Source organism: Aphelocoma coerulescens, chromosome 1A (genome assembly GCF_041296385.1).
Source record: "Aphelocoma coerulescens isolate FSJ_1873_10779 chromosome 1A, UR_Acoe_1.0, whole genome shotgun sequence".
NCBI lineage: Eukaryota > Metazoa > Chordata > Aves > Passeriformes > Corvidae > Aphelocoma > Aphelocoma coerulescens.
This window is the reverse complement of record NC_091014.1, coordinates 38341790-38413878: the sequence shown is the minus strand read 5'-3', so window position 1 is coordinate 38413878 and position 72089 is coordinate 38341790. Positions and strand designations below refer to the sequence as shown.

The 72089-nt window shown below is 38.4% G+C and overlaps 2 long non-coding RNA genes across 2 annotated transcripts; both read left to right on the top strand.

Annotated features, from left to right (window-relative positions):
* Positions 1-14041: 14041 nt before the first annotated feature.
* Positions 14042-20061, top strand: LOC138104653 (uncharacterized). Its single transcript, XR_011148191.1, has 3 exons — positions 14042-14226; positions 17665-17795; positions 19624-20061. It is a non-coding gene; the product is annotated as an uncharacterized lncRNA (long non-coding RNA).
* A 22035-nt stretch (positions 20062-42096) lies between these two features.
* On the top strand, positions 42097-49267 carry LOC138104654 (uncharacterized). Its single transcript, XR_011148192.1, has 3 exons — positions 42097-42176; positions 46527-46600; positions 48147-49267. It is a non-coding gene; the product is annotated as an uncharacterized lncRNA (long non-coding RNA).
* Positions 49268-72089: the final 22822 nt, after the last annotated feature.

Below are 72089 nucleotides of genomic sequence, written 5' to 3'. Positions count from 1 at the left end.
ATTTAAAGTTTACAAATAATTTCTGAATTAAATATTTTAACATTTCTGTTCAACAGCTGTTAATTGCTAAGCAGCTCAATGCTTCCACAAAAATTGGCACAATAATTGATGTGTTTACATTCATCTATCACATGGAAAAGATTATATTTTACAAATTTAAAATAATTTAACTTACAAATTCACTTTTCCATTTAAGCATCCTCAATGAATTTCATCAGTAGAAACAGTGTTATGCCATATATGCTCCAAAGGAATAATGGGTGATCTCCATAGCTTCTTTAATTACTGAAAAATAGCACAGCATACAATTCAGGGGGAAATTCAAAAGTCTAAGTCTTGTATCATTGAATAGCAGTTTAAGGAATAATGCTTAGGATACCTTAGGAGTACATTACAATCCCTTAAGTTCTTTCAAAGTCAGAAGAAATTGTCTCTCTTGCTGCTGGGTATTTGCCAGAATATGAAGCTGGGATGGTAAGCCATCCCTTGGTGAATAGTCACTGTCAAACTGGAACATGTTATTTCTCAGAGGCTCCTTTGTCTATGATATTTAAGGCTATAGCTATAACTTTTCCAAAGCAGCTGACAGAAAGACTAGAAACCCTAGTTGCCCTCTGATTTTGCATAACACAGTCTCTACATACTTTTTCTTTAAAAAGCTGAAATTATTGACATTTTATCAGTTTTAAAAACATCTTCAAAATTATTATTCCCAAGTTTTCTGTATAGATGGTTTCTCAGAAATTTCTTTTCATAATAGAGAAAAAGACACAACGACCTTTCTGCTGTACTGTTTGTGACAAAGTCAATTTGTGCTCCATCTCCTGCAAGTGTAATTGAATGATCACTAGCCTGAAATCTAAGTTGCATAATTGTAATTAATTATATCACAAATGACCTGCAGTTCTGCTTCTCAGTCCTCCTTTATGCCCTTCTCAAGCTGGGACCAGGCTAACAGACAAATGATACACTGCACTTTTAAATTCAGTACCTAAAAAAAATCAATTTCTCTGCACAATGGTAAGGATCATACTTCAATTTTCAAACTTCCAGTTCTTCCTGCCATTTTGAGGTATATTGTTTCTGTGCTGAAGCTGCATTAATGCCAGCTACAGTCCAGTGTTGGAAAGGAGAAATTGACAAATCCTGACAGGACAGCGTGAAGAGAAAGCAGAGGTGAGAGCCAAGTAGAAAGCTGATGTGGGAAATTCTGACTGATGTCTGAACGTGACTGATAAACAGATGAAAGGCAGGAGGAACAATGTCAGCTGCGACTTAAAATAGCCTGGAGAAAATGAGAACAGTAGGATCTGTTGAGGATGGGTCAGTGCTTTGATAGCATTGCTAAATCAATGTCACAGACTCCTGATGGCAGTACAGCAAAGGACTTAAGAAGTCATAGAAGTCAGGTTTCCTGTTAAGCCAACTTGTGAATTTCCTCATTATTAATCAAGTCCCATTTTTAATCAAAGGATAGGCTGCTATACAATAAACCCTGTACTTCTCCAGCTTTGACAGCTGGTAGTATGCCCATTTTTAAAAAGGAAGTATACTCACTGTTAGTTTAGATCCACTGTTCTCTAATCATTAATGAATTATTGTAAATCCTTTCCACCAATATTTTTTTAGAGCTCACATAGCGGTTCTCATTTGCAATGGAATCTCCACAGATTGTGAAACATCACTGAAAAAGAGAAATACTCAGAATTTTAAAAGGCAGTATTCTGTATTTTTGTATTTCTTTCAGGCATCAAAGAGAAGCTATTAGTGTTTGATGAACGATGAACATCCATATGGATAACTTATGGTTTCATGACTCACAACACCGCAAAGGATAGCACTACAGTCTCTATTGTACTGCCTACAGTAAAAATAGACTACCTTTTAAATTAAAGCACAAGACATTCTGATTTCATAAAAAAGCAATGACATATTGGGAGGAATGTTCCTCCTTAGGCCATTGTGACTTTATTGAGTCAGTGGGCTTCTGATTTGCACACTGATAAAGAAGAACCTGGCCAACAATTTTTATACATTTGTTTAACAACCTTTGTTTTCTATATATAAATGCCTACAAAGTGTAAAGGGTTCAATATGACCTTCAGGACAGATATAACTTCCTTTTACACAAAACTTATGCTGTATTGCAAATATGAGAAAGCACAAGCCAGAAAGGTATTGATAATGCAAGGAAACATTATTATCTCCCAGATACTGTGCATCTAAGGAACTGGTTTGTACCAGGGAAATATGGAGCTGAATCCTCTCAGCGAGTGTGGGGAGGGCAACTTCTGTTCGCCGTGCTCTCTAATGAGCAGCAGTTGCCTGGCGACCGTAGATATGACACTGGTTTCCTTTCTCACCTCTTTTGTGATGCTCTGATGCTCAAAGGATACCCAGAGAGAGCAGCCTCTGCCTGACATGCAGGTGTTTAAAATATGTTTCTCCTCTGAAGTACATGGGCCATCTTTTTTGCATTCTTCAACTACTGAACTCTTGCCCACTCCAGGCACCACCATCCCCAGGACAATCTCTTTCCCCATTGCAAAGCTCCACCTCAATCTTAACCCAATCAAAATCTCCCTCAACACTACCTCTGGTCTTTTTTTTTCCTTCCCACCCTGCCCTGAGTATCAGATGTACTTGTATATCTCTTTTGACCTCTGTTTCTTTTCTAAATCATCAAGGATTGTTACAGAGAAATTTTGTGATAAGCATGAGAGACTTCAAGATCTTGTGAGACTGTAAGGATAACCTCCAAACAGTAACTACATCCTCATCTGTTCTCTTGCAACAGTGGTCCCTATAACATTTAGAGTTTATAGACAGGTAGGATTTCATGTAGGAAGGATTTTCTATGAAGGAAAACCCTAATCCTTTCTATGAGAGGGCTTCTGGATGCAGAAGAAACAGGTGAAGAAACGGGACTATTCTGGTTCATGCATCATGACAGAAGGGTGCAAATGGGTGTGAGAAGAGTTTAGGGGCAGGGTATAATGCTCTGATCAAGCTGGTGGGAAGCTCTAAAGCCACAGCTCTATCAAAAAACCATTAAAAATTTTCCCAGATAGTGAGGGCAGATTCAGCTTCCCCAAGTGCAAGGAAAAGACCATGCGGAAATCTCTGGTCTGTAAACCATGCTCATAAGGGTTTATATAAAGCACAGGTATCGTTCTCCAACAGCAAGCTTTGGAAAACTAGAACAGTTCAACAATCTAAAAATCTCTTAGATATATCTAAATAACACAGGAATTAATCAAATGTGTGGAGGTGCTAAACATGGTATATTGGATGGCTGAATGCTGGGTTCTTGCAGTCTGTTAGCAGCAGCTTTCATAAAAAAGCCTTGGGCAGTTACTGTGCTTGATGGATTCGATTTGGAAGAAAACCGCAGAAATTTGGCTTTGTTGGAGTAACTTTGCGTCAATATTCAGCACAGAATAGAGCACAGTGTAATTTGGAAGAAGCACAGCACCATGCTTTTTATTTCAGGATATTTTATTGTACGTCTGTGACAATCTTAAGAGAAAACTGGCTTTCCTTATAAAATAAAAATGAATTTTTGAAGGGAAATTTTAGGCCTATGTTCAGAATTTGGGATTCAGTCAAAAATATTTTGGGACAGTGCTTTATACTTTCATGGTTAATCCTGAATGCTTTTATGTTCATAACCAGCTCTTTCTTTTTCATCTGCATAGTGTCTCTACTTGATAAACAGGACTAGACCTTTATCATTTTGGGGAAATACAATGATAGAAAGAAATGTTTATCTTGCCGTTTCTTATTATGTGTTCCAATAGCTATAAAATACTGTATTGAACTACAGATGATAGTACAAAATGAGCTATCTAGAATGGTTAAGTCTAGCTTTCTAAATATGTCCTTTCAGATAAAAAGCTGTATATCTAATGTGACAAGCCTGAGGCATATTTTATTGTCATAAACCTATGCTTAATACAATGTAAAGCTCTAATATTTTGCTTCTACCTCAGTAACTTTAATTTTAAATTAATTTAAATGCCTTGTTTACGGATAACAAAAAATGTTTCTATTCAGATTGATTCAAATGGCTTAAGAATTCATGAAATATAACCTTACATGTGATGAATAACACACTTTGGAAAAGTAGTTCAGAACTTTCATATTAATCCTCTTTGCATCTTCCTTAGGAGACTTTACCTGAAATTCAAGAGATTGCTTCTTGTCCAGCCCAATGAAAAAATCTCACTTAAATTTAGTGCCTCACCTGTACAGGTTATTTATCTCTTGTATTTGAAGATCTGTCCATTTAATTCCCTTACTGATTAAATGGTATCTGGTATCAGATAATTCCTGCATGTTTTCATAGCACGGGCAAAGTCCTGCAGGGGAAGACAAGCAGTGTTTTGAAAGGATACGAACACATCTTAGGTGTTATGGCTCCTTTAATATTGGAGGTGTATTTTAGGAAATGCTAAAGAGTCATTGACTGGATCTAGCAACTGTGGACTGTGTGTAGGAGGCTTGGCCTGATGGGGACCCAATTTGATCACATGCAGAGGAGCCTTAGTAACAGATCCTTTTGGAGAGCCTACTCCAGGCACAGTTATTAGCAGGCATGGACATGACGCAGGCTTTGAGTGGCCTACATCGAAAGCACAGAGCCTGGTACTCGGGTCTGTACACCTAAGTGAACTAATTATTGGGAAGGTAGCTGAAATTGACTTGTTTGGCTCAGAATAACATCTGAAAATTAGTATGTGAGAAGTTTACTGACTAAATAAACTTTAATTTAAATTAGGTAAGACACTACTGAAGTGTGAATTTTTTGTGTCACTATAATGATGACAGTTGTTAATGAAAGGTACATGTTTTGAATTGATAATTCAAATTTTTAAAACTCCTCAACCTACTGATTCTAGTTCAGGGAATGATTTCATATTACTTCCACAGCCTAACAGATACACATCCTGGTAACTCTTCCATTGTGCCCACATAAGCAGAACGTTGGGAGAACATAGGAGAAGCTGTATGGACTTATATTATATGGATCCACTTCAGTATTCAGTTTCTGACAAGTCTTCAGAGGTGGATGCAAGGGGAAGAGTAGGCGAACAAGCAAAAAGAATATGACTCTTTTTTGAGCACCCTCCCCAACTCTATGACTCAGAGCGATTTTCAAGGAGTTTTCTTGCCTCAGATTGATGAGATTTGTTTTAGATCATACATATTCTGCAAAGCTTTGAACGAAAATTTGTTTCTGATTTTTCCTTCCTTATTTTGAAGTTTGAATTGCTTCTCTTTTTATGCAATTGTTGACAATTCTTCTTTAGTTACTTAATTATTTTAATAAAGAACGCAATCTTTTAACCTCATTGCTCTATTACACTGTTTGTTCTGAGCTTTACAATGCTGAAATACATGGAACCTAACAATTGCAATGGACTATTATGGATTGTGGTAGGACACATTTTCAGGACTCTTCCACTGTCAGTATGCCCCAGAAAGTGAGGGAAAGGCAATAAGGAGAATAAAAGTGGTTCACTGATAGCTTAGTACAGTGAATATAGCCCTTTTTTCCTTCTGTGTTTATGTTTCTGTGTTTCTCCTCTGTGCAGGTATGTCACAAGTTCATTATTCTACTTATAATTATTCTGCAAGATAGATATGGCTTACTGTGCTCACTCACCTGAGCTGGCATTGAATAAATTGTCAGCTCTCTCAAACTGGAGCTCTGCCTGGGTAAGTGTCTGCTTCTCTACAGGATCAATTAGCCATCATGGACTATTTGCTCCTGGGATGTTTCTGTTTCATACACACAGACACCTAACAAATGGGAGAGACTCTTATGATCCAGTTTTAAGGTTCTTAGAGATGCCTCTGCCCAAATTAAGGTGCAAACGAGACCATATGCCAGTGACAATAGTAAGGGGGTTTATTTGATGGTAAATATGAGAGAGTAAAGAAGAAAGAAGATAGGTGGGGAGGACAGAAAGAGTGACAGAATAAGGAAAATATCACCAGTCTGTGGATCCCAATGATGTTCATTGATCCTCTCCAGCTGGTCTCTTGATGGTGAAGATTCCCCCAGAAGGCACAGAGTCCCATGGGTTTATATGCTCAGGCCATGACCCCCCAGGATGGGGGTCAGTCTCTCACAGCAGACTCTGGGTCTGTTGCATCACATGCAGTCCCATGGGGCCGAGCCTCTCACGTGAATGGCCCATGGATGTGCCCTGTGTGGTTGGGGGTTCCACAGCTGGGCCAGTTTGTGTAATCAGAGGATGGGTGTTTACTGCCTCTCACCAGAGGTTGCACATGCACCCAAAACCTCCTCCTCCCCCCTCAGCTGGGGGGAGTCTGTGTAAACCTGGCTTCTGTGAGCTGTGCTCTCCCCCCACCCCAAACTCAGCTGGGGATAGTTGCAGCTGGTGGCTTTGGCCTTTGTGGATGCATACCTTTCCCTCAGCCTGAGAGGATTAAACAATGGTTTCCCTTTATCTAAACAACAGTTTGACTTTCAGTTCAAAGTCCCACTCTTCAGGGAAGCTTCTTCGGTTGTAGCTTCTTTATAATGAGAAAAACTTTATATCAATGTTTGAGACATGAACTATTTTCAGTCTCTGACAGAGACTCATCAGTATTTTAAAATAGGCTGTACTGTGGATTCTGTTTCATTTCTTTTACTTGCCCCCAGAAGGGAATCTACACAGAGCAAAAGAAAAGTTCCTCCTGCTGCAATTCAATTATCTAGTTAAAATCAGGCTGTAAGTCTTAACAGAAGAGAAAGAATTTAGTACTTAGGAAAACTACTATAGGAACTTCTCCCACCTGAGCCACACAGAAGGGGTTTCAGGTGACAACTGAAGTACACACTCACCATGTATCACCTAATTCAACGTTCAGTAGACATATTTTGATTTATATCAGCTGGTCTCAGGTCAGACCTCTGACCTGAACCTGTATTTCTAGAGAATTTGAACTTTTCAAGCTTGAGCAACTTTTAATAGCATCAATCCATGACCTAGAAGTAAAAATACGCTTGGAAAGAATGTAAGAGCAAGCAAGAATGAAAAAATCCTACATCTGTATGGAGACTCATGTGGCAGTTTTTGCTTCTAGAATGCAAGTATTTTTACTCCTATAAAAGCCCCAGTGATTGCAGTGGGTAAAGTAGGTATTTATAACTTTCTGAAGGATCAAAGCCTGCAGAAAACAAATGATAGAAAGGAAAAAGTTGTGAACTGGTTCTGCATGGAGAGTTGTGAAAAGTGCTTGGCTGTTAAGGATGCAAGTGTATGACTGCAAACTGCAAAGCAGGTTGAACTGGGGAAGCTCTATTGAGAATTGGAAATAACAGAACTGCTATTATAAAGTAGGTATTTGCATCTGCTTCCATCTGTCTTTATTGCACTAGCCACATGGTTGGACATCAAATTTCTGGGGTTTTGTTCTCTTCTTTTATTATATCAGAGTGCCTTTGCCTATCTTACCCAGAGTTTGTACATTAGGACTTTTAAACAAAAAATCTGTTCCAATAAATCAAGTCTTCTCTAACTTAGCTGGCAGATGGCATCCCTGTTTACAGCTTTACAGGGAATTTGAAAGCATATGTGTTTGATGAATTGCCATAAATGCATGGCAGCTCCTGCAGCAGGAATGGTTCAGAGGTGCAGATAGCAGGTAATAAATAATTAATGGACACCAAAGTAATATCTTTATTTTCCTGCTGGAGCTGGAGTGAACGCACAATGTAAGCCATAAACCTAATCTTGCTTTAGAGTTGGTCTTCTCCATTTAGCGGGCTTTTTGTACTGATTACCAGTCAGAGCAGCTGAGGCAATGCAGAAATAAGGCCCCCCATGCCAGTACCTCCTAAAGCATCTGTAATTGCTAGTCAGCTGAATTGTCTTCCCCCTTTAGACAAGAGGAATGCTTGGGTGCTCAAGGGGGTCTTTCTGCATGCAAGATCTGCAGTGTGGGTGGAATGATTCTGTCCCTTCTCTCTGTAGTTCTAAATTATTTCAGTGTAGACAGCTTGAAAGATTTCCCTTTGCTTCTCTCATGTCATTTCATTGTTTACATAGCGCCTATTTATGAGAAGAGGAACTTTCAGAGACTTTCTGAATGACTGAGAAAGAAACCTCTGGACTGTGTGGCTTGAGATAAGACTCAGAAAAGGCTGGACTGAGTGGCTCCCTGAGTTACTCCACGTGCAACATCTACAGGTGGCACAAAGTCAGCTGAGCACTACCTGACAGCACTTGCTGCCAGATGCTCTTGCATATTCACTCAGACAAGGATGGGTAGATTCCATTGGTATATTGAAGCACTTAAAATTGTTTGCTGGAAATTAACTAGGTTTTTGTCCCCAAATTATGTATTTCTCTAACCTCACTGCAAGGACTCTGATCTAAAAAGGTTTATTTTCCTCAGACAGCGGTCACAATGATGCAGGGAGCTCTTTGCTTTATGAATTTCAGCTATGTTTTCTAAAAGGAGTCTGAGTTACCAACCTTGAATTTTATTGTAGTGCCAATTTGCTATTCCAGCTGATGTCAGCAAAGGCTACTCATGAAGTAAGGTACTGTGGTCTTACACAACTGTAGGGAAAATATTTCCCTCTAAGGTCACCACCTCTTCTCAAGAAGTAGTTTGTACATTTATGCTCCAGCCTGAACACAAGTTCCTGCTTGTCCCCTCCCTTTTGTTTCATTGTGACTTCTCCACACTCTTCATATCAGTTCTGAAGGACAGTAAGTGGCAATAAAATGGTATGCTCCAATGGGATGATGAATGTTGTTAAAAACTATTAATAGGATTTAATGCATTCATATTTATGAGTACATGTGTTATGTGTCTTGACTTTTAAGGAAGGACATGTGAGTCACACTGAGAAACATGCTCCACAGGCAGTAGTTTGAAGTGTAATTTCTCTGGGACCTTTGCTAATACTCTTTGGAGTAGTTCCCCTCAAAATACCAGGTGGGGGTAGAGGACATAAGACAGATAGCTTAAATTCTGCAGTCTTCTTTCTGATAATGCAGGGACATTGCAGACAGCTGTAGACTGTTCTAATCTGAAAATTCATTGCAAGCTTCATTTCACATGAAAAACGTTAGTGGTTGCTCTGTTTTTTCTATCATGATCCAAGTTCGATCACCAGCTTTAATGACTGTTAGCATGTGTGCCTCAAGTTTCTATTCATGTTTCCTTAGTTTGAGCTTTTCCTTTGTCCCTGGAAAGAATTCAAGCTGTGCTGATAGCTGTGACAGTCTAACTTTTACGAGTGACCAACCATACTAGGAAAAGGCAAGACAAGTGTCAGGACGACTGCACAGGTAAAGGCTTCTGGATCATTGAAGTAAATTCAGAGATGGAAATGGGCATGGATGACTGGATCCCTGATGGAGTAAGATATCAGGGAAAATATTTTCATTTGAGGTCTTTATATGCTGGCTTTATATTTACTTATTTTTTAAAACATCATACAGGTTTTCAGGTGCTAGAGAATCAGTTGAACTGTTGCATATAGATGTGGCAGCAATATCAAAATTAGATCCCTAAATTTACATGAAACCTTGCTGGTGATAAAAGAGAACTATAAATATTGAACAAGGAAATGATGGATATTACTTCCAGAAGTAGCAGTTCTGAGTAAACAGCAGTACTTAAGAGTGTCACATTGTAAATACATCAGTATAAATAAAAAAATTAGGCAGAGCCCATTAGGTTTGCTGACAATGGTTTTATTGGTACATGAAAACCCCCCTGGATTCACTCAGATGAACACAATTTCAAGCATTTGTTCTGCTATTTTTACTAACAGGACTTGATTGTGTAAATATTGTAAAATGTTTTAACATGGTGAAGGTCCAAAGCCAAAAAAAATTATGCTCTGGCACATAGAGTAGCTGGGGAATACCTGTGAAGGCTGAATTCTAAATAGCTAAGCACACTTTTTGCATTTCTATTACAGATACGTTATTCACAGAGTGGTGGCACAGAGGACACCCAGAAAAACAGGTAGGGCTCAGAGAGTTCTTAAATGAAAAAAGCTCCATATCACCTACCTGAAAGTGCCATTGCTTTATGTAACAATGCTGCTTTCAGCAAGGATTAGAATATTTCCTGCAGTGTTTCACTAATTGACACTGGTGCAACATCTCTTTATGTCACAGAAGTTCATTCACTGCCTCTGACAGTGGGAGCTATGCTGTGTGAGATATCAAAACCTTTCAGATGTTAGAGGAGTCTTTAATGCATGAAAAACAGACAGCGCATTTTTACTCTGATTTCATGGGCATGATGGCACTGGCTTCACTGGGGAAAAAAAAAAGAAGAAAGAAGAATAAATAGTTTGAATCAAATGGAACTGTAGAAACAGGAATCCTTGGAATTTACCTAAAGCTTCCTTGAGCTGCTGGGATTCTTTCCCTTGGCTTTAATGAGCACTGAGACAAACTCTTTCTTTGGATGTATTTGCCTCTTTCTCTAAATTTCTTTGCCAGGAGTGGTCTTTCAGACCATGATTACAGAAAGCATATAAACACATTCATATACTTACTTCCAAAGAAAAATTAATCAAATGTCAAATCAAATATATTTGAAGTGCTGTATCTAACTCCCTGATACCTAGCAAAACCCATAGATTTAGATGACATCATAGCATAATATAGGATATGAACTTTAACATTAATAGCGGACCAGTTCATTCAACTGACTTTACTGCATTGTTCAGACACCAGTGCACCAAAACCCCCACCAAAAACACAACAAACTAGCAAATAAACAACAAGGAAGCTGTAAATGAAGTGACCCCTTTGGTTTTTATTTTCCATTTCCTATTGATATGGATATGATGGTCTTCTCAAACTTCAATATAAACAGGTAGTCACGTCAATATTCTGATGTTCAAATAAAAAGGCTCTGAATGTCGAAAAAGAAAATATATATTTCTGGCATTGTGGATCATCCATTTATGTCCAGAACTCTTGAAAGATGGTTTAGTGCACAGATTCCATTTTTTTGTGTGTGGTTTTATGTGTGAAACAGAGCTCCAGAACTTAAGGGCATTAGGAAGTACTAGCCATTGTTTCTAAACTTGTATTACTTCAAGTTCAGGAATATGTGTGTGTGACCACATATAGGGAACAAAGTACAGTTCTTCTAGACTTAGCTTCCAGACACCTCAATAGCCAACAAATAGGAAACTTAGCCTCTCTAATTCTTGCTGTGTGTTATAACAATGTCAGAACCTGGGGCACAAGCTCCAGCAGCTGATCCTGTTTTAAACTGCTATATTCTCAAGCTGAAACCTTTTCCTGTTAATCCTGGGTCTAAAAACTTGACCATTGTCAACATTTTCTTCTGCAGAGTGTTTCAGATACTCCTCACCATAAGTGCTTATACAACCCTTGGGTTTTTTTCAGCTTTTGCATGACAGGTTTTCTGTTAGCCTTTGATCAATAGGGTTTGTAATAAACCAGCACTGACACTGCATCTTGTCCAATAACTATATTAGCATTAAAAATAGAGTCACAAAGTCTCCAGAATTTTACATCATTTACTAAGTTAAAATTAACAGTCTATCTATCACTTGCAATACAACAGGATTTGGGAATTGACACTCCTGACTGCTATAAAAGCTGACAATGCTAATCAGGGATCTGTCAGTAATCATTAAAAAGCAATGTGATGTGATATCATGCAGTATAATCCTCTAATTTATTTCCTGCCCATCTTCTTCATGACTAGCATAAAGTTCGCTAACTGTGCATCTCTTCTCTTACCACCCTTTACCCACCTCTTTTTCTTCTCTTCTGAATGCAATCAGAAGTCTATTATCACTGCAACTAGCTGAAGGGCCATGAAATATCATGTGAGGTAGTTACCCCATGGCAGACACTAGCAGCTTTTGTCAGGTACTTACACATCATTAGCAACACTTACAGCATTTCCAGTTTCTCAGAGTATGGAGGATGTGAGCTTGCACAACCATATTACCAGGATGTGCTATAGAAAGAAAGGCACTACTAATTTTGGAGCTGCCAAATCTGGTAGCTCAATAGAGGTGAGGTTGCTGCAGCTCCATGTCCACTGGCTTAGCAGGTACTGAGGCTGAACATGTGTTCCCAGTAATGCTGTGTGAGAGTGGGCTGGTCAATGACTCCAGCCACCAACCACTTCAGTGCCCAGGTGCAGAGGGTGTCCACACCCATCACTGGAGACTACAGCTGGCTGTTGAACAAGATAAGGGAAGAGACTGATCAGAACCAAGTCCTGGGAGGCAGAATAGTGCTTTTTATCATGCCAATATTCTCCTTTATATAATGGCTCAGGTGTGAAACCTTCCTTTCCAGAAAGTACCAGGACATTCATACATACCCTGGAGGTATCCATGCCTCCTGATGGACCATAATTGACTCAACTGCTTTGACATGAGAGGTAGCTGTGGCACCTTGGGAGATGTCATGGACCATCAGAGACTCCTGAAGTGTCCTGTGGTCCACAGCATTACATCATTTAATGTGAAAGTCCTTGCTCCAGGTGAGGCACTTGGTGCTCCCACCTGAACCTGAGCCTTTATAATCCATGGAACTTGGGTGTGTTGTGGGTTTTCCTCTACCCTGATGGATCAAGATAGTGATCATCACATTGATCAACAGACATGAAAATTACAAAATCAAGCCTTGTGGGATACTGTGTGTGGTAACTATATACCTTTCTACTCTTATTCCTTCTCTTTCTATTTCTTTCCATCTCTTTCTACCTAACATTTACTGTTGAATAAAAATCAACACTATTTTTTTTGGCATATGGTCTTGTTTGTACTTTAATTTGGGCAAAGATATGTCTAATAATTTTAATAATAGGTCTTAACAGCATGCGTGCATGCACATATAGACAGAGTACCCATGTACATATACTCACAGTTAGCCTCACATTAACACAGGAAAAAGCTCACCACACTTGTGCAACACATCCAGTTCCCCTCTCTGGCTGACTGGGATGAATGCCAGTTAGTGAGAAATGTGTATATATATACATATGTATAGTTTGCTTGTTCTGAATTATACACACACATACACTGTGGATCCCTCTGGGTTTAGGCACACAGTGCATCCCATTGCTGCCACTGGATCTGAGTCTCCCCAGCTGCAGGTATCTGGGCATATGAGCCCCTGTGGCACCTTGCCTCACTCAGTTGCTGGAGCTCAAACCTACAAATGTCCCCTGGATACCTCCATTAAGTGTACTTAGGTGTCCAGTCTACCTGTAGTTCAGTCCTCTGGATCCTCTGGATACCCAATTACTTTGCACACAGAGACACACGTGTAAATATGTCTAGTAGTAGGTCCAAGACTTATGACCTTAGAGTAGTTAACTCCCAGGCACCATAATGTCTCCAGTGGCTGGTGTGGACCTTGCAGTGCCTCCAGCTGCCAATCTGCAGACTGCTTTGTTCTCTCCAGCATCCAGCCCTGACTCATGGCTGCACCAATACATGGTTCCTAAGTCACGTACCCTACTCACCAGAGCGTGATGCTTGATGCTTACTGATGATGTGCACCAACATTCACACTCACACAACATGCACCTCTGTTGCTCTATTTGCTGGCACCATGGCCACTATGATCCTAGGGCCTGATTTCCTGCTGCTGATACTTAGACCTCCATTCACATAGATTAGAAATGCTCCACACCCACAGAAATAATTAGAATTGGCATTTGATAGCAAGACGAACTGTTAAACATATACACAGTTCCAGACTGACAGTGTGATTGGTGGTAATCATTTATTCCCATATTTCTCTTTTTTTTCTGTATTTTTTCCCCTCCAGATCACCATTGATCCCTCCTTTTTCTGCCATTAGTTTGTCCCCTGAAATCCCCATCAAATGTATTTTACAGTCCTGAACTTCTCTTCCTCTGCATCTCATCATGGCTCCCACACACCAGTGTGTTCCTCAGCTTGTAAGGGGATCCAGAGAGCCTCCCCAGCTGAACTGAGTCTCACTCCAGAGCCCATGTGACTAATTTCTCACCTGTGATAGCCCTAGAAGGTACTAGAAGCCTTAGAGGAGTCTTTGATTAGGTCTTTTTCTGATTAGGTTATTGTCATTATTTCTCTAAGCTTTTCTGTGTTTGTGGAGCTGAGTTTTTAATCACAAGGAAGACTAAAAATATTAAAGATTTTCAATCAAAGAATTGTTAGCTAGTTTGACCAGCTAACAAAGTGAAATGGTGAGTATCTTGAGAAGGTTCTGATGAATGTTCCACAGTAGCTTTTCCAGATTTCAGCCTAAAAGTAAGGAGGAGATGTCTTAAGGAAGAAGTCTGGGGACAAGCACCCTTACCAGCTGCTGCATAGTAGCAGATTAAAGGTACACTGTCCAAGCAGATTAAAGGTACGTTTTGCTTCTGATACAGTGTTGCCATCAGGAGCCACAGTGCTCACTACATCGTAACATCCCACAATGCAAAAAATCTCAAACCTCCCCACTGGTTTAAACTTCTGTATTATTCTTCTGTACTGTTCTTGCAGCAGATGAAAGATTGTCTCGTGAAATTTTTGATAACTAGTCTGTGTCAGCATCAAAAGCATGCTAGCATGGAATAGAAAGGAAAAATATTTTACAACCGCTTTGCAGTTAAAACCTTGATGCCTAATTATTCACAGTGAATAGGATTTGTACTTGCAAACCTTTTCATAAAACACATGTCTAGATAATATCTGTGCTGAGGAACACTGCATAATAAGATGCTGTCACTTTTTTCATTAAAGTGGCTGTGAACTTATAAATAAAAGTTAGAAAATACGGTATCTGTTTTGCTGAGGCACTAACCTATGCACAGTTTAGGAATGAGGCTGCTGAGGATGAAGCCTGCACCTGTGTTTATAAAAATGGAGCACGGTGGGTGATTCTTCTTAAAGGAAAGAAACACTACTATTGACAAATGAGTAGGGCTACATATTTTCTCCCACCATATTTAATAGATAGCATTTTATCTCTCAGATACACCACAGGTTTCACTGAAGAATTGTAGAATTAAAACAATATTGATCAAAACCAGTTGAAACTATGTTTCATAGAATCAGACTATAATAAAACATTTTGGGAGGGACTTTTCCAGGCCATTGGGGCCAACATTCCTCTTAGGGTAAGTCTGCTGACCAGGACCTTCTTCAGTCAAATCTTGAAGTCCCCCAGGGTTGAAGATTTCCCAGCCTTTCTGGGAAACCTGTTCCAGAGTTTTATCACTGTCATGGTGATAATTTTTTTCTACTGTGTGTCTGAGATTTCCCTTCAGGCAGTTTGTGTCTATTGCCTCCCATATTTCACAGCAAATTCCCAAGAGTATCTCTGTATTCACTGTAGTCTTGCATTAGGTATACGAAGACATTAGCCTGTTCTTCTCAAAGCTGAATGTCTTGATATATCCAAAATCTCATTTCAACTTCATCAGTGCAATATGACACATATATGATTTGTCCTCACATCTGCTGTTTGTTTCATAAGAGAGTCAACCTTGCTCAAAATAAAAGGCAATACTTCTTGGGATCTGTAAGAAGCCACCCTGGTGCTGAAATCCCTGGGCAGCTATGCAAGTATTCATAGTATGTATTTCCAGAAAAGAACATTAGCCTTGGAGGAGCTGCCTGTGGTCTGGGTGTGATATAAAGTTTTTTCCATGAGTGGCCTTTTGCAGACACAGAAACCTGCCAGATGTGCTTTGCTTCAGAGAGTGAATTGGATCCAAGTGATATCCAACTGCTCAGTGCAGAGTAGGAAAAGGAGGGTAAATGGATGTCAGGCAAAACACATATCACAGAGCAGCAAATGACCATGGTTACTGCAGGCATAGACCTGCAAGTTTCCAGGCATAGCTTCATGCTAAATCAGATACTGAATTCCAAACTGGATTCCAGATTGAGATGTGTATTTATTATGGGAGGGAAAAAAGAGCCTGCCCTCATAAAATGATTCCTGAATCTCAACACAGAATAGTAGGTGACTACTCTGACCTCCACCTTTACATTAAGGGCTTTCTGGTGAAGGTTTCTTTGTGGGTCTTGCAAAGTTCTGTACTGTCCATAGTCATTTTATTGGTTTGCTTGAAGAAGCGCAGTTGTTCAAACTGCATGCTGAACTTCCAGAAAAAATAATGCTATATATATTGCATAATCTGAACCATAACAGCTCATTCCATCCCAAAGAAATTTCAGAATAACACACACAGCAGTGACATTTTGAGGTTTATGAAGCTAAAGTTAGCTGCTACTGATGTGGAAAGAAAAAACACTGTGAACGATTTGTCTATGACAGACTGCCCAATGAAATTCAGAAAGTGTTTATTGTTTGTTATTCATGGTTAAGGAATTTAGCATTGACATTTCTACTGTAAATAAACTATAATTTGCAGCTCTTGCATATCTAAAAGGTCTTTTTCACTGGACAAATATTAGATATCCCATTACATGTTTGATGGCATATCTTATCCTGTATAATGGAGCACATAGGCTGTTTCTCTGGGTTCTGTTTGGATGCACCTATTTACTTCTAAATAATTAATCTTTTCTTCCCCAGTTCTGTCATGTTTACACCTTTGCATCCTCATGTGGAAGACTTTTTCTTTATTCTTATTTGTTTCTCCATTTGGTTCAGAATTTTAAAAAAATTCTTATTAACTCTGCAGTTAAGTTCATACAAAGTGTATCATGGATACAGAAGTGTGACATCTCCTCGAAAGTGATGAACTTAATATGTTTTAAAACCCAGATCTTGCATATATTAAAAATTAAACATATAAGACATGCACTGAATCTACAAAGTGTGCTGATTTTATAAATCATATTACATAACATAGAGTAAAAAGTACAAACAAGGACATTCATTCAAGTTCAGAAATTATAAGTCATCCAAGCAAAATTAATCTTAATTTCTTTGCTCAAGGTTGAATACAAGCCACACTATCACTAAACAATTTATCACATTCCTTAGTGACTTGCAGTTACATTGCAAAAAATTTTCCAAACATATGCATATTCTAACTTGAAAAGCCATTAAGTCTGATTTTGGCTCATTATAAAGGGAGAACTTTGCTTTGTCATAAGGTAATACAATTTTATCATGTGCACACATAGCTGAAACAGCACAAAATAATTTTATATTACCTTAAATAAACTTACGGTGAAAGTTTTTCCCTCGTGCTCTTATCAGTTACCTGAGTACCATAATGTGTCTTCCAGTTGCCCAAAAACCAATAGATAAATACAGTTGTTTATTTGTGTTTATGAACAAATGGGAACATTCAAAGTAAGTCTTGAAAAGAGGAAATTACAGATGCTGCTTTACAAAACGTGTTGGCTTGTGTTGCGAACTGCTTCCAGAAATTAAATAGATCAGGAAGGGAGTGATTCCGGATGCTTTCTGGTTTAAGGTTTTCAGAGAAAAAAATATACATTGAATTTTAATAAATTTCTAGGTTTGTGTTTGTTCAGATATAATTTCTACTTTTCTTCTTCACCCTTAAACAGTGACATAAAAAGATGCAAGCTCTAACCAGATTAAGAATCACAGGTAGTCATAAAGATGAGAAGTATGAAATTCCATTGGCTGTCCGTAAGATCCCATTTTCAAAATAAGAATTTTAAGATATTAATTATGTTCTCTTCCCAAGGAGCAGGCGGTTTGGATTCCACAGACCTGAGAAACAGATGAAAAGGTCTGGGACCCTGATACAAAGTGAAGACACTGGCACTGGATAAACTACCACAGGAAGTCGTTGACGGAGAGCCAATTCCAGTCTTGGTAAGCTCCAGTCTAACATTGCCTTTCTCTTAGCACTTAGAAGGAGATGAAATATGGAAAATCAAGGCCTGAATAAGGTAAAAGCATGCTTACCCAGACAGCCACAGCTGGGAAACCACAGCGACAGAAAAGCTTTTCAGAAGAGAAGCATGTCTGATGAATGAAGAGAGAGGCAAAGAAAAGAAAAAAGCAAACAGCTGACAACTGGAACAGAAAGCAGATGAAAATGCTCACAAGGAGACCTCAAAGTGCAATGAAAGTTGTAGTGAATGGCAAAATTGCTTTGTGGAAAAGAGGTCCATAGCTAATTTGTCCTTCTGCTTATGGGAACTGACAGGAAAAGGAGTACTTTAACAAACAACAGTTAAACAGTCTCACTAGGACTGCTGGCATGCACTGTAGATCAAAGCAATATGATTTAAAAAACACATAGGGATAATACTGACTTACAAAACAGCAGGCCAAAAGTCATTTAATTAAATTACCAGGCCACCCAGGATTCAGAGGGAAGTGGGAAACACAAATAAAAAACTTGAGGATTTTCTAACAAAGAGTGATTAAAATAAGTGAAAACAAACTTTAAAAAACAATTTAGCTTTGTCAATTTTGATAAATACGTGGCACCCTTCCTCTTTGTCTGACACATTACCTCCTCAAATGTCTGTTTCCCATATTTTCCATTACTGCATAAGTGCTTCAGCTAAATTCAATAGCTGCACTTACACAAGCATCTGAGTTTGGATCAGGAGCGCACGTTTGAAATCCTCACATACCTCTCTTTAGTACACATGGCATATGTGTCTTGAAGCAGGCTAAATTAATTTCTTTTGGATGAAACCAAGCTGGAAAATGGATCCATGGACTCACCTAATGAGCTCTAGCTGCTAGAAAGCATCCAGCCTGTGGGGTGATCTGTAGTGGAACCCTTTGAAGTGCATTTGACACAGCCATCAGCCCTTAGCTCCAATTGTTGCTGTACAAACCTGCTCCCTCTTGCCTGGACTATTTATTAATACAGATGCAGCCTTAGGATGTACAGAAGTAGGAACAAATAGTAGGTAAATGTTAGTATTTTCAGCTTCATATCATGGGGACTGAAAACAAATAAAGCTCTTTGCTGAGCTAGAAAAAAAAATCAAATTAAGGCTATTTGGGGGTCCTGACACCTCATTTTTTGATTGAAAATAAGCAGTATAGAGTGACTGAGAGACGTGCATATATAACTAACATCAATAAAATATTTATATTCTGTGAGCAATTTTAAATTTCATATATTTATGTTAATTTCAACATAACTATCAGAGATTCTTAGGTGAGGGTTAACATCAGTATATTTCACACTATTTGTTTGAGCTTAGCATTGCCATAATATATACACAGATATTTTAAAAGGCATTGACTGACATTAAGGTGGTAGGTAAAACAAAGGAAGGAAAAATGATATAACTTGAACAAGTTAAAGGTTGGCTGGCTACTCTGTCCACGTGCTTGTTTTTGCACTAGATTTTTTCTTCTCATACATATTGAAAGTGTCAGTGTTTATTTTGACAGATGTCAGGTTTTTCACTCTTTTAAACACCAAGGCAATCTTTGGATCAGTTATTGTATCTCCTGTGCTGTTATGAGAGCACTCAAAGCAAGCTTGCGCCTGGGGAAACAGGGTAATGAAGAACTATATCGTATTTTCCATGTGTTTGATTCATGTGTCCAATCAAGAAACATTCATTGCTGTTGTAAAGAAGTGCTCAGTGTTTGTCTTTTGACTTGTGACAGATGAAAGGTTGGAAAAGACCTTAGAATTTGAAACATCAGCATCTCTGTTTTGCAGGAGGAGGACCTGACTTTCTGTTTCAGGAAGGTGGTATGGCTTTGTGGGTCACACTAAGGGAGCATGACTTTTCAAACCTCCCAGAGCACATTCTTATATTTTTCTAGCCTGGCATATGCCTGCTATGGTGAAAAGGTTTCCTAAATCCAGAGTAATGCTGGTATAAGAGCTCCACAGTATCCTCTTCATACACCACAGAGTCTATAACCAAGAAACAGAGCAATGACCATGAAATGAATATACTACAATAATCTCTGAATTGAGAACCACTAATCTGTGCTTTGTGGACTTCAGCACTCCTAGGCAACACACGTGCGCATTAGTAAACTGGTTTGGATCAAAGGTATTTCTGTAGTGACTTTCTTGATCGTTGCCATTTATTAAGCTTTGGTTCATATCCTAGAGTTTGTAGCCAAAACTGAGTGTATAAATCTGCAAATTAAAAGTGGACTTATTAGGATACAATGCATATTAGCTTTCCTTGAATTGACAGAGAAGTGCATTAAAATACTATAACAAAGAACAGAATACAAATATTTTGTAACACTGTGATGACACAACCAGACACAAGGTGTAAAGGTTTTTACTTAAGAATGGGAGCAATGTGATCACCACAGGTGTAAAACACAAAGCTGGAAAGTGGATTATTTCCTTGTCTTTTCTTATATCTGTATCTATATAATCTATCTGTATCTATAAATATGCCTATGCCTATCTATCATCTCTATCTCTATCTCTATCTCTATCTCTATCTCTATCTCTATCTCTATCTCTATCATCTCTATCTCTATCTCTATCTCTATCTCTATCTCTATCTCTATCTCTATATCTCTATCATCTCTCTATATCTCTATCTCTATCTCTATCATCTCTATCTCTATCATCTCTATCTCTATCTCTATCTATCTCTATCTCTATCTCTATCATCTCTATATCTCTATCTCTATATCTCTATCATCTCTATCATCTCTCTCTATCTGTATCTGTATCTGTATCTCTCTCTATCATCTCTATCTGTCTCTATCTATCATCTTTATCTCTCTGTTCCTGTATGTAAACAGGAACATGTATTTGGTGAAGAAGCAATAGGTATTTCTACTTATAGATGGTGAAATATGCACAGCAGTTTGACATCCAATTCTCATTATCACTGTTTCTCAGTACAGTTCTTCTATTGATTCTCACTACCTCTCCTTGCAGACAGTCCTAATTAACTGTTTCTTTGCTCCTATAGAATGATGAAGACACCAAAAGAACCTATTAAGTTTTGCATAACTTCTTTTTCTCAGTACGTTTTCTGGTAATCAAAGTTCCATAATTTCTTCTTCAGAAGTTATTATGCAATAGAAAAGAAAAAAAAAAGTAAAAAAAGAAATAAGAAAAAAAAAAGGAAAAAAAAATTGGAGAAACTCTAACTGATCACATTGGGAAAAACAGACTACAGCAAGCACTTTTAAAATTAATATGAATTTTATCAGGAATTTTTGTTCAAAGTCATGCGAAGGCCAGGACAGTGAATTGTACTTCATTGTTAGAATTAGCTACATTATGAAATCTAATTACAAGTAACCTTTCACAGTTGTTTGTCAAGAATTCCCAAGTCTGCAGTAATAGAAAGCCTGGGCAGAGATAAATAAAAACACAAGCACACCTAGATAAAATTACTCAGGGAGAGAATTAAGGAAGTAAATATCTTCTAATAAAGATATCAATTATTTCATAGTGGTATCATCAATGAGGAGGTCTAGTTAAATGCAGATTGCACAGTGGAATGAAGGGGAATGAGATTTACTAAAATATATGGAAATTCGAGTGTTTAGGCCAATATTCACTAAGAGAAGTTGGTATGATTAATTCCAGGTATGCAAGTGGGTTTTGCAGTGCTGAACTTGTCCCTCGTATTCTCAGTGCTTTGCATGGGGAGAGGCTGGATGTTAGCAGTATCCAATGCATGGATTCCTGGGATACTTCTGTTCACCACTAAGACAGGCCAGAAACGAAGATGCGTTGTGAAAGTCTGCATGAACTCAGGTTTCTTTTGCTGGCCTGTGGTTATGTTCCATATAAAATCTTACGGGTTTTGTGAGCAAAAAGACATCTGCTGTACTGAGCTGTCCATGTTCTTTTCATGGATTGTTTTTGTAACTTACTGGAGGCAATGAGTGGGAAAGGAAGGTACTAGCTTGGTATAGTACTCTTGGGTTCAGCTGTTCCTGGGATCAGGCCAGACACTGTTCTCCCTGGCATGTCTCCACACATGGGCTCAGGACTGAGGGTTGTTTCCTCTTACGTGGATGGGTAGAGTCTTGCCCAGTACTCATGTTATCTTCTGACTAGGAAATTCTCTTTTTTTAAAATTCCCAACATTTTCTAGAATGTATTTAATCTTAATAGGGCGTCTCTCTAATGATATCAGAATTTAATAGACGTTGAATTTCAAATGAGTGATTTTTTTTTTGTTGGCTCTTAAAATAAGTACTTTTTTTAACTGCATTCATTTAAAAAGTAATTCTAGTCCAATGTGTTCTTTAAACATCTTCAGAACAGTGATTCTGTTTTCTTCAGCTAAATGAAGAAATTGCTTCAATATCGTTAACAAATCACATAATTCCTCAGTTAATAGAAATACTTTATGTTTGAATTAACTTCTCATATAGTAATAACCAGTTATTGTAATGCTATTTGATTCCTTACATATCTATCCATTGCCAGATACCAGTAATGGGAGCCACAAATACTGGATGTGCTCAGGAAACTTTTGTAGTAATTCCTCATATTTTCTGTAAAATCTTTATGTATGAGATTTGCAAACGTTTTCCTCTTAGAGGGTAAAGGACAAAATGGCAAAATGGACCCAGAGGTCAGCAAATAAAAGGCTTTTTTTTTTTTTTTTTTTTTTTTTTTTTTTTTTTTTTTTTTTTTTTTTTTTTCCCTGAGAATTTTAATGACTTGAAGTACAGTTGCTGCCCATTTGGTTATCTGAAGCCTGGGGCAGCCTCTCTGTCTGTCTGTCTGTCTGTCTGTTTGCCACTGAGACAGTATTGCTCAGAGCTTGTGTGGTTTTCTGCTGTCTCTACAAAACAGTTTTTTGCTGACTCTCTGAACCCTGTATCAGCTCTCCAGTCCATCTCTGTGATGAGCTGTGAAATGAGCCATAACCAAAATACAGTCATTTGTCTGTGGCTTAAAGTTCAGTAAAGTTTTTGTCATGCTTACAAAATGAGTAAGTTTTCATATGAATATATTTAGAAATTTGTATGCATGGATACTTGTAGTGAGTGTGTGTATAAAACTATATATTAACAGGAAGGAAAAGATGTCTTGCAGTTTTCAGTAATATTATACAGGTTTTCTGGGATTCTAGGAAAAAATACTCTCTTAACACTGGCAAAGCAGAAAGAAATTTGTAACTTGCTTTTAGTCACACTCTTACAAAGAATGCAAAGTACCAGGACTTCATCCTGATTCTTAACTACAATTTACCAAAAAACTGGGTGCGAAGTAAAATTGCTGTCTGCCAACACTGAGATGTGCCCTCCCAAAACCAGATAAACTGTCAGATATAATTATAAAGATAAATGCAGACTCTCAGAGCTATGTTCCTGAGAGGACAAGATTGAGGCCCAAGAATGGTGTTTACTAAGGCTAGGGTTGTTGGGGAAAAATGAAGGTTTCCTAAGAGTATATTCAATTGAAATAATAGTTCATTTTACAGAATCAGTAAAAAAAAATCAGTAAACAAAATTGTAGGTATATGATCCACTACCCTCTAAGCACTGAACTGAAAATAACCTATAACATTAATAGAAGATAAAGCAAAATTACCATAATAAATAGTATTGGCTTTTTACATAGTTATTTGCACTTTCATCCTTATCTGGAAAACATTCTGGTCTATGTATACAGCTCGCAAACAAAACAGGAGATCTATGATGCAGTCAACAATGTTCTGCCAAAATTCCCATTTCAAACTCATATTTCCCAGAGGAATTCAATGTATGTATAATAGATATTAATTACAGGGGAAGATGCATCTGCAGCAAGATACCAGCTCTCTAGTGTCGCTTCAGAATGAAATTTTGTTACTGAGAAGTCAACTGCCAGGGAATGGTTCATGCTGAAATCTGACCAAGCATTGTGGCATGAAACTCATCACTTTCAAGGTAGTAGTTCCCACAAGATCAGGACTTGAAAATAGATTTCACTGCTAAAGTCATCACTGTTTCCTCAAAAGTCTTCTTATAGTCAATATATATTATTTAGAGAATCTATCTGGCTCTAGGTAGTATTCTTAATGATAAAAGTTTAATGCAGTGAATTTAAAAATTAAACTAAATTTTTCAGTCCAGTCTGATTATTTGCTATTCTATTTTCTTCTAAGGAGGAATGTTTCTACTTAAAGCAGTGATTATTTTTGCTATTTACATCTTTCTGCCAAGCACTGATTCTGATTATGCTTACTGAGTGTGGTCACTGGCATTTATTTCTCCTGGCTCTTGCAGTTCAGAGCTCCTGCTGGATGTTTTTACACATTTCAGTGCTGACAGACACTTACAGCAATCCTTCTCTTTTTTTTCTTTATAAGGAAAACAGCAATAGGAAAGCTGGAGGCCACTTTTTTTACTATAATATCCAGTCATAAATCTCTCTTTCCTGAGTACCTGCACTGCCAGGTAGCATTTGAGTGCGTCAACTTGCACACATAGGGCACAGATGAACTTCCCGTGTTTTTCTCCAGCACTTGGGTAACTAATATATGCTCCTGACTTTATACCTTCTCTGTTCTCAGCATACCTGTCTGTATGTCTGTGTACAAGCAACCCACACAATCTCCCATACCTTGAGAAGCATTTCTATGTATTATGCTTGTGCAGATGTGTTTGACTTCTCCCAGGCTTAATGTCTCACTCTTCAGTAGATGCAAATACAGCATTTGTACAGAGATCTTTAAGGTTCCCATCTCTGAGCACTTATCAGGGAGGGGCTGCATCTTTCCCCCATGCTTCAGGTCAAATGTGAGTCCCTGGTTCATGATGACAACCTTTGCTAATACAAATATATTAAATGATAATAATAATGAAAAAATATAATATGACCCCATGTTGGTGGCAGCATTAGTAGGCAAAATCAGTAGGAAATGGGTGAAGTGCTCTCAGGGAAGAAAGTGGTGTTGTGTGATTAGCAAAATTATAACACGGTTGACACCTGCCCCAATAAGTCCTTCTGTTACTTTGCTGTGAGTTAGCAAATTCAAACTTGTTCAGTTACTGGCCATGACCATTATCACTGAGCTTTTTCCTAACACTGTCATATTCTAACACTAATATTACTTTTTAACAGCTAGATTTAATAAATCTATTAATTATCTATCTTATTATTAATTAATTATCTTATTTAATAAATAAGATTTAAAGGTAAATCACTGTGAATTGTTACTTCTAGAAATCGAATATTTCAGTTCTTCCTCTGTATCCCTGGTCCTCAGCCTGGTGGCATATCTTTAAACTCACTTGAAAAATCAAGGTGCTCTTCAAGAATTAGGAACTGTGGAAATGTTAATCCTGTTCACTCTCCATGTAAATTTCTGAAAGTTAAGAGCAGAATGATCTTCTCTTCAGGTTAATAGAAAGATAATTGACAGCTGCTATAATTAAAAATGATTGAAAGAGAACATTATACAGTCTCAAAAAATGAAAGCAAAGCATTGCAGTATAGCCAAAGAAGTCTGAAGCACTATATCTTGACCTATCCTTTAAATACACATATAAATGTAAATATGAACACTTAAATATATATTTGTATGCATATATGAACTGCACGAATGATTTAGCTTATGAAATAAAGGTAGAGAAAGAGAATCTCTAAAAGCTGTTGTTCATACAAATCATAGTATCCTATTGATCTGATAGCTGACTTAGGTGACTAAAGCTAGATGAGATGAACTGCTCTACCTCAAGGGGTTGCTGATTTTGATATTAATTTAATAGTACCTGATATAAAAAATGTTCTAACAAGCCATGTATTATAAAGAAAACAGCTCCCAGAGGTCACTAAGCTTTTCATCTAGTTTGAAACTGGGCTTGTAACAGTACAGAACCATTTTGCATATGAGCTGTGACCTTTTCAAATGATAGAAGCAAGTGATTCCTAAAAGAACATTAGTGAAGGAATCAGATGTGACCATAATGTAGTGGAAGAACAATCGAACACTTTTGTTTTGCTCTTACTAAGATTTATTAAGTGCTCATGTAACTAAATGAGTTTTATATTTGCATTTTTATTGGAGAAGATGACATTGAAAGCAAATTTCTGTGTAACCCATGAGTATTCTATTGAATTATCTGCTTCTTACGTTTATTGTGTTCAAACCATTTCATACCAGAGGCAACTTGGCAACATTTCTCTCTCAGTGTGGGTGTGTCTTGAGAAGTGTAATATTTATCTGTAAGTATTTAATGCCTTGTTCAGAAGTTAGAAAGGCATTCTTATATACAAGCTCATTTCACTTTCTTGATATTTCTTTTTCCATGGGCGGCCCCACAGAATGGCTTTTTGCAAGTATTAGAGAGCACACACCCAACATGCCATTTTTAAGATGTCAAGCAGATTGTACTATTCATTCACCCATGAGTGTTTTGATGGTATCTCTTTGTACTTTCTCAGATGAGCTATTTCAGACTCTACTCATCTCTATTTATAAGGCACTTTGCACAGTTCTCATCTGATTCATTTGAACTCAGTGAATTGGTACTTGGAAGCAACAATATCTCTCTCTACCTCCACAAGTTCTCAGTGTGATAGATGAAGGAAGAAAGGTAGAACAAGCATTGCAAGAGTAATTTTTTGTGTATAAGTCTTGTCCCCCTCCTGTGACCCAGCTTGTCCCACCACCCAGTAGATAGACCACTGTGAAACCATTTGAGCTGGCTTTACTGTCCAGGTTCAGAGTCCAGCCCTCTGATCCAGGCAGTCTTTGCCTAAATCTCACAAATGAAAGTCATGCAATGCCTCTGCCCAGACGGTGTCTCCTTTCTGGAATGGCTTCATCCTGTGAGCTCTTCAAGGGATTTTCAAAGAGGAGAAACTCATGAAAACAGGATTTTGGAGAGAGCTCCAGGTGCAGTGACAGATGCCAGGCCAGCTGCAGCTCCTGCCCTGTCCTTCTCTCCATCTGGAGCACATTTATTTTTAGAAGGTCATAATTCTCCCCTTTCCCTTCAATCATACAAAGATATCATTTTGCAATTCAACTTAAATACATAGTCTAAGCTCTCAGGATAATTCACTCAAGATGTTAAGAGTGTAGATCCTGAACTCTTGCAGTGTCATAGGTAGTAACTATTTTCATTGCTGATGGTCTCAAAAGACTTCCAGATTCCCATGAAATCTTGTTGCCAGCTGTACTCCTCTACCCCTCTTATTGTAGAGCACTCAGAGATCAGTGCTCTTCTGTGAGTACCAAGCACAAGCCACACAGCACAATCTCTCCCTTCCCAAATCCCTGCACCACACAGCATGCCCTTTTCATACTGCAGGCAGAGACTCTCTTCTCACTCAGCTCTCGGCCTGCCTGTGTGGCACAGCAGCACCCACTGCCTGCATCCCCAGCACCAATGCTCCTCAAGCACACACAGCGCTTCCCAGGCACCCAGCACTAGCAGTAATGCGTCTGGGACCATTGCTATCTTGCTACATCCTGATTTTCTTTTCCATGTGGGTACTCTCGGAAGAGGATCCCAGAACCATAAAATGCTTTAAATTGGAAGGAGCCTCTTGAGGTCACCTAATCTAACTCCCCTGCTGAAGCAAGGTCAGCTGAAGCAGGTTGCCCAGGCCTGAGTCCAGTCAGGTTTTGTACACTTACAAGAAGGGAGACTCCATGTCTTCTCTGGACAACCTGTGACAGTGTTTGACCACTCTCACGGTGAAAAAGTCTTTGTGTTCAGATGACACAGACCACTCTGATGATCCAGAGGTAAGCAGGAGCTGGTAAAGAGCTGGATCCAGAGTTTTTAATTTTATATCTTTTTTGCTATCTCCAGTGTAGGTACCCCAGCATGTCACATTCACACTAGCCAACCTTCAGAGTCAGTGGAAAGAAACAGACAGAAAAGTGATTCATTGGACTTGTGATTATGTCCCAGAAATGCCTATTTCTTTCCACAGACTTAATGGTAATTGAAAAAACAGCTCTGGTGTAGACACCTTTCCATAAATGTTTTGATATCAGAGGTCAAAGGAAATTTACCCAATACTTTAAACAAATGTAGACATCTGTTATTTGGATCAACATCTGAAATTTCTATGTGCCAAAATAAGTCTTATTTTCACATAGAAAAGCACTTAAGTCTTGCTCTTTATAGTAAAAAATATTTTATTTTAAAACAGCTGATGGAGATTTTCTGTATAATTTCTGGAAAAAAGTACAATTCCATTCCTCTGTTTTAGCAAAGATCTGTTATTTGGGTTTTCCCATTAAAGACAGTGAAAAGAATGCTTATTAGGTGTTCTGGCAAATTACAGAAAATATTAAATTTGCTGCTTAAACCTACAGTTTCACCAAGAAAAATGGAAGTAAAAAGTGCTCTTATCTGCATATTTGTGAATTTAATAATGTGTGAACTTCTTTCTTTTTCTGATTGTTCATCAAAGGATGAATTTTTCAAATTCATTATTCTGCAATGGTTGTTGTCTGTGTCAGAAAAAAGAAGAATGAGTCAGAGAAGTCAGAATAACATCAAAGTCTAATTCTGGCAAATGAAGAGGATCTTGAGAAGTGCTTCACCTTTAAGCTGTGCACAAATGATAGGTGAATTGCATGATGAATGCTTTTAGAATAATCTAATATTTATGAAGATTCATGAATTAAGATTCTTTTACTGTTCACACATTTTCAGTATAAAATATTGATACATAGAGTTTTCACTGGAACTGTCCCTATGTGGTTCAGGCTTTCAAACATTCAGTTCTTCTGAATTGTTCCATGTCATTTATGTTGTCAATAAAGGCATTACTAATTCTTTTTCCTGCTGAAGAGTGAATACATTTATGTCTTCACATATAGAACCATCGATAGTCCCTTGGCAATAAGTTCTTCAGTGCAACATCTATTAATTAGGGCCAAGTTGAGCTCTGGCATGTGATCCAAGACCCAGGCAGGCCAAAGAGGTTCCTGCAAAGTGAGCAGGGCTTGCCATGCATCTCTGCAGAGCAATTTCCAACGTGCTGCTCTGTTAGCAGAGGAAATAGCAGCACTTATGTCCTGGGGTCTTCCTGACTTCTAGATGAGTTCTCTACACCTGACAGGATACAAAGTTCAAATAAGAGGTTCTTAGTGGTTGAGACTTCCATTATTGTTCTTTGCTGAAAATCTGTGGAGAGATGGGTCGTCAGTTTTTCCCTCAGCTTGTCAAATAAACCAATGTCCTGTTTTCAGGAAAGTTGTGGGAATGCAATTTCTCCACCATCTGTTTTGTTGTCAGATTTAGAATTGGAAATCAGTAAGTGCCCAGGATGGGAGAGGGGCTGGTTTGATTTGGGGTTTTTTGTTTTTTTTTTTTTTTTTTTTTTTTTAGTGAGAGATTGAGGGTTTGAAAACTGGGTACTGACTTGTTTGTATGCATATAAATTGCATATATATGAAGACATATAAGCATATACTTTACATAAAATGCATGGGTGGCCTCAGAAGCCACACTCTTTAAGCTGTCAAAGCTAAAACTGCATGCTGAGAAGGAGTGCAGGCATCAAATTCAGGGGTTTGTGTGAAATTCTCTGTCTCTCCAGACCATGGGCACCTGAGCCAGGGCTACTACTGCAGACTTGAACCCAACCACAGCTGAAGTCGTACACCCTATTTCCTGAGAGAGCTGAGCAGGATTTCTCTCTCATGCTGCAGCAACAAGGCCTGTCATCTCACACCAATAGACTAAGGCTTGAGGTCTGGGTCTGTCTCACAGACGGAGTTCAAATCTACCACTTTTCTTCTGTGGGTAGCTGAGAAATGCCAAAGAGCAAGTTGCATTTGTGTGGGCAGACAGGGCAGAATGGGGGAGAGACATCACCACTCCTTCTGTGGTGGTGAGGTTTTTCAGATGGAAATGAAACATTTCTGGTGCTGGGAAGGATGCTGACAGCCTGCAGCACAGTTCTTCAGCCAAGCAGAAGACCTATGACCTGGTTTCTCTCTCCTGGAAATATCTGCTTTTGAGAGGTTTGGGAGCTCCATCCTGTAGAGCATTTGCTTTCCAAAATTAACTGAGGTACACGGGAAATCAAAAGTTATTTAAAGGATGTGTAGTTAAAGACCACTTAAAGGAGAAGAGTTTATCAGGGTCTGCATCCTTCTGTCCTGGCTTCTCTTTGACCAGGAAGGGCATCCAGATGGAGCCTCTGAAAAATACAGTCTCTCCCCAGCCAACTCAAGCACAGCCAACTAACAGGGACACACATCTGGCTGCACTCCTCCTCACACAGCCTCTTACAATCACAGAATCCCTTAGGTTTGAAAAGATCTATAAGATCATCAAGTCCAACCATTAATCCAGCACTGCCAAGTCTACCACCAAACCATGTCCCTAAGTGTCACATCTACACATCTGTGAAAGACGTTCAGGGATGGCAACTCAAGAACTTTCCTGGGCAGCTCTTCCTGGTGCTTTTCCTGGGAAGGGTGACCTTCTAAGACGCAGACACTCCTGCTGTCTGGTGCCAGTGGGTCCTTTGGTCCTGACAGTGCCCTGCTGGGGGGTTTAGCCCTGTCACCCCCTCTTATTACTGCTTGCTTGAGCAAAGCTGCTGTCTCAGTTCCTCTTGGGCTAGGTGTTAGGATTTGGGGACTATGTCACTGGTGGGCTAGAATAGCTTGTCTAAAGCCACTCAGTGCCCAAATAAGTTCCCTAAAATTAGATGGTGCAAGAACTTTCTTTCATGACTAAATCACCAGTTTGTTGAAAGCTTTCTGTTGTCATCTGTCCTTTGGCAGACTGTACTGTGTCAGTGATATTAAATAAAGTGTGGTTATTATAACTGCTTCCTATATCTAGTATCAGCAGTAGTAAACTAACTAAAGTCATTGGAAAATTGAATAACTTTCAAGTAAAAATGCACAAAAGTGGCAGTCTTATTTTTTCCCTGTGGAATCACATTGGCTCACTTCCATAAAGTGCTCTAAATATTTTTCAGTGTGCCTTAGGAGTGCATTAAATGCTTCAATTTACTGGAGGTAAACAACACACTTTGTGGGTCCTCCCCCTAAAATCTGGAGATCTTTTTTTCTCCATTTCCTAACTGACCTGTATTTATTTTAGTATCTTTAAGATGTCATTCTGATGCCTTTTAAAAAAAAAATCTCATCTAGTCCTTGAAAGCTTTCAGAAGACAGAATTTATGTTTTCCAGCAAGGCCTGCATAAGGGTGCTGACAAAGCACTTGCTGATACTCCACGCTTGAAAACCCTGGAATTTCTTCACTAAGTGAAGGGTTTGTGCAATCTAAAAACCACCATGGTGTTTTCCTCTCTTTGCTTATGCTCCTTGGTTCTTGATTTACCAAAGAGGTAACAACATTTCTTCTGCTCTTTTCAATCTAGCTGGAGGGATTAGGTCCTGCTAATACTTCCTGCTAATATTTTCTCATAAGAAGAGTGAAGTTTCCTCTTAGGTGATTTCACCTCTGACACTACATCACAACTCATAGGAGTTTTTGAGCCAGGTCAAGACATATGTCTCTTGACATATGTCCCTCAAACTTGTGATCGTAGGACCACAGCATATTATATGGTGGATGTAGACAAACCAGAGATGCAGAAAAATTGAAAAAAATTAAACAAAGCCTCCTCTCCTCCCCCAAAGTACCCTATCAGGCAAAATGTTCACAGAAAAATATATACCAAACCATAGAAAAGAACCATGGGCATGTTCAAGACTTGTTCATCAGAAGGAGGGACTTGTTTCTTTTAATTTGCTTCAGTAGATTTATCCCTAATTTAGGAAGGTTTTTGCAATTAGATGATGGTCTTTATTTTTTTTTTCTTTCTTTCTTTTCTTTTATTTTTTAATTAATGTGGTTCCTCTTCATCAGTGAAGTTAATGATAAAGATCTCTTCAGGCCTAACAGGATATAATTCAAGTGTTATGATTACTAAAAGATGTCAGAAACCTAAATTTTCAATAATAAGCTTTAGCTATAATTGTAAAACAAGCATGATGATAGGGAAACATATAGGCAGTGCTGCATCCTGTTTTGTTAAATATGAAACTAAGTTCAGATGTATTACAGGTACACAAAGTGAGTTCAGAACCCATGTGTGATCGGTGCTTTGCTTTGAAACTATTATTTCCAGGACTGGCGAACTTATCGATCATAGAGACAAATCAGTATTTGTGGAGGTTTTTGAGGCTTCCCAATTCCTTGCATGCCTTAATTTGTTTTTCTGTAAATTCAAGCTTCCTCTTGGTGGAGTTGGGAGCTGGTTTCAGAAGACCAAGGTCAGACTCCCATTCCTCTGTAGGATGCCAGAGGGATGCTGCATTCTAGTGAGTGGGGCGCCCGTGCACTTTCCTTCCATACCTGCTGACCTACGGCATGGGATGCTTCCCTGAAGCTCTTTCTTCACTCAGTCTCCCATGACCCTACACAAGCAGCAGTGTACTCTGCACCAATTGCTCTGACATTTTGCTAAGAAGAAGAAAGGGAGGCAGAAAACACCCTTCTGCAAAGCAGAGTCAGGGACTCTTGTCAGGGAGCCCAAACAGAAATACAGCTGGGCAAGTTGGCTCAGAGCTTGGTCAAACAGGAGCAGAGTGGTTATGTGTAGACTGACATAGAAATCTGGGGTAATTGAGGGTAAAACAGTGCTAGTGCCTCTTGATTTGGTTTGCTGTGGCATAGGCTTTCATAGGCACTGATGTATCAGTGAGGAGCTCAGCAATACCATTTGATCTTTATGCATAAAAATAGAATAAGTTTTTGTTAGGAAAACTTTTATTTTTGTGTGGGTCAGGCAGGAGGACAAACGGAACTTGAGGTCAGAGTTTTAATTCTGACATAATTCCAGTGGCCTAATGATAGTTTATTATCCCCAAAGTCAGCAGGAGTTCTTTGAACAAAAGCCTTGAAGAAAGCAATAAATCAGCTCCAATTTCACTGTCTTCATTTGTGTGCATAATTTACTTTGTGCTTGGAGGCACAGCTGTCTTGAAGAATGGTTTGGTGGCTACCGTATCAAGTGACAAGAAGTAGGATGGATAAGAGGAAAGAGATGAAAGACACTTATCAGCCATTCCAAAGACAAGAGCTAAGACAGAAACACTTGAAGGTGCTTGATGTTCCTCAGAAAAAAGTGATAGGCCATCCTCCTGTTACAACACAGTGACAAAAGTTTCACATTGCTGACCTAATCCTTTAAGCCTTCTCTCCAAACCGTTAATTAATTTATGTATCGTTCTTAGGCAAGGTTGTGCCTTTAATGTACTTTAAATGAGCAGAAGATTTTTGTCCCTCCATATTTACCCAAGTCCCACTTGCTCATAAAAGCAACCCTTTCTGTCTGTGCAAGTCCCAACTCTTGTTCATGGGAAGTACATGTGGAGTAAGGAGATCTCTGTACCTTATGCCAAAATCTCAGGAAGAAAGTCTAAGGAAGAAATTCCCTTCCTCTCAAAGAGAATTTCTAGGAAAATAATGAGAATTAAATCAGCTTTTCTTTAAATTAAGTTCTCAAGCTCTGATTGTTCTTGCATGCTGAGATAAGGAGCTCTTTGCTGACTATATGTGGAGCTGAGGGGGATGAGCATGTGAGAGCATATAGGGCACAGAAAGAAGAGGGCCTAAATTGCTTTGCATCATTTAGGGGCCCTATGCCCCTAAACTGCACTGTAAGCTTAGGAGATATCTACATCTTAATATTCTTCCTGTCTGATTTATTGGCAGATGCAATTAAGAACATAAAGTATTTCTGTGTATTTCTGTGGAAAAGTACCTGACATCCTAGGAAGTGACTCTGGAGAGACGGATTTTTAGGTCTCCAGATCCGTAGTGCAAGTTTGCTCAATTACATTCACCATCATGATAACTTTTATAAAAGGCAAGGCAGCACCTAAAATGTACTTTGGTTTCATTTCAATATTTTGCCATGTTAATTTCAATATATAAGTCTAATTTACACTCATTTTACCACTCAGGGGCCATCTGTTTTTAATTTAATCCTAGAAATTAGGCACAAAAGCTAAATTAGACACAGTTGGTAAAGTAATTCTTGGTTAATTGTTAAGCAGACATGAATGCTGAGAAATGAGAGACTTTCAGTATAATAGTTATCTAAGCTTTGAAAACCCACGTTAAATCTTAACTAAATGGAACTTTTTCTCACAAAGGATCAGAACATGTAGAAAGAAATCAGGAATTAATATACAGAAAAATTATATGCTGAACAGAGGTGTTTTCATTGAACTTAAGTTGAAAATTATAAACTTTATTGGAAAGTAATTAAATTCATTGAGAACTACATTCTAAAGTCTCTCATTACTCTTTAATTTTATAATTGGAAGTATCATAATGCAAATTGATTTGGTATTACTTCACATACAGGATAAATTTGAATTTCTGTATATACATTACTTGAGATTGTCACCCAAGTGAACAATGAGTGGAAAATTCCTTAGGAAAATTTAAAATCCTGAAGGACTCTGTGTGTGTGTGTGTGAGAAAGTAATTTTGACCCTTTCCCTTCTCATATTAGAAAACATGCTTCATAAACTTTGTGACCAGTAAAAATAACTTATGCCAAAAAAAAGTAATGAAACTGTAGTTTTGTGGGGAGCACTAGAGATGGACATACACGATGTGGTTTGTTTAAGTGGAGTAAATCATATTCATAGAAAATCAAATATGGAAGAAAATGGAAAAGATAAGTTTAGCTTGAAGAATAACTATTTCTGTATTAGTGACTTTAAGTAAAATATTTCAACAAGCTACATAAACTTAATTTTCAATATATTATTAATTTACTTAGTTCTAAATTTTTCTAAATGAAATTTCCTGAAGCAACTAAGAAAACAGTCAGCTTTGTTTTTACCAAAGGAGCAACTGTAGCATGTTGAGGACTTTTGCAAAATTTTCCTGAAACCCTTAGCTATTTTTGATTTACCATAAGTTGGTTTCCCTGGAGTAGTATTACAGAAAAAGTCTGTGAAGTAAATGTGACAGCTCTCAAAATACAGAATTGTCTTCATACTACAGAACAATTTTTCACCCTGCTTTAAAATTGGTTTTTCAAGGTGAAAATTTAACTTACGTTCTTCTCTGTTCTTGCAGGAAATAAAAATGTAGCACTCTGTTTAAGTAGGATATACATAAATGTTCACTTTAGCTAAAGTTCTTCCAGAGCCATTAATGTTTTCCAGAAAAAAAGAAAAGAAGAAAACCCTGACAATGCAACCGTGGAGGACACATTTGAACGCTATTGTGCCTTTATAAATAATCTCCACCAGATGGCGCAAAGAAACAAATTTAAGTCAACCTTGGCATGGAGCGTTTTGTGATCACACGGAATGGGGCTAGGGAGAAACAAAAGGAAAACTTCAGGTATAGGATGTTCGGAGCTCATAGGTATAGGAAGTAATCCTCATATTAAAAAATTGATGAAGGAATACATCATAAACCGCGAAAGGAGAAGAAAATCCTCAGAAACCTTTTAGATTCGTGGTGATTTTGAGATAGACTTTCAGGTAGCCTCTATTTTGTTAAATGTGTATGCACAAATCCACGTTTAATCAAAAAGAGTCTAGATTTCACTGGAAGACATTGAATTATTCATCTGGAGCTAAAATATTAACACTGGATATTATAGAAAAATATAAAGTACATATGAGAATTCTTTTGTCTTGAATTCTTGCAGCCACACTTTAAATATAAAGCCAACTAAACTTTGCCCTTAAATCTTGCTTGAAACACTGGATGCTTAGAGAACCCCCATCTGTCCAGGAGTTCTCAGCATCATGGGTTTCATTTCTCTGTTTGAATAGCGCAGAGATATTTGGTCCTATAATGCAAAGAAATTAGGATGGTTTCTGACTCTACCTATATCAGAATAATTATTATTCATTTAACTCTTTCATTAATTCTCACTGGGCTTATAGTTCTCTACCACAGTAAAATCACTGATGGATGAAATCCTTCATGTTTGTGAATTGCATAAATTTTGCAGATGTCCTTATCAAGCAATAAGGACATAATAGTAGAATTTTTCATACATCTCAGTCTCCAGCAGTGAAAAACAGATTGGTTTTTTTACTTCTCTTACATAACAAACTCCTGCTGGTATGTGGAGTGAGGGGAAAGGGATTTGAAACATCAATGAATTACATGCAGAATTATTTAAATGCAAATAAAGAGTAGATACATACACATGGACATACACAATTTGTTCTGGAGAGTTTCCTGGGTTGCTTATTAGTCTTCAAATGTCATGACACATGCTGTTTTCATGGATCTGTCAAACTATCAGCTGGATGTGGCTGGAGCAGCAGTTGCAGCTTCAAATGTATTGTTCCCCTGTGATGGCCCTAATTATACAAGCAAAAGGGTTGGACTGCAGTAACTTCATTTGCACTTCAGTCCTCCTGTGGTGCCATCCCCCCCACACAAACAGAGATGGTGTCCAGCTGCGTCAGGGGATCACAATCCGGCTCCCCGATGCCAGCCAGACGTAAAAGGCACTTGAGCAGCGCTGCCAGCTGCGCTTATTTAAACCCCATGCTTCCTTCCTAACTTAAGAACATTCATTTCAAAATAGTCTTTTATAAACTCTTTTGGGTCCTGCTATTTTGTGATCAAAGCACAGTTGGTAGCACTGTGAGCTGTCCCCAAACTGTGAGCAGTTCTCAAATCGCACATGGAGCCAGTCCTCAGCACCTTATTTACACTGTACTGCTCTGGTATCAGTGAAAGCCAAGAGGGCTATACGTGGAGTTAGGGCAATGCTCAGACTCTTAGATACCACCAGTTAAAGAGAAGATAGTATGACCTAGAATTCAATCAGTAAAAACGTCTGGTTCGGTATGTTGTTTTGGAAAGTTGTATCATGCAGCCTTACGTTAGGAGAGAGTTGGTGAAATAAACAGTTGCTTCTTTAGTTGAAAGTTGGAATTACAAACATACATGGTTTGGAGGTACAAAATGTACTTGTCAAAACCAATCAAACATAAATCTGAATTTTTAGGTATTTTTCTTGTCCCTGGATGCATGGCAGAGACTATTTCACTCCATCTGGCAGCTTAAAAACAAACAGTTAAGATCATTCATTTGTTGGAAACCAGCTGAGTATTGTAGTTAGTCTTACTTGGCACTCACAAATGTTGCATGCATTTGGTCAATTCTACTTTAGTGAATAGAATTTCCTTGACAATTTTCAACTGTCTTAATCACAGAGCAAATACATAGACACATGCACATATGCATACATGCACAGTTTATATATACCTATACAGTTGAGATTAACTGACTTTAGTACCATTTGTAAGGTTCTTATTTCAGAAATGCTAACTTTTGGCAGGAAGTCTCAAGCAAATATTACCGCTTGATTTGTAGGAGAATGAAAGGAGAGCAGAAAGCTTTCCTGGTTTTCATCATGTAAAGCAACTTACACATTAGTCCTGATAAGTCAGCATAGCCATTCATCTCTTTTCCTAACAAGTCTCTTTGTCATCCTTCTGGTGGCTCAATATGTGCTTGAAATCTTCAGAGACTGACAGTAGCTTTCTTTAATGCAGGGGAACATCTTTTTTGAACAATTTGGAGCTGCCATCTCTAACTCGTCTTTATCTGGCTGCCCTGTTGGAGAAAATATCTGAGCAATAGAAAGGACTATATTGGATGTACAGACAGCATCCCTGAAGTATTTTTAAATTATGTGTGTCTGTAGTGGTCCCAACATGTCCTCAGAAAACACTGTAAATGGTACAGGACAGTGACCAGAGGCTACCATTGTTTCAAAAATCACAAATGGAGACAGGGATGTATTACTTCATAATTTTAAAGTAATGAAAAAAAAAAAGCAAAGAATAAAATGTAGAGCCAGTAGTACGATTACCTGGAAAGAAAACCAAGAGTGGAATATGTTATTTTATTATTCATGCATTTATATTTTCTAAGATTTCTTATGCTTTAGTGGAGAGAAACTGACATACACCAGCATGTGCGTAATGAGTGGTAAAATAATGCTCAGTACTACTTGTAAAATTATGAAATCTGTCTTTTTCCTGTCATTTGAGAACTCCTCAAGCCAAAGCCATAACATTTGAGATATTTTGTAATAGTGTGAGAAAATGGAGCAGTTACTTCACTGTTTTGAGGACAGCATGGACTGGTGCAATTTCCATCATCTGCTGACTGCGAGTCGCTTAGCAATTCTGAAACTCTAATCCCCAAAATAAATTAAGGATGTTAACTGCAAACAAGAGGACAAGTCTGTTCTCAACAATATGAAACATCAAGCACAATTTAGAGATGGGGCTTAAAATTATCCTGCATAAATCTGAATTTATCCGTCCTCTCCTTTAACAACAGATGGTCCAGAGTCCCCATTTCTTATTCATGGACTTCTTCACTCTCTGAGTCTCACCCCATTTCCTCAATTCAGGAACTTTGTTTCTGAGGATTAGCAATACACTGAAGATAACACACTCATGGCTGGGGGAGATAATTATGGGGAAGAAAAAGAGAATTTGGGTGGCAAGTCCTTTGACTGGAATTCTATGACAAGTTTTCGGTTATCTGGATATAAGCCACAGAATGCATTTCCAGAAAGGACTGTACAATTTGCATTAATTTTATATGCTTAAGGGACCTATTGCCATTCTGGCCTGCATCTAACTGAAGACATAAAGTATCTGTAATGACTTTTGCGTATCATCAAAGTATGAAGACATAAAGTTTCTGTATAGATTTTTACCTATGTGGCTGCCAAATATTTTAGCTGGAAACTAAATGTTATTCTGAAGAGCCAGTAGTCTCAGCTCTAGCTCATAAACCTGAAGTATTTTCCATGGCTGTATAGTAACAGACCTTAGTCAGAGCTCTGTGGTTCTGAGAGAAGCATCATTTATAATGAGAGCTTTTAGTCTTCCCTGGCATTATTGAAACACAGCTTTCTTTTTGCACTCCTCTGAGTGATTTTTCAGGTAGATATCAAAGATCTTCCTTTCATGGGGAATGCCTGGGACATGGAGAACTCAGGAGATGAATATTTTTTTCTACCCTGCCACTGTCCTTCTAAGTGACCTTCAAATGTCTGTGAAGAAACTGAACAAATGCCAGATGACCTTCATCATGAAGTGTCTTAAGATCAGTTAAAAGTTCCACATATTACTGTCACTGATGCAGATTTGAAAGGTTAAGCATTTGGTATATGAGACTGCAGTTTTTGTAACCGCAGTTACAAATAAAGAATCAGCAATGACCCAGATGGGGTCATGGGGTCCTGTGAGACTTTGAAGGAAACTTGAAACACAGCAGTTGGCACAAATGTTTAGAAGACAGGCAAGTGCTGAAAATGACAGGTCTCCTCTGCAGGGTGATCTGTAGAGCAAGAAGGTTTAGTGCAAAGACAGGTGTGATTTAATTTGGCCAAGTGCCAACACATCACCCTCAGAGCTCAGCCAGTAGCTCAGCTTTAACAAGCAGGGGGCCTCTGTTCCCAAACTGGCAACTCAGACTGATCTTACTGGGTAGTCGGCGCAGGATAGGGATAGGGCTGTCATATCTAAACCCCTGCTCCCATCATTTCTCAGCTCCTACATGCAGATACACACATTCACTAAGTAGGCCAAGGCAGTTACACATTTTCTCTATCCTTAACAGATGATTTTAGAATATGTCCTTATTTTTCTGTTATGTAAGTATTTCTTGGGGTGTTTTGTATATACTACCCCAAGCCAAACAAGCAGTTGCACAATCTGTTGGGAGAAAAAAAAAACAATCTTGTATGAATTTATTTATTACTCTCTTACAGTTCATTTCCAGAGTATGAGAGCATAAAGGTGATGTAAAAGGACACTTCTCAAATTACCCTGAGAGGATTTTGTTAACAACAACCAACCAAACTGAAGAGATAAAAACAAATACTCAGTGATGTCTGTCTGATGATATCCTGCTTCTACTAGCATGTGAAACGAGAGGTGGAAGGAATTAACCTAGAAGAGGAGGAATGACAGCAGATGAGAAATGAAGCAAAGCTACAAGTACTCACGCTTAGCTAGCAGCATACATTGGCTGAGAATTAAAAAGAGACGTGGGCATTTCAGAAAGCTTGGCAATGTAAAATCTGAAGCTTTGTCACCCATCTCTTTAGGGAGTGGGGTTCAAAATGTGGGAGTAAGTGCTCAGATATCTTACATTTTGATAAGAGAAATTAAATGCCTGGATTGTAATACCCAACAGGAAGCCCCAGGTATATATAAAATCCTGTCTCAATGTGGACCAGGATACTTGTGTAAGATTCAGTACCTCTGTGAAGCTTGAATTAAGAAACAGGCTTAGGAAGCCAGAGCCTATTTCTGTTAAAATGTCTGTGATAATGGAGGGATTTTGTCTATGTCTGTACTACTAAGTAATACAGCCCAGAACAGCCATTTGACCAGGGGAGCATGAGGCATGTCACAACATGCATTTATTTGACTAACCTCTTTTATTATATTTCTTTCCTGAAAAAAAAAGAAAAGAAAAAGAAAAAAAATAAAAAGGAAGCAAAAATCTGTTTTAACAATTGGGACACACATCTGGACTATATTAGACCTGAACCTGAGAAATCTCAGCTTAGTCAAAAGGTGACAGGGAACATGCTAGCACATGATGGGTATAGATAATTAAGGTCAAATACATACCAGACCTGTAAATATACTGTAAATATACCTAAAATACTTGGTGAGAGAAGGGGAGATCTGGTTTTGGGAAATACCTGGGCAGCAGGGATTTATTCTCTGTTCAAAACTCAACAAAGGAGTAATAGCTAAAAGGCAGTCAGGGTTTCTTGTGTTTGGTGCTTGATGCTGCATACAAAGCAGTGTAAAATATATAGTTACAGAGTCAAAAGGAGACCGGGGGAAGGAAGGTGAAACTCTCCAGCTAGAACACCCAACTGGAAGATAGTACCCCAGTCTAAGCACTGTTTTTTTAATTTAGATATTTCCTGGTTAAAAACATTGTAGAAATCAGGATTCAGGAACTAGGACCTCAGATTTCCCCATTGCTGCAGCTACATTTCAATTCATTCTTGCATGCCTACATTTAATTTTTGCAATAAGAGGAGCCTACTCCTGAAGGGCGTATTCCATTTTATGTCTCACTGCATTCTGTCATTCCTTTTACTTCCCCTCTCAGAAAGTATAGCAAGAGGAGGTAGTTAATACAGTACAGAGCATCTTCAGAAACAAATATGTGATCACAGGGAATCCAGACATTAAATCTTTAGCATCTGGAAAGAATGAATTGTTTTTACAAAATCTTCTATGTGTGTGTGTATACATATATATATATACATATATATATATATATATATATATATATATATATGTATGTATGTATGTATGTATGTATGTATGTATACATTTGGAATGAGAATTTATAGAATTTCTCATAACATCCAACTTTGTAATTTAATTTTCAGTCCAAATCTCACTCATCTTTATAGAAAATATTTCCATTGATTTCTCTTGTGGTATCACATTGGCGAGATTCAGTCAGGCTCACTTAAAATGGCAAAAATTTCTGCTCTCATACTCTGCATTTTGGAGACTGGCTTTTTTGCTTGCTGTTTCTGATGACTTTAGGTCAGCCATATCTGCTCCTGCATTTAAACTGAAGTTTAAGATGTTACTCTGTTTCATAAAAAACTGTTTTCATAATTTACGTGGGCTTCCTTCTTCTGCAAATAATTGTTTAATATAGTTAGTTCTCTTTTATCTGTCACTGATATTTTTGTCTGTTTTGTTCTACAGTCCTTTATGATGTGCTATGCATGAAAATAGTTTTGTAAATGAAGATTGATTGCTCAATATTTTTCATTAAATAAGACATGGTCTTCAGAAGAGGTTCCATAAATATAAATATAAATATAAATATAAATATAAATATAAATATAAATATAAATATAAATATAAATATAAATAATATAAATAATAATGGTCGTATCACATATCTGCTTGAATTTAGTAGAACTGTTATTCTTTTCCAGTGTTTGTACACATAAGATGAATTTTGGGTTCATCAGCTATATGTAGGCAAACATTTTGTTTTAAAATGCTTGTTTTCTTCCTAAAAGGAAGAAGGTTTAAATGTCAAGGGAAAACTTCGTTTTCAAGGAGGTTCTTTTTTTTTAAATTCTTTTGTGTTTCTTTTTTAATTACTTCTGTTGCTGCTGTTACTAATCAGCTTGTTTTGCATCATGCTAAACAGCACAGCTGGAGAATTTGCTCACTGATTGAAAGTATCATGTGAGCATGGAGAGTGGGCACCAGTGGGACTGCAATGGAAATGACTGCAGAGAGATTTCAAAGGTATTATAAGAAGGCAACAAATTTTTTTGGCATTTGGGAATACTTGAGGAAGGGAAGAAAGAAAAAAAAGTGTGGGAAGATGAGAGGAGGAAAAATGTATCTGAGGAATGAGAGCAAGAAAGGGAGGGTATTTGTTTATGCCTGAACAGTCAAGTTAGCAAATGTGGGTCAATGTCTGTGGAAGCAGCAAATCCTGTATTAAAGGTGGTGGAAAGCTTCCATAATGACAAGACCAAAAAAAAAAAAAAAAAAAAAAAGAGAGAAAGGTAGGAATGGATTGCAAAACAGTAATTTGAATTTATCCCTGTTGTAAACTAAAGCCCACAGCAGAATTAAAGTTCCTACTGTTTTAGAAATAACACCTGTGTTTCCCAGGCAATGAATTGTACCATAGGGCTGTAGGCAGTAGGCCTGTCTGGAGAGAGGAGTGACTCAGTCTTAAGGCAACAACACAACATGCACAGAGAAAACAGAAAAATAGTACTTTAGTTACCTTCTTTTAGACCACTACAGCTTTTTATCTATATTTCTACTGTATCCAAGAATTAGTGTTACTTCATAGCACCAGCTGCTGCCCGAGCCCACTGTCACAGTCCCTTTTTTTTGACAGAAGTGGACTGACAGCAGTACAAAGTGAGTTTTTGCTATACCTATGTGTTTGGGGCATAAGAAAAAGTACTAGAAAATAACATAAAGCAAAACTGAGGGGAAATCTGGCGAAATCAACTGTACTTTCTTTTGTACAGGAGAAATCAGCAGGACTGCCCATAATTCACATTTTTTGACATTCCCTTTTGCAGGTCTCTGTTTTAATTTTCTTTTAACTTTGCCAAACTTAGACTGTGAAGGCTGAACTTTCCTTACCAGCTGCTAGGGATGGAACGCTCTATTTTGTTTATAAAATTTTAACGTAAGGGGATTTTTTCAGCTTCTGACAATGAAAGAATGGGGAGGGGGAGATCTGTTCCGTGGAAAGGAACTTTGATGCTTGGCACACAAACTGAAAAGCTGGTCAGGTTCAGTTGTTATGTCAAGGATGAACATTGCACTATCCCTGAAAAAAACTGCCTAAATTTGGCAGATTCTCAGGGCTTTGAAAAAGTCTCCCCTTGCACGTTCTCAGCAGTGGCTGTGGTGGATACAGATGCCGCAGCTTCCGTCTGTGTGTATGTCCACCACAGCTGCCTGGGCTGAACCCAACTGATTAGCTGCTGCCACTTAGGTCTCCTGGGAGGCTGTGGGGGCCTCTCCTCCATGAATGCACTGTGCTTCTCCTGCTGCTGCCTCCTAAGTAGGAAGGACAGAGAGATTTGATTAAAAATAAAGAAAAAAGAAAACAACAGAAAAATGCTGGAAATGTCTGGGATATCAGGGAGAGTAGATTAGGATAAGGATCTTGGGAAGAGCAGCCCATGTCAGGGACCCTAAGAAGGTTCAGGAGACTCAAGGATGAACAGACTAGGAGTGAGGGATGAAAATGAAAAGTGGAATTGGGAGGTAGGAGACAAAAATCCAATAAGAGCTAAAGAAAAAGTAGGATACCATGCATTGAGGGACAAAAAGGCTTCAGGCAGAGGAAGTGATAAAATTCCCCCTCCATGGTCTCAAGTGAATTGTGTAAATGTGGAAAGATCGGGTCGGGACTCTGGGGAGAAACTAGAAAGAAAAGTTTGAGTAAAAGGAAGCTGGTGCTGCACTGGGCATCCCTAAAAACCAGATTTGGAGTTGTAATGCAAACAGATGTGTACTGATTGGTATGAAAGCCTTGGACACCCACACTGGGACAACCCAAAAAGAAGGGGTCAGATAAGGGGAGTATATAACATCCCCTGTTACAACCACTTCCTAGAGAAAGAGAAGACAGGTTATAGTTGTAGGCAATTCTCTTCTAAGGGGAATAGAGGGCCCGATAAGCTGACCAGGCCTGGGTCGAGAACATCACCAGGAAACTTCCTAGCCTGGTGCAGCCCTCAGACTACTACCTATTACTGATCTTCCACATAAAGGAAACAATATAGAAGTGATTTCTTGAGGAAATAGTGTGAAACCCAATCTGAATCATCGACTTTCATATTAATCTTCACAATAGAATTTTAACTGTTTTAATGGCTTTAGTAATTAATCTCTCTTCTTTTTATAGTGGGTATTATTTAACCATATGGTTTCACTAGTGAGGCAAACAACTTGTTGGGCTTGGGAGCCAGAGGTTTATTTGCGAGAAGAAATAAATCTAAAAACTACAGAGCAAAGTTTATGTGTGCAACACACTGAGTGATGAAAGTACAAACTTTTCTTTTAGTAGACACATAGATATTTTAATATCTGTCTTGAAGCTCGTGTACTAACAAGAACATTCCCAACAATGTAATATATTAAGCAACAACTTCTCTCTCGGTCCAAATGCTCCCCAGGTTTTGGGTGTACAGTTTTGGCCTAGCCAAAGGGTCACCTATTAATTTTTGCACTTGAAATCATGGAAAACATAAAGAAAAAAAAGGAAATACAAAAAACAGAGCTTGAGAATAAAACACTTCATCAAATAAATAACATGTCAGACTTTAGAGTCCACTGACTGTGGAAAACGTTAACGGCATTGGCTATACTAACATTCCACCAGCAGGCAGATTTCTTACAAATATGATCTTTCAGCTATTTCATTAACCTCACACTCCCACACACAAAATTGAATCTTAAAGGTCATGTTTAATGTGTTCAGTGTTTTCAGATCATTCTAATTCCAAAGCTCAAGCTTATTCTTATAGAGTAACTCTATTTACTAAATTTCAACCTTGAATCTTTTATGCTTTGAATATATTTTTATTAGACTATTTCATTTTTTTCTAAAGTATTCATATTTTCTATTTTAATGGTATGATTTCCTATTAATTTCCTGGTTTTCTTCAAGATGTCAAGAATAATTTTTTCTTTATAGACAAAGGAAGTAATTTTAGGAGGAATACATCACAGTTAGTAATAGTGACTGTTTCTCTAAGTAAGGCACAGATATTTTTAATATACATAGCAGTGCCTGATTGAAATTTATTAGTAGTAGTGGGGTTTTTTTTACATAAATGTGTTGTGTTTGCATAGCAATGTTTTGGTACCAGGGGTGTTACAGGGGTGGGTTCTGTGAGAAACTGCCAGAAGCTTTCCACATTTCCGCCAGAGCCAATGCCAGCCTGCTCCAAGATGGACCTGCCACTGTCCAAGACTGAGCACATCATCCAGAGTGGTAATGCCTCTTGGATAACAGATTTAAGAAAGGGAAAAAACCCTGTGTAACAGTAGCCAGAGAGCAGAATGGAAATGTGTGAGAGAAACAGCTCTGCAGACATCAAGGTTGATGAGGATGGAGTAGAAGGAAGCTCTCCCAGTGCCAGAGCAGAGGTTCCCCTGCAGCCTGTGGTGCAGCCCGTGGTGAGGCAGCTGTGCCCCTGCAGCCCATGGAGGGCCACAGGGGAACAGAGAAACACTTGCAGCCTGTGGAGGACCCTGCCTTGGAGCAGCTGGATGCCCCCAGGAAATTGTGACCCTCTAAGAAGGCAGGACTGAGCAGGCTCCTGGCAGGACCTGTGGCCTTATGGAGAGAGGAGCCCATGTTGGAGCAGGTTTGCCAGCAGGAATTGTGACCCTTTGAGGAACTTCTGTTAGAGCAATGTAATCCTGAAGGACTTTACTCTATGGGAGTGGTCAACACTGGGGCAGTTTGTGAAGAATTGCAGCCCATGGGAAAGAGTAGGGAAGAGTATGAGGAGTCTTCCCCCTGATGAGAAAGGAGCAGCAGGGATAACATGTGTTGAACTGACCACATCCTCTATTTTCATCTCTCTGCCCTGTGGCGGGGTCACAGGGAGAGAAAATTGGAAGAAAGAAAGGGTGGGGGGAAGGTGTTTTTTAAGATTTGGTTTTACTTCTCATTACCCTATTCTGATCTAATTGGTATTAAGTTAAACTAATTGGTATTAAATTTGTCCCCAGGATGAATATGCTTTACTAATGGTGCTAATGGATGAGTGCACTCTCCACGTCCTTATCTTAACCCATGAGCCTGATGTTATATTTTCTCTTCCTTATCCTGTTGAGGAAAGGAGTGATAAAGAGGCTTTGGTGGACACCTGGCATCCAGGTGCAGTCAACTCAGCATAATAATCTAACCCTTGTCTTCTTCTTTCCTTTCTAATTGTCTCAGTGATTCTCAAATTGATGCCTGATATTAAGTATTCTGACACCTGAGACTTTAAAGATATTTTAGTGCCAGATTCAAAGGAATGAAAGTGATTTCCCCAAACTCAGATTTTTTTTGTTGAGAACAGTGAATGGTCATTGCCTACCTTTCACTTCTCTTTTTAGGCTGCCTTAGTCACTGGTTGCAGCGTACTATTGCTTACCTGTTCAAACAAATGAGCAGGATGTTAGTGAGTGAGGTAAGTAGGACTTGCTTTCTGCTTTGACTTCATTACCTGTTTGTTTAAATTATGGTGCATTTATTTACTTATTTTAAATGAATGGACTTTGTCTTTTTGGTCTTAATTTTTTCAGCATAAGAGTGTGCGTTAGAATGTGTTTATTTACTCACAGTCCTAATAGCAGGAATGCAGAATACCTGTTATTAGAACCGAGCAGAATTTAAATAAAAGAAATGCAATTAACTCAGCTTATTTTGTAAGATATTTTGTGAAACTGACTGAAGGGAAGAAAGTAGTTAAAGAAACATGGCAGCCCTCTAAAGTCATATGGTCAAGGGCACAGATTCTTACTGTTTGTGGAAGAAATGTAGAAAATGCAACGAGAAAATAATTTGGCTGAAGTCAACTATTTAAACTGGAGTGGACATTCAGGGTGAGTGCAACAACATAAAAAGGCAAACTCATAAAAAAACAGCTAACAGAATGATTCACCTGGAAGGGACACTGGCTGCAGCAAGAAATGATGTAGAAGGATATTAGGATCAAGAGGAAAATCAAAACAGAAAAAATCTCTACTATTTATTGTAAGAAGATAGCTATAAATAGATGATAAGAAGGCTGAACTGTTTAATGCCTTTTTAGCATGCAATCAAGTGATAATCACACCAACCTACTGACAAAGGGAAAGATCTCAATATTTGAGTGTAGGAGAAATATAGACTCAGTGGAGGGCCTTGAAGATGATTTGGGAGTTGGAGTAAAGGACATCTGAGCAGGAACTGGAGTGTTTAACATGCAGAAGAAAAGGGTAAAAGGGGTTCTAACTACAGTCTTAGAGAGAAGGTGGAGCCAGATTCTTCTCAGGATGCAAAATGAGAGGATAAGGCCCCAAGGGTCAAGAGTTTAAATATAAGAAATTGTACTTCCTGTGAAGGAAAAAAAATGATTCACCACTGGAGTTTGCCCAGGAGCTTTCTACCTTGTTTCTTGTTTTTGTTTTCCTGTCCTCACACAGCTGTGGTGGGACAGGAAAACTGCTGAGTACTCAGAGCTGATATAGCAGCCACAGAACTAAGCTTTGAGCAATAAAGAAGTGCAAACTATCTGAAAAAATAGAGCCTGCAAGTCTTATTATTACACATTATTGTAGAAATAACTTTAACTGTTTGCATTTCTTAGTATTTGAATATATTTTAGCTGTGATTAAGTTGTCACTTTATCAACAGTTACAATAGCTTTTCTGAAGTTGCAATATTATTTTATTGCTATACTGGGGCAGGATGTCAGGTTTCAGGAGCACTGACTGCTGAGGTGCCCCATGACCGCTGGAGTGGCCATAAATGGACTCCAGTAGTAGGATGTGGGACAACCCAAAGTTGCTGTCAGAACATGCAGTCAGTCTTGTTCTTTCTGCCATGTTAGAGTACTTTGGGGAAAAAAAGACCCCACAAGAAGTCACTATCTATATTTTCAGTAAGTTTGCCCTTTCTCAGGAAGTGCTGATACATTTTGCTTCTTATGTTTGACTATGTCTGATATTGTAGCTTTTGCTTCTGTCCTACAGGGACCCATGATGTGATGAACTGATACAGATTTTTGACTCTTCCAAGGAGCTTCCGCTGAAAATCAAAGTCAAGTCCTCAGTTAGTATATAAGTAGTAATGCTCCAGTTTGACGAACTTATAGGTAACCACTCAAGGAATGAGTTCAAGTAAATGTAACTTCATATACACAAAATCAGCTCAACTACTTCTCAGACAGAAATGCTATTGCCTCAGCAGTACATCAGTGTTCTGCTATCCAGAAGGGACTAATTTTATAAAAAGTTGTCATACAAATTATACAAGTACTTTTGTTTTAATCTGTGATTCACTTCAGTGCTAAGGAGTCTGATTCATCCGTTCAAATCAATAGAAATATTTGCAATGACTTCAAAAAGAATTGGAATGAGCTGCAACTCGAGCAAGTCAGAGGCTGACTTTCTGTTCAAATGTTAGCTGTGTATTTTTAAAACAAGTTAATGTCACCCTAGTTTTTACCCGCAACTGACCAAGGCTGGAAAAACATGGAAGTGTTTAAACTTTATTTTGTCCATGAACACCCATATCCCTGTATATGACTCTTTCATATTTTCTCCAAACTGAATTACTCTGACATTTTTCAGGACATCTTACGAGGTCCCAAGTATTTTTAAGTACATATGTAATCCAGCCATGTTTCCAGCAATGTTCCACCAACTTCTTTTCCATGAAGAGGTATTCTTGTTGCGACCATATGCTCTCAGATGCTTCCCTGTCCAAAATGTCTGAAAATGAAGGTGTTAGGAGACATAATCTTGTACCTTTTCCTCTCATGGAAAGCTGTGATGTATGCAAATACAAGATTACTAAAAGTGTGCTGAAATTGGGATAAGAAGAGCTGCAGAAATCCCTTTCTTTCTGGAGTTTTCTTCTATTCAGAGCTGACTTTGGTTAATCCAAACAGTTTTATGCTGGGACATAAGACTGCATCTAGAGCCCTCCTCTCATGGTGGCTGCTGCTTAGATCTGGAAGAAAATGGCAGGTCACTGGTTCTAAGAGCTGCTGCAGATGAAGCAATGAATCCAAAAGAAGCAATTTACTTTCAGTGCAGTCCACAGCTGTATTGCTTTTGATTTCAGTTTTACTGATTTCCTGCTTCTTTCTTTCCAGACACAGCATTTGTATGGATTGCGTAACATTTCACAGAAGTTATGTTCCTTTTCTTCCGAGATAGTGTAGTGGGGTGACCCTGACTGAAAGCCAGGCAGCCACCAAAGCCTCTCTTATCACTCCCCTCAACAGCTGGATGGGGGAGAGAAAATATAACAAAGAGTTCATGGGTTGAGATAAGAACCAGGAGAGATCACTCTCCAAATACTGTCATGGGCAAAACAGGCTCGAATTAGAGATATTAACTGAATTTATTGCTGACAAGATCAGAGCACAATAATGAGAATTAAAAACAGACCTTAAAAAAATCTTTCCCCCGTCCATCCCTCCTTCCCAGCCCTACCTTCTCCCTGCTGGCAGTGCAGGCAGAAGGCAATGGGGGTTATGGTCAGCTCATCACAGGTTGTTTCTGCTGCTGGTCTGGGGGAAGAGTCTTTCCTCTGCTCCAATGAGGGTCCCTTCCATGAGAACAGTTCTCTGTGAACTTCTCCAACCTGAATGCATCCCACAGACAACAGTTCTCCATAAACTGCTGAAATGGGGGTCACTCTTCCACAGGGTGCAGTTCTTCAGGAATAGCCTGATCCAGTGTGGGTCCCCCATGGGATCACAATTCCTACTGGGAAGCCTGCTCCGGTATGTGCTCCTCTCTCCATGGGCCTCCCACAGGGTAACAGCCTCCTCTCAGGCCTCCACCTGCTCTGGTGTGGGTCTCCTCCAGGGGCATTGCACATGGATCTCTGCATCCCCACGGATCTCCATGGGCTGCAGGAGCACAGCTGCTTTACCATGGGCTGCACCACAGGCTGCAGAGGAATCCCAGCTCTGGTACCCAGAGCAACTACTGCCCTTCCTTCTCCACCAGCCTTGGTGTCTGCTCTCTCTCTAATGTTCTCATCCCACTCTTCTCTGGCCACAATTACACCTGCACAATAACTTTTTTTTTTTCCTTCTTCTTAAATATGTTATCACAGAGGCATTACCACCATTTCTGACTGGCCCAGCCTTGGCCACCGGCAGGTGCATCTTGGATCCAGCTGTCATTGGCTCTGCTGGACATGGGGAAAGCTTCTGGCAGCTTTCCAAAGAAGCCACCCCTGTAGATCCCCCACTACCAAAATCTGGCCATGCAAGCCCAAAAGAAATAGACCACTTTCACTTAAATCCTCTCTAGCATGATAAAAGGGAGATATTTTTACAAAATCCAGCATATTCCAAACATCTGCCTGTAGGAGCCACAGGGTGCATACAGCATAGGTAGTCTGTGACCTGCTCCAGATCTGTTTCCAGGTTTCTCTTTAACTGGGGATTAGTGTAAGACAAGGCTGTGTTCCAGCCACCATGCACCTTCTCTGAGCTGGCTTCAAGTGAAACTTAATATAATCAATCTGTCTGAAAACATTGCCCTGTGTAGGGAAACCACACTTGGACAAAGATCATGAAGTGTTACAAAGATTGCCCTAAAAATTAAAGGTTTGTTTTGAAACCTTGTGTGCCAGAAGTTTGAGGAGAAGTAGTGCAGAAAAAAGAAAGGCTACTTTTAGGTTTTAAAAACCAGGAAGATTTGGCCTTCACTGTCTAGTCCAGACCCTGAGAAATGAAGGATGGCAACATTAAACTTGTTGATTACTTTCTCAGGGTCTATATTAAAACTGGTAAGCTTTTTTTCTGTCCTTGGCCAGAAAGAAGGTGGGCTTATAAACTCAGTACTTGGATGCTCATAAACCATAAGCCCAAAGGTATTAATAATCAATACATTTGTATTTAGTCTTAAGAAAACCTTCACCTTTGTTCTTGAGACCTTCACCTTCCTTTTCTTCTCCCTTTGCTCCCCTGGACTAGAAACAGAAATCAATCAGGTTTATCTCTCAGCCTTTATGCTGCTAAATTTGAGGAGAAGCCAAACCTTTGTGTGTGTGTGTGTGTGTGTGTTTGTGCTTTATTACGGCAAACTCTCTGCTTATCCTCTTCTGAACCACTTTCACTTTGAATTCACGCTCTTTGAACATTTGGGTTTAAACCTTTCGTGGGATTTTGAATCAGATATCTCTTCTCCTACCTGAATATAACTTTGTATATTTTTTTTACTGTTACCAGATTTCTCTAATGATTCATCAGGGAGTTGCTGCCTTTTTAATGGTATTTAACAATGAGAACAACTAGGCATCTAAAGATCAAATCAAAGCATTTCCTATCTTTATCTATAGTTTACTATTTCATAGATTAAATGGTTGCAATCTGTACTACTATGGAACTACTGTGCCTGATGGTGAGCTTGCAAAGTGTTAGGTAACAACTAGTTCAAATTTTGGGATGAGTTTCAATTGCCTGTGCTAAAGATAGCCTCACATATAGCTTAAATCCTTGAGAAAAATTATGAAGAATTTACCTTCAGTACAAGAGAAAAGAGACTTCCTTTAAGCCATAAGAAATTGTGTTCAGCATTTTGACTCTAAATTACAACATACTTTTATAAAGCACCAACTTAATCTTCATTTGATCAATTATGCACCCCAGGGGCAAGATATTGCAGTTTAAATTTATTTCTTTGTGCTTGAAAGTACAAATTCTCTGATGCTGAAGATGGTGAAAAATGTTATTGTTCAGAATACTTTGACATTAGGAACATGGGTCTAAGCTTCATTGTCCCACTCCTTCAATCATTCACTTTACTGACAGGTGAGAGAAAATGTGAATCAAAAGCAGTGCTAGTGACCTTTTCCTTCTGCTTGGCTAACTATTACCATTTAAAGGTTCATTACAAGGTAGAATGGTGTTTGTATTCACCATATACATCTGCATGTAGGCATTTTTGTGCATACCATACATATACTAATTTAAAGTTTACATGAGACTGATGAAGTTCTGTCAGGATCAAGTCAGAGTTTTCCCCATTTTATCTCACCTGCAAACGAAGTATACTGTCCCCAAGGCCTGTCTTGTGGACCTTGTCACTACTAGGTGATGTTTGACCAGTTTGGTCCCTGCTAATTCCCTATACTGTTTTGTTTTCTCCCATTTCTGTAAGGTTGCTCATCTAAAGTACTGTAGTTATTTTATTCCTAACCTTCACTTAAATAAGCAACCTCCTGTTTCTCTTCTGCAGAAGTAATGATCGATCATTTTCCTTCTAAAACAGGGCTTGTTGCCTAGTGTCTCCTATCAAATCTGCTGAAAACCTTTTTGAGCACAAAGAGTCTCTGACTGCAAAATGTCCTGACTGACATCATTAATAAGAGTAATCAAGCTGAGGATTTATATTTTATAGGAAGCTTGCCAACTACAGAAACTTAGAGAAGGAAAAATGAAGCCAGAGAAAAGCTGTGTAAAGTCCCATGGAAAGCTGAAAATTAGTTGGTCAGATTATGGAGTTTTGCTATAACTCTAGATTATGGAGTTGTCTGTCATACATGAAATCCCTATTTGTGCTTGGTCTTTGCATATTAAGTGCTTTAATTAATTTTGAGTTAAATATTTTTAAATTGAATGTTAAAATTAACCCATCAGCCCAGGTACACAAATCAAGTTTTATTATTATGGTTTTTCCTTGTTCAAAGCAGTTCATTTGCACCCTTCCCAGTAAAAAAAATCCCCAGTTAAAAGTTCCCCAGTTAAAATCCCTTTTCAAACATTAATCACTTGTACACCATAAGAGTTATCTTTCCTGTGTTTACTGTATACTTTTACAAATGTTTTAAGATGTGTTGGATGTATTTTTTTTATGTTTTTACTTGTACTTTGGTTCCAAAGCAAATTTCAAAACCCCAGTTCCAACAAACAGCCCAGCCCCCATAGCCATTACCCTGTAAGCTCCATAGCAACCTGAATTTTAATGACCCTTATCTCAACTAATACCACCCCTCTGACAAGGGTGAGCCATTGGTGGACAGAGATAATCTGTCAAAGGGAAAACACCAATCACCTTAAACCAAAGGGGCGGGCTGTGGGTGGGCTGTGGGCGGACTGTGGGCGGAGCAAAGACTATAAAAGCAAGCAAGAGAACGACATGCTCTCTTTTTCCCTTCCTCTCCAGCCTGGTGAGTTCAGTGCTGGAGAAACCTACTCCTTTTCAGGAGCCTTTAGAAATATATTTCTTTTTGACCAGCCTAGCACTGCAAGTCCTTTTTTTTCTCTACCTGAGGTCCAGTGCTGTCTAAGCCTGAAGATCTCGAATCCCTGCGCTCCTGGGGCATACCTCCTGAGCCACTAGGATCCCAAATTTTTATATTTTGCTAATCTTTGCAATTTTTCAATTTTTCTGTTTTAATAAATTGTTTTAATTTCTACTAAGAGTTGTCTCATTCCTCACATGTCTAATAAGTCTTTCACTCACTAAAATGTTTTGTGGAGTGCTTCAGTCCACCTCTTTCATACGGTCTTCTTCACAGTCAAATAGAGAAATGGACATGAATCCCATTTTGCTGCTCTTTCAGGATCAGACGATAGACCTCAATTTCCTCTCATGCATAAAGAATTGCTTCCACCTTAGCGTTGCTCTGACAGGAGCAAGATTCTGGTCACCAACTCCTTCTCTCCCAGGAACAGCTGGATTGGTACAGCCTTTGGTGTGTTAGAGCTGGACCTCTCACGTGGGAGTAAATAACTCCCAGGAGCTACAACCAAAATAAAGGATAAAATATTTTCCACATTTTTTGCATTTGCCAGAAGGCATCCTTAGAGAGGTCACAGCAAGAAACTGAAACTACCCACCTGCCACAGCAGTAGTCATGACAATACATGTTTTAGCAGGCAGTGAAGGAATAAAATGAGGGAACAAAACTCAGAACTGGTGGCATGATACTTCAGAGGAAAGCCTGCCTATTGCTAAGAACATGGTCTATTAAAATGGTACGAAATTTAATGGCTTCCAAAATACCAGACAGTGATTAATTGACTAGGTGGTGAGGCACCAGCTTGGGTGAGCACATTAATCACTGCAGCAGCATGTCTGTCACACACTCCTTTTTGAGCATTGTCCTTCCTTCTTATATCTAGAGATGCAGGACTGCTAGACAATCATTGATAAAATGCCATCTGGGAGGGGGAAACAAAACTGAACAACTCAACACTGTACAGTCATTCCTCAGGGAAAATTTCTGCCTCGGGATTTGCAGGCCTGACTTTTCTCCCCTTAGTGCAGAGAAGAGTAAAACACTCTTGTCCCTTTCTGTCTCAGCTTTGCTTTCTCTTTCCTGCTTCCCCTCTGACCTGGCCCTGCTCACACAGCAGTAAGAGTCATAGAAGGAGCTGAATGATGATGACTGCTTCTGGGCATGGAAGCCCCATTAATCCTTCTGTGAAATTGCTGAGAAATGCTGAAGAGAGGACGAGGTTAAATAGGTTGTGTCTATAGGTGAGGACTGGGAGACCAGTAGACATACGAGTAGATAGTTGCTTGTGCAGGAAATAAATACTTACATGGAAAAGCTCTACATAGAAGGAACCTAGAAACCTGTCTTTTATCCCCAGAGCTTCCCAGATTTGACAATACAGTGTTATTAATGTTATGAATGACCCTTTTTTTTTTTTGAAGGAAACATATATTTCATAATATGCATATGTTCTGACAAGGGATTAGATGTCAGAATATTTGAGTATTTGTAAATGCACTAATAATGCTAATAATTGATATGTTTTCAAAAGTCTTAATAAGCTTAGTGTCTTTATTCCTCTGTTATGCTATCTGAAAAGGAAATGTGACAACTCTTCCCTTAGAGAATCCCTCAGTCTCTGGTCAGGCAGATCCACTTCTGTAGGCAGAGCTAAGGACTCAGCTAAGGACTGTCAGCTTCTGGCCATAATATGCTAGTATAAGCAATTCATGTTGAATTAAAAATGTTCTGGATGAGAAAAACAAAATTTTTTTAGCTTTTTAATCATGTGTAGGATGATTTCTCAGATGGAGTTTTCCTAATTGAGCTTGTGATTTCCATCATAGAATCCAGACCCCGCTTTCCAGATGGGATGACTGAATGTGGTTCAAGGAAAATATGAAATCATTTGAAAGATGAGCAAAGGTAAATTAAGTATTTTTCATCCAAATGTGGCATTAACCAAACAGAGTCAGTTTATTTTGTGCTTTATATAAGCCATATTTTGCACGCAGGCTCCATCACAGTGATATCTATGCACCAGAATGTTAGAGAAAAAAGAAGAGAAAGGGTCTGCCTTTCTGGCAGGCATGGGTTATTCCTATTAACATTTCATTATTTCAAAAGCAATGTACATGCCAGATTGCTAGATTTGGGGATGGCTATCCATTATTCATAGTCCTCTGATGGAGAGATAGTAACTGGAGATGATGCCAAGAGGGATGCCTCAGATCCAGATCTAGGTTCAGATTCCAGCTTGCTCCCAGCCTTGATGCAGCTATGTGCTGGAAGCATGGCTTGAACCTCATCAAATTGTGAGAAACTCCAGGCTTTCAGCAATCATTAGTTGTGTGATATTCACAAAACAAACAAACAAGCAAACAAATCTGTTTTCACACAAATGCTGCCAGTAACAGAAACTAGTAGAAGAGAAATCTGAGACCTATCATGTATATTTTAGGGTTTCTTCCTAGTCGAAAGGTTTTCAGTTTGCTTGAAGTGTTTGCAGCTGTTAAGTGCAAAATTTTACAGGAGTGGAATGTGGCTTGATGTAGCAGGAATAATTTGAAAGGCTGGGAAAAGCAGCAATAAAAGTCTTTTGGTGGTTCTGTAGGAGGTACTGCATTGGGGGCATAACTTCTGATTACATGTGAGTTTTTTTATTTGTTTTCTTGTTTACTGAAGGATCAATAATATTCAAAGCTGCATCCAGTTGCAGGACTGTTTGGTTTCTCTGTCATGTAAATGTGACTACTGTGATGGTCTTTCATTCTTGCTCTACCTCACATAATCTGCACTCAAACGTTTTTTAGGTCACCCAACTAAATGGTTATGAAAGCTATAAAGGAGGTGAACAGGCTTTTTACTCCTTACTTGAAATGCTTGCCATTCCCATTTGAAGTCAGATGAAACAGTATTTCATACACATCGGTGAGAATCTGGCTGTGTCTGGGGAACTGAGTGGAAATATCCTTGCTTTAAAAAATCAGCTACAGACATGCTCAATTTTGTTAACATTTGGTCTCTGCAAACAAAAAAATTACTACATGTATAATTTCTTTATAAAAATGTTGATCCACAAAAAACAGAGGTGCCATGGTTTCAGATGTATTTTCAGAGAATAGAATAAACATGAGTAAAATGGTCATTATTTCAATATAAATAATTGATTTAAAATATGTGAAAAAAATTGAAGCATTGCTTGTCAACTCTTCAACTGGACTGTTTATTAAACAGTTGTAGATTATATTGTAAAGAAAATGGAAAATAAAACTGTAAAGAATCTATTTTTAAAAGTAGCTGAATATAATGTCTATGGAACAACTCCAGCATCTCTTCATAAAATGTGAATGTGGCTACAGTTCTATATTGATCAAATGCAAGATCTGGAGAGGTCAAACAACAAGACTCATTTCTTTGAAATCTGGCTTTTATCATAGCTGACTCTTTCAGATTCTTATCTTTGACAATAAAAAGAAAATTCTGTTTAGCAAAGTTCATAACTGTGTGAAAGTGTCTATTACTGACAAAATATAACACAATACAACATGCCTAACCATTAAAGTACCAGGAACATCATATCACATTAATCATGCAATTTAATTGGCACTTATAATACAGGGGATTATTTGAATCCATATTATCCCCATTACAGAAATATGATGAGACATACAGAGCACTTCAAAAGCATCTGAAAGGTTCCAATTTTTTGAAAAAACTATTGCATTACTGTTTATCTGCTTGAATGTCTGAATGGAAGACATTTCCATGATCTCAAACCAGTTTTGATTTTTGTCATGAGAGTGCTATACACCTATTTGCTTAAGTAGGATTCTCCATATGATATAGAAATCTGATTATCTACTGTTATGTAAATGAAGCATGAACTTTTCAAAAACACTGATAATCACAGCACACAGGCTATATTTTGGAAGTAAAAATTTTCCATTTATTTTAGTCATCCATCATATGTTCAGTAAACTCATCTTCCAATGGAGGAGAGATATTGCAGATGCAGTGCATAACCATCTGTGGGCTGATCAAATATTAAGGTGGGGGGGGGGTTGTAGGGTTTATTTTCTTGTCCATATTTGTCCTGTTCTGACTGAAACTTTTTCATTATGTGTACAGGATATCACTGTCTCAGTCACTGCTAGTAGTAAATGAAATATATTCACACAACTTTCAGAATAATTTTGATGAAATGTTTGCTATAGTCAATTTACTGTCCATTTTCTTCACAGTTTCCATATTGCCATGAATACTCACTTTAGATGGATGTTAAAGAAGAGTTTTTCTTTCCATCAGTGCCTGTACTTCACCTTGTCCTGGGACACCCAGACATGTGGGTCCTTTGTTTTCTTCCCTGCTTTTCCACAGGTGAGTCTCCACAGTATTTAGCAAGTATCTTAGGACGATTTTTGCTGTTGAATTAGCTCAGTGGGATTTTTTTTTCTATTAATCCTCAAATGTATGTTTACATCTTAAATGAGCTGGATCAGAGCACTGGTCTGTGCTCTTCCAGGTGCGTGGGGATGTGTCACTACACTCCACTGTGCCCCAAGAAGATTGGTGACAAGCCTTTGCAGGTGTTTGCACTGCGATTGTGCAGTCCCTGGTTTGTTTTGTTACTGCTCTGATGTTCTTGCTGCCTCAATGTATTCCACACACATTGCTGCAGTTGTTGCAATGAACAATTTGCTTATTGAGTTCAAAAATCAGTCTGGTGGTGGACTAAAGGGAGGTACTGAAAAATTTTGTCACTCTTACCGAGCTGAGGGCATGGCCCAGAGGCAACAGCAAGGGATTATGTTATATTGCCTTTGCTTCTTTTTTCTCAGTGGTTCCTAGGAACTCCCCAATCAGCGTTGCCAGACTTTTTAACAAGTAGTAACGTGATTGATCCTGTTATACCCTGCACAGCTGTAGGCAGGTTAATTTTCAGCTGCCTGCTAACAATGTCCCAGGTCTCCGAGGCTGGAGCAGGTTTCCCAGACTCCAGGCTGCATGCCGGAGCTTGGCAATAGCTGAACTATCCCACTGCAGTCTGCTCAGGCTCACTAGCTCCAGCAGGCATTTTGCTGTCAATCTCAAACAAAATATAGCCTTTGAACTGCCACTTCAAGTATCCCAACACACATTTTAATTCTTCCAAATGCAATATCATTCAGCTAGGAGAAAAACATAGTGCTTATTGTAACAGGAGGAGGAGTTGCATTCTAGACAGTTGCTAGTCAAGAGAATATAGACACTATGGTAGGAAAATAACTGGCTCTGAAGTGACACTTAGAAGGCTAAAATAATTCTTGAGGAGTGTCAAGAAAAATGGAGAAGCATTGCTATATCTGAAAATAGCTTTAAAGAAACCATTATCAGAATTCTGTGTTGGATAGTGTTTTCATTCTTTAAAAAGCTGCTGAAAAATTGATGAAAGAAAAGAACTACAAGGGATTTGAACATTGAAAAACACCTTGTTCTGACAAGGTGTTTCTTGTTTATCCAAGAAAAGTTAAGAGATTATAAAAAACATCTTATGCTGGGAAAAGATTTCTAACTGCTGACACTATGGAGAGACAATCAATCTAAAGGTCACAGGTTCAAGTTCTTTACATTCACAACAGAAATAAAGTTAAATATTAAGCAAAAGAATGGAAAACTGTAGTGAAATATAAAATTTTTGAAACTAAGAACCAAAATTCACATCTAATAAACATGCTTAGTTCAAGGCAAACAGTTTAAGAATCAGTTGATAGAATTATGCAGCTGGTGCTAACAAAATATTCATAAATGCTGTATAAAAGATGTGTGGTTCAAGAGCAGGAAGGCCCCAGAGAATTGCAGAAAATTGCCACCCTATTCCACTGATCTTCAGGAGGCTGTGCCTTTAGTTGCCTTCAGCAAAAGCAGCCCTAGTATCAGATTAGCTTTGCCACCTTCTATTCTAAGAACACAGACCAATCAATTTATTTCTGACAGCAACACAGATTCACCATTTGACTAAGTTTTTTACATGGACATGAAATTCTGGTTAGACTATGCATTGCAATATCCCCCAGTTGATGGAGATAGGGATGATCTGTCAGGATACATAAACTCTGACATGCAGTGCAATAGTCTAAAGACAAAATCAATGTTGTGGCCAGAACCACACTTGAAATCACCAACTAAATTTAAAAACTCCGAAGATTGGAAGCATAACTCAGAATATAGACTAAGACTTGAAGAGGGTTTGTAGGAGGGAGTGCTGGGATCACCAACACAAGCATGTGTTCTAGTTTTGCTTTTGTACTAGGACATCAGATTGAGGAAGCCTTTCCTATATGGATTTACTGTAGGAAGTGTTCAGAGGCATGTGCTGGGTTTTTTCACATTACGGGTTGATAAGCAGAGCTCAGTTTTTATACAAAGCCTAAGCTAACAGACTTTTTGAAGCAAACAGCACTTTGTCTAATACCTCTGAAAAATATTCAATTCCCTACTTCAGTAGATATCTTGTGGTGATTTGGACTGTCATAACACTGTGAATCTTTGAAATATTATCTGCATACATTGAAAAAGAACAAAACAAACAAAAAAGTTATATTAGTTCTTTATAGCTGCATTACTGCAGTGATTGTTAACTAAAAAATCCCCAGGAATTTTATATTTACATGTGCTCAGCAAAACCTAAAATATTTCTATGAACACTGTCAAATAGATTTCCTTGCAAAAGGGAATGTTAAACAGTATGTTGGCTATTAAGTCAATTATGTGAAATCAATCAAAGGGCAAAGAAATAGCTGCTTCATTTTTAAAAAAGTTTTGAAACACATGTTTCCTGAAAAATGCCAAAACCAATTTTTGTGTGACAGTGATTAGGATGGGATGTGCTAGGGGCAGAACTAGAGTTTCTACCAGTGAGAAATATTGGAGATCTGAGGTGAACATCTAATAAGATCTCAGAGTAGAACTTGACGTCTCGGATCTCTCTCTTTGTAGAGAAAGAAGCATAAAAAATGTTTTCTTGAGGGATTGTTTCAACCACCTGCCAACCATTGCAGTAAAATTTCACTTTAAGTTTGAAATTTCTGAGTAAATTCAAAACTTTATCTAATTATAGACTATAGTTCATGGAGAGAAGGTGAGGTAGCAGGTGCTGGAAAACTATTCACTAAAGGGTAAATGCTGAAAAAGATACAATACTTGCTAGCAAATTTCTCTGCAGTATTTGGTATGGATGAGCCTGATCTGCCCAGCATATGGATGTACAGGATGAGGCCTCAAAACCTGTCCAGAAGGCAGTGTTTGTGGGTTGCACAGATATCCTTGGAGCACTGTTGGTCTGAGAAATTCTGCTTTGCAAGGACTACTGTAACTTAGTGCCAAATGACACTTACTTTTGAACATCAGGTTAGGATAACTCAAATAAGTAGTGTCATGCACTGTAAGTAATTGAGCTGAGGTCAGTGTTATTGTCTATGGAATAAGTTACTACTCAGAATAAATAAGAATTTCAGTTTGGTGAGAACGAAACAATCAGCTCTTGATGAGTAGTAAAAGGAATTCAAAATTCTTAATCCAAAGTACATATGAACTTCACATTTGTGCTAACCCTGGAAATTATCAAAGCAGACCTGGCTTTGATAATTTGAACTACTTGATACTGATATGTTGAAACAGCAACTTATGGGTCTTCCTATCTGGGAAACCCTGTGCTACAGAATCATAAATAAACCCTCATATTTTTACAAAGAATGTCATCCAGAGGATGACATAGCACAATACATAGATGCAAACCAGTCCAATTACTAAGCAGGTGACCAAAGTCAAAGGTCCCTGAAACAGGGACGAAGCAGTGCTGCTAAATTCAAGACATTTATCAAACTGTCTCACAGAAGTACTGTTAATCTAAACGTGTCTGGTTTAAAGCGCTGGTAATTTATTTGGCTGTTTCATCACTTGTGAAGTTTGTGCCATTAGTATTTAATCATCTTAGATTCATAATCATCCTCCCTTCCTGCAATATACCTCAAGGACAATAATGTCCTGCAGTTTTGTCTTTGTGCCTCCTTTTCCCCTTCAGTATCGACTGGAGAAGAAGCTTTTCAAAGATAGTAAGTACTGCTCTCCGCAAGGCTGTAACTTTTAGCATTGTAAAGGCATTTTCACTCAAAAAAGCTGAACCTTTTTTAGTTACACATCATCTTATTTTCATTCTCAGGTTTCTTTATTTTTCTCCTTTAGGTCTCTCTGAATTGATGCTGGGAGCGATGTCTACTGAAATTCAAACCAAAGACTCATAAGATAATACATATATGAGTATTAAATATTTCAGATTCTCTGGGCACTACCTTTATGCTGATTCTTTGAAATGTCAGTGCAGATTAAATCAGTCAGCTTGTGTTCTTTTGGAAGAGAGGCGTCTGCATGGGAGTTAGTAATCACCTCAGGAAAAACACCAGTTCGCTAGGTTGCAGGGAGGAAGAGAGGAAAGATAGGTTCCTAGAAAACATCAGGAAAGATGTCCTAAGCCATTCCCAAATGTTTGGCCTATGGGTACTGAGTGCTTGACTATCCTACAGGAAAGGACAAATTATTTTTTATAGAGTAAGCCACAGGCACAGGTTGAAGATGAGAGGATATAGAATCCTCTGTTCTCCTGAACTCCCTGAGGACTGTCTGCAGAATGCAAAAGGCAAATCAGAGACAGACCCCATTTTGCAAGATGTTCCACCTTTGTCAATACACGTAAAGGTGTCCATTTTGAGAATACTCATATTACCTTTTCAATTCCCTCCTGTAGAAAAAACTTATTTTTTAGGAAAAAAGAAAGAGAAAAACTAGAGGAAAACTTAGTCCATCAAGTCCATTTGGGAATATGTTGCCCAGATGCCAAGACACCAACAGAAGGACTGTGCAGAGAGAAGCAGTTTTCATAAGCAATTCATGCCACAGATGATAGAAGATTTATCTCACCAGTAGCACATGTTCAAGGCTTGTGAACACAACCCAAAAAGTTAATATGAGCTTGAGTTTTGGGAACTTTAATTTCACTGATTCTACTCTAAATTGCTTCTTGTTTCGCTTATGGTTCTTTGTAACAGAGAAGACTTAAACAACTTTTTCCCAACCTCTATTGAAAATAAAGATTTAAGGGAGAAATGTCAGAGTTACTAGAAATGACTCACTGACACTGTGTTAGATTTACACAACTGTCAGGCAAATTGTTGAGAATCAACTGGTAAGAGTACTAAGGTACATTTTTAGGATAGCCTTACATAGCATACTTTTAAAGAAACATTGATCTTTTCTTTCCCTAAAATGTCACAGATACCAGGGAAAGGGTGAATCATTTGAGCAGTGCCTATCAGAAGTTGAAAGTGGAAACAGAAGAAATGCAAACCATTGCTGTTACCAAAAAGGATAAGGGAGCATATCAGTGTTATCAGATGCTAGATAAGTTCTTATCTGTTGTTTTAGCACTCCTGTAAGTATTCTTCATCTGTAAAAACATCTAGCTGTTGATTCAAGGAAAAATCTCAAGCTTCACAAGTTTCAGAATGCTGATGCAAAAAATGAACCTGTTTCTTTATATGATCTTTTTTTTTTTAATTAGCTTTTAGCTATTCTTTTAGTCAGAACAGGTGGATCACATCTCTGCACTGTGGACATAAGAAACTAATTTGGCAGTGAAAACATCTTGAGAAACATTTATTTCCTATTATCTTGGAGGTCTCTTTCTCGGCATAAATTCCTAGAAGCGTGGAGAAGACAGAGTCCCAATTTTCACTCTGTACTGTCCGGGTAAAACAAAGATTTACATAATACTGTCATTTCGTTGTGCCAGTTTGTAATGATTGATACTATTCAATTTAGATAATTTCCTTATGTGCAGTGATTAAAATGTGTAAGCTTTGTAAATCCTATCAAATAGACATTTCTTCTACTAAGAAAAACACATTTTATTTCAGCCTACTTTTCAGGAGATGTTTATGTCCAGATGCATAAAGGTGTTTAGAAACATCTATCGTAATCAAAAACTTTTGAAAACGCACAGCTGCCCTACTTCTGTTGAAGAACATCACCAAAAGAGCTGTGGAAGTGTTCAAACCATATCACAGCTAATGCTGATGGATATATTATTGCTTGTTTTCTGCTTTGCAGTGAGTGAACCTTCCCTATTTGGAAAAGAAAAATCCTCATGCATCTGTCTGTATTGTTATAGATATCTTCTATGTACTGCTCACTACACAGGCAGCTTACACATTTTGCATGTTTCCACTTGAGGTGGTCAGATCCTTTTCTGATATCTGGCCCAAAGGCACAGATCATCTGACCCATCTTCATATGACCAAGCATGAAACATAACTATTTTAGTTTCAGCATGATGCCAATAACAACAGTAATTTAATCTCAGAAACTGTAATTAAATCTCCAGAAATGCCATGCTTGCTGTTGACTTGATAGGGAATCTGGAATCACAAGACTTCATACAGGCATTTAAGGATACTGAATTTAGTTTCTTTATGCATCTCTAGGGATCTAGGCACCTTTTTTTAAGTGCTTTGTTGTGGGAATACATGGAAGACTACATTGGTCTGATTTCCTCACTACACCCCAGGTGGAAGCAAGCATCTGAATCTTAGTCTCTTGTCAGCTTGAAATGTTAAATTTTGGGACATAAAATTTAGGATGTGTGACCTATAATGTAGTACAGCTTACAAGACATGTTTGGTGCCATAGATACAATTATACATTAATTAATCTCCTTTCTAATGTAAAAATAAATTAGTGTGTAAACAAATTATTCCTACCTCAGAATGCATGCTTCTGAATGCATACTTGCAGAGCATTTGAGAAGAGAGATCAGATTACTCTTAATCAATCCTCATTCATCACAATCATTTGACTGGATAAAATCACTCTCATTCCTTCTGAAAGGAAGCAGTGCTTAAACTGATGCATAACAATCTCAGTGAAATTCATAACTGATTATTATCCTGTGTCAATACATCAGGAGATTTATTTGCTGCTTCATTTTCAGCAGTTGTCAAAGCAAATTAGATTCTAACTATTTGCCTCATGACAATATGTTGCATCAATATATATTTTGTATACATTTTTTTCTGAAGTAATCTTGCTTTCTAAATGCAGGAGACATTTTTTTTGTTCTTTTGAGATGTTCTTGACTCCTCTTCTGAAAAAATATATGCATTTTGATTTTCATTGACATACTTATTCTGTTTTATAACAGAATAACATTTGACCATAAATCTTGGGAGCATGCATCTGTCTCTTGTTTCTTCAATGATGAAATTTGAGATTACAAGGGAGTCTCAGATATTCTATTAGTTAGAAGAATATCTTGTTATCATTAAGTATCAGTACTACAGGAAGTCCAGTGTGTACATAATACCCATGTCCTTTTGGCAGTTAAACTATGGAGCCCTTGTCCGACTTTGAACAAAGCACTTTACATCTTTTTGCATTAGAGTGGTTTGTATACTGTTCTTATCATCATGGTTTTGGAACAGCTGCCAGTAAGACACTAAAAAAGTAATTATACATCTGTTTCTTGTCCTTTGAGGAGTGAGGAGAGTGTGAGTGGAGTTTTTGCTTTGAAATTTTATATGCATATTTCTACAGGTTTAGATTAGAAGGGATAAAGTCAAAGAAGTGACTTGTGCTAATAGCAAAGTTTTCCCCTGAGAGTACATTTCCACATCTCAAACTCTCACTGAGAAAGTTGTTTAGCTTGACTATGAGTTCATCAGCATTATTGTAGAAAGTTTGGTTGTACTTAGAAATATCATTGTGGATGTTGGTCTCTTTCAGAACCTGAGGTAATACCATGGTGTTTGATGCTTTAAAGATGAGAATTAGGAGCTTTCATTTTTATTAATAATTAAACAATAACCTAGTGTGAGAATAGAATGATTCTGATGGGTTCTGGTTATTTTAGATTTGTTCCAGTTTGCCTTTGTATGGGTACATCTATTTGATCACAGAAAATCCTGTTTCTATCTTTTATTATTATAAAAACTATTTTTTTTTTAGTTTAGTTTTAAAATATCACTTCCAGTGCATGGCTCAGCTGTCTGTCTTTGCCAAACATGGACAACTACACATGGACTGTATGTCTTCTAAAGATCTGTCTTCTCCCCTCACAGGAATTTACTAAATGGTTTGTATCAGAGCAAAACCAGCTACCCATGACTAAGTAGAATATTTTGTTGCACCACTTCCCTGTTACTGATGGGATACTCCACATGGCACCTCAATGCACATCTTCCAGCTTCTTTTTCCAGGAGAGGAACCATTCCATTTTGAGCAGTGGTATGGATAAAGGCATTGCAAATGTGCACACTGGGAAGTGCTGCATCTTGAAAGACCCAAGGCAACACATGGAGGCACCCATAGATACTGCAGAGGCTCCCCTAGGTAAGGAAGTATGTCACTGAGTACAGTTCATCTTTCACCAGTGTGGGACAGTCTAGAAAAAGAACACAAGAACAGTAGAAAGATTTACTTTTTGGTGCCATGTTGAGAGATATTATAGGAAGGACAGGACAGTAAAAATGCAGTGAAGAGGTTGAGAACAAATGTTTGGTTGAGGGGGAAGATATCTGTTGATACAACTATAGCAGTTCCAGTTCTGTAGTCTGGCTTAAACATATGTAACTCTAGCTGGCCCTTGGGTTGTTCCTCCATGACTTTTTCCAGCTTTTCCGAGGACAAAACACACCTGACGTTATTGTTCTTGTCTGGAACAACTTGACATTATGTATAAACCAGTGATCACACAAGAAAACAAAAGTACTTTCCATCCATCTTTCATTTTGCCTGTGTGGGTTGTCAGCTCTCTACAGAAACCTGTGACATAACTGCACAGTAATTAACACGAATATATTCCCACTTCAGGTGGGCTCCATCACTTCTGTTATTTTCCTTCTGTGTGAGTGTCAGATGTTGCTGAGGTAAGAAACAGACTCTGTCACTTCTTTGCAGATTAGTGAGTTCTGTTCACAGCCTTTATATTGCTGCTTCCCTTAACTCTTCCCTCTCTGACAATATTTGACTGTCATGTAAATTCACAGAATCACAGAATCACAGAATGAACTAGGTTGGAAAAGACCTTTAAGATCATCTAGTCCAATCTATGACCTAACACCCCCTCATCAACTAAACCATGGCACTGAGTGCCACATCCAGTCTTTTTCTAAACGTGTCCAGGGACAACAGATCTAAATTTATAAATTAAACTACAGCTTCAGCTACAAGACATGGCTTAGGCCTAGAAAATCCAAAGGAACAAGGAGAGCAGTTTCAATCTGTGTGTGATGATTGGTAGAAAAATAAAAGCAACTAATTTTTATCACTATCTGTGTCTTGAGGTCAGCTAGTGTCTTACAGCAGCAAAAGTCAGGCAGGCTTCTCTCAGGAAAGAAGTTTGGACCCTCGCCAAGTGTTAAATGAGCATCAGCTCTGAAAGAGGCCCATTCAGCCATATGGGTACTGTAGGTGCAGTCCTTCTCAGAGCTGTGAAGTTCAGTGACAGCTGATCCACGATGTTGCAAGGGACAACCCTAGAGCAAGTGCTTGTTCTGGCTGGCCTCAGCATCAGGAACAAGTTGCTGAGTGTCCAGGGACAGCCAGCATGAAAGTTCCAAGCTTCCTTTTCACTAGTGCCTTGTGTGTATTTCTGAAGATGTAGTATTAACAGTCTTTCTTAAACCATAAACTTTTCTGCTTAGAAATTGCAGTGAAAAGAGGAATTTTGAAATTCCAGTGACTTATCTGCACATAAGTAGAAGCTGGCTTGAACTGCAGTGAACTCACCCCTACTTCTTTTGTAAATCTTCTTTTAAAAAACACTGACAGTCAGTGCAATGGTCCTCTGTGTTGCTCCACACACCACCACTTTCTCATTAACTAAAAAGACCGATGTGAGGGGTCCCTGTCATGTCTTTCCTTTTATTGAAAATGGTTCCAAGGCTCTGTGTAGTATCACAGTCAGATTTTTCACGCTGTTAGCACTTTGTTATTCCTTATGGTGCTGTATTTGCCAATAGCTGAGGCAATAGAGGGAAGCTGTAATAGTGATTTTTGCCAGAACAAACATATTTGAACTTCTAGAGATGCTTTCTCTTATCTTATGGTTGTAAGTATTTGCTGTGGTCCTTTCATATTGTTTTTAACACCCTAGTATCTGATCAAAATGTTTTTGTTTTTTTCTGAGAATTTCTCTTAGCCTCTTTTCTATTCCTCCACATTTGCAGTCACAATAAGTCTCCCAGACTTTTCAATATTTCTTTGCTTTCAACAGATACCATGTATTTGTAGATAAAATCAACAGTGATAACCACTGGTTTCTGTTACTTTAAATTATGCTAGCATAGTTCTCTACTCAGACATAAAATTGATTCATAAATCTTTGAGCTCATCCATTTTTTAAGGGGAAAATATAGAGTTTGTTGCTGGTGTGTCCATATTTTGCTTGTCTTACGAAATTATAATAAATTGGGGGATCTTCCTCTGTTAGAGTGGTTCCTGATATTAATTCTAATTTAGCCTTATGCCTAGATTCTTCTATGGTGTCTATGGTATACTACTCCAGCTGATGGCACTCCTCCAGTAAAAAACCAAACAAAACCATCTCCCGAAAACCAAACAACCCAAACACCTGCATTCTATACCACTTTGTAGCTTTTATGCACAACAACACACTAAGAGGTATTTTGGCTTTCACACCTCATAGGGGGGCCTCACAGTTGCCGGGTTTTATAAATGGGTCAAAAGGAGAAGAGAGGCTATAAAAATCAATCAATTCAAGAAACCTCACTCTTTTATTATCTTTTATTCAGCTGCCTTGTCTGCATTTTTCCTTCCATGCTTCCTTTCTTCTTTTCTTCCTTCCTTGCTTTCTTCCTTTCTTCTCTAAATCCATTGAATATGTTACCTGGGACTCATGTCCTCTAGTTCCATCCTGGTTTTCACCATCAAGTCCCACAGCTTCCTCCTGTGCAAAGGTTTCTGAACACTTCTTTCTAAATGTACCTCAGAATTAGAATTGAAATCCATCCTGACTTGTCACTAACTGCTAAATGCTCTTCTTATAGGGCCTTAAGTCCCAAATGTAAGTAGCAGGTGAAGTGCTGAACTCTAGTAGGTGCTCCGAAAACAAGAAAGAGGTACCAAATGAACAACAGAAAAAGCAGAGGAAAACAAAGACATATATAAGAATTCCCATTCTCTATCATCGGGACAGCGCATGTGGGTAAATATTCATGAGCACAGGAAAAATGGCAGCCACTCTGTCCCTTCATGTGGCAGGCATCTTGCTGGGAGATGTGACCGCTTGGCAGCTCATGGGAAAGGAGACAAGCAGACCAAGGATACTTTAACAGCCATGCAGAAATCTTCCAGGACAGCTGAGCAATTGTGCCAGAATTCCCTAGCAGAGACACTGGAGTTTTATCTCTGCACTAGCCCTCATCCTGAGGAGCTGAAAGATTATGCAGAAGTGAAAGAAGAGTATAAAGTGAAAGGGCATAATGAGAGTTATGAAGTTCTCAAGAAGGGATCTAGTCTGAATACCACAGTAAAACCATCCTCCAGGCACATAGTGGCTAGAGCAATTCCTGAAAGGAAGCAGAATTTTTTGGGATATTTTTGTATGAAGGGGGAAGTCACTTTACACTTGATTGTCACCTGTTCCTGCTGCCACAACTAAGGCATGTCTTTCACACTAATCTGGGCTGTTCTCAGCATAAGAGAGATGGATTAAAATCTCATTCATATCCATCTATATAAATAGAACTGTCATTTTTATCAGCTTCTCTTGATCAGCCTCCTTCCCTCCCCATTGTCTTCTTTCCATGAGTGATTTTGTTGGCTGAAATAAATCAACACGCTTCTCAAGTCAAGTCTTCCACATTTAGCATAGCCATTTCACATAGATTTAATGCAGAGGTTTCACTTCCTATATTAGACCACCAGATATTGCAAGCTGCAAAACCCCCATGGATTTGCAGTGATTTTAAAACCAATTCATGGCACAGGAAAAAAAAAAGCAAAAGTGAGGAATTAGGCTGCCTGAAACAGACTTTCCTACCACTGGACCTGATGTAGCTGGTCAGCTAGATTTCATGAACTATTGATCAGCAACAGTTTTTGATGGGGTTTTGGGAAGGGGCCATGATTCACAAAAAAGTTCCATCAGAAGGCGAGCACTATAGCTTCAGCCTTGAAACGCAGGTTCAGCAGGAAAAATTCTTGTAAGCAGGGGTTTAACAAAGCCCAGGCATCAGAAGCAGTAGCAGTGTAACTCAGCATTGGTCAGAAGGCAGAAAACTGAGAAATCTATTTAATGCCAGCCTCAAAATAGGGATCACAGTTGAGGTATGACGTGATTCTCTCACAAGCACTACAGGAGAGGAAAATAAAAGCAATCAATACCAGCATATAATATGAACAGGTCTGCAACATCACTTGATGCATCTAGGGAGTTTTTCAAAGTCTGCCATATTCCAGATCAGCACATTATAGACTGCAAGTACTTTATTTCAAGTGTGCAGTAAGGCCATGGGAAGTTGCTTCTGTGAGTGTCATGTTACTCAGGCATTCATGATTGCCTGACAACCAAAAGCATCTGCAACATAGGTCCTGAAGGAAATGGCCAATACAAAATATATAAAAAATTTCAAAAGACAAATTTTACTTTCTAGAAGAACTGAGGAACTGGTACTGGCAATTAGGCTAAAAATTTTAATAAAAATCAAGGTTTAGCATTGGGAGGTTTTTCAATCTTTAAAAAAGCCTGTTCAGATACTGTTCATGGATACAGGATAGATTGTTCTTAATTTGCAGCTTGTATATGGGGATCCTATGAACAAATGACAACAAAGAGATAAATTATGAAAGTCAGAAGTTGGGAGTAAATATTAAGTAGCATCACAGATGATGTGAGAGAAAAAGGAATAAAAAAGAGAAAAATGATCAGTATAATTATATAGTACATTGGCTTTGTTTGCTTTGTGTAAGCTTTGATTCTCCCATTTTTGTCATCAAAAGCCTTCAGCACCACAAGGTGGCAGTAAAAAATTAGTTATTGCATAATTTTTGACACCTGGTTATGTAAACAATAAGTACACCTATTGTACCGATGCTGAACTTACGCAAATATCAAACCAATCTCATCTGTTATAAAAATGACACATATGGTCAAGTTCTAACACTTGCATGAAAAAAGATGCAAATTTAAAAATGATGCAGTTAAAGAAAAAAGAGCACCAGTCAAACAATTAATTCATCTTAACTCAAGAATGACGAATTTTAATTTTCAATGTATGCAAAGTTGTTCATAGTAGAACATGCTTCAAATACTTAGAATAATCAACCATTTCTCTTTCACCTGGCATTCAAAATCCTTGAAATGAGATAGAAGGTTTGGAACATTAGCCCCATTTAATTTACCTTATGATACAGAAAAATAAAAACTAAAATGAGAATGGATTGTGATGAATCTGCTTGCTTCTATCAAGTGCAGCTGAACTATGTGCCAAGGAGAATTCTTTGCTTAGCCAGTTAGTGGTACAATCAGCCTCTTCAGGAATAAGAGAACATCTCAAATCTTGCTTCTGGCAGAGGCGGCTGAGATTCATTCAGTGCATTTCATATAAGAATCAGCTCCTAAAATGTTATTGGATATAAGTGATTGCCCAAGCAGAAGGACATGGCAAGGGTCACACTGCAGAGAACTTTTTGCTGAGATCAGCCAGAATTTCCTCTTGTACCTTCTTTGTTGAGTGCACAAGTGTCAACTCATCCATCATTTCATTTTTTCAATGCCTAGTAAGGTCTAGTAGCCAAGAGTAGTGTGAGGAGGAATCTGACTTTTCCAAATCTCAATCTTCAGTGTAGCTACCCTTAGCTGCCCTGTGAGGGCTGAGTTGGGTAAAGAATCCACTTCCAGCCAGAGGTGTGCTTGGTGGCATGAACAAGTAGGTACTTCTCAGCTTCACACCAAGGGAGCATAACATAAGATTTTCATGCATTGGTTATAGTTTCCAGAACCTAGGCTATACCATTCGGTAAATATTACTTCTGTTTTTGCCAAAGAGGTGCTTTCACATCACACAATTACAGAATAGTGTGCTTCCTCCGAGGATATCATATCATACTAAGAAGTTGCTCCACATTTCTATCTCTGTGTTTCTCAGATCAATTATTCTGTTTAAAAAAAATCTTTACATGTACAACATGAAAATTTATCTTGAAGTTACTGTCTACGGAAAAACTCATTATTTATGGAGCGCTATAAAGACTGTATTTCCCAGAAGACTTTAACAGAAAGGAGAGCTCTAGTCCCCATCCTGCTGGCATCAACATGGAGATCTATACTCCTTTTCTGGAATTTAGATCAGATCTGAGAAGTGCAGGCAACTTTTAGTGGTTCTGAAGAGCTGTTCTTCTGATCCTGTTGGTGTGTGCCTGACAGGCTACAAAACAAGAGCCAGGTACTTTTCTGCCCCGCCACAGCACTGCCGCTGCTGCACCTCTGCCCTTTGCACAGCTGGTGCATCGGCAGCTGCTACGACTGTTGATGGCCCAGACCCTTTGGACTTTCCTACAGGATGTGGAGGTCTGCATCAGACACCTTGGGACGAGGTTGGATCAATAGGTCTGAAAGCTGGAGGCACAGTCACTGCAGATGCTGTCAGCGCCATATCACAAGGGTAGATCAG